The sequence below is a fragment of the Vigna umbellata genome, chromosome 1, assembly GCF_029865625.1.
Source record: "Vigna umbellata cultivar VRB3 chromosome 1, Vumbellata_1.0, whole genome shotgun sequence".
Lineage (NCBI taxonomy): Eukaryota > Viridiplantae > Streptophyta > Magnoliopsida > Fabales > Fabaceae > Vigna > Vigna umbellata.
The window spans coordinates 54361692-54433780 of NC_142165.1; the positions used below are offsets into that span (position 1 = coordinate 54361692).

A 72089-nucleotide genomic window follows, 5' to 3' on the forward strand; every position below is an offset into this window, starting at 1 on the left:
TCAATGGTGGAACCTTTTTTGTGGTAGCAGTTTTGCAGTGTCCTGAGTTGAGGAAGGTGGTGGGTGGTTGAGTTGAAGGCGGGGTTCTTGGTGGGTGACGACGGGGTTCTGGTTGCATGACGACGGGGTTCCAGGTCCGTGACGACGACTAACATTTTCACGAGGGAGGATATTCGACGAGGCGGCGTAGACGAGGCGGCGTAACCAGGGGAGTGTCACTGCGTGACAAGGTCTTCCACTACCGCTTTAGAGGCTATTGAAGGGGCTACCGTCGAGGTAAGTTGTCATTTTGATTGATGAACTATAAAAGCTAAGAAGAATTTGTTCTGACTTTGTTCAATGTATGCTTTGAATTCGTTTGTGCAATATGATTTGTTATTATTGTTTTGTGTAGTGATGGTGTTGACTGTGTTTTGTTAATTTTCTTTTCATTTGCGTTAGGATAGAAGATGTTTTGTTCGGTTGATTTTAACAATTGATATAGTGGATTGTTCTATTTTAGGTGGCAATGATGTTATAAGAGTTGTGCTGTGTCATGAAATTTTCTCAATTGTCTTGTTGAGTTATAACAATGCTCAATCGTGTCATATATTTTCCTTTAATGATGAGATTTTAAACTATAAATGGTTGTTACCACCAGATGCATGCTTAGTATTTAATCTTGCTGTAATCAACTATCTATTAACAAGCACACACTCCTCCCTGTAGATAACACTATTTGGTGCATGATGAGAGGTAATCAAAGGTTTGGCAAGTGGTTAAATGAACAAAAACTAGAAAAAAACCTTAGGGTGTTTTTGGGAGATGAAAGATACAATTTTCTAAGTGAATTGTATAAGGGTTGATGTGAAAGTGATTAGATTAGAGAAGCAACAGTCCAACACTGATACTTTGAGGGGTCAGTTTCGTATTCACCTTTTTTTGTTTTTAGGTTTCGTCAATTATATGGGTCCATAAGAAGCAGGAATTGATTGTGATTTAACTCCAATACATCACATTCTCAGATCTGAGCTTGTGTCTTTTGTTCAACACATAAATATAAAATACCACAAGCATTAGGAAGGAACATACTAATGACAGGTTTAAGCACTTAATTAATGTGTTCCTCCATGAAGATACTGGAAAATTAGAGTATGCTCTGTTGGGTTATAATGATTGGTTGGGTCTAAAGTGAACTTAAAGGTTTAATTAGGTTATGGGAGCTTGTAGACTATAATTGTAACACTGCAACACTTATTCTATGGTGTTTTGTTCTTCATGAGGCTAGAATGGTCAATTAGAGTGCAATTAGATGGTTGATTGATGTTTTGCACATTGCCTTGATTGTCCAATACCACTTTCCTTTGATCTTCAATGGTCCACTGTGATCCTAGCACATCAAAATAGCTGTTGTGTTTGATCTCAAATAGCTAGAACAACATTTGAAACTATTGCTTTAAATCTGGTTTGGCATATAGGTCATTGTTGAACATCTTACATTAATCTTCTAGTGTCTTTGTTGATGTTTTAATTGTTGTTCCTGAGTCCAGTTAGTTGTTCAGAAGGTATTTGAATCTTTGAGTCAAATATTGGGTGGTGGAGTTGCTTAATTTGAGAAATATAGGGGTTGGCTAAGTCAAATTCTGGAATATTACATTTATGCATCCATTTGTTCTGCAAACAAGTTAGTTTTAGTGATTTCAACCTAATGATGCAAAGAAACTACGAGTTTTAGCTGCCTATGCTTTTTGACTCTTTAAACCACCAAAGGGCTGGAATTTTTCATGGACAAGTTGTTGTTTCAGTGCTGCATTTTTTAATTTTCTGAATTTGGTGCATTTTAACTTGTGTAAGAATTTAGTGCATTTGAATTAGGTGCTGAAAGTGGTTTTTGTGTACATTCGCTACATCTTACCTTATGCATGGGCCCTTATGGCCCTATTTTGGAGTGATTGTTGCATTTTATCTGTTTCTACCTCTGGCATTAGAGGTTGCTTTCACTGTTTGTTGCATGCTTCTCTATACACTTTTGCCTTAAATGTTTTTTTCGTTATATTCTCCAAACACTACACATGTTACTTGTTGTCCAAACCAATTGTTGTCTGTGACATCTGTGTATGGAGAAGCATTTATTTTGTCATTGGGTTTTGTACTTGGGTGATAGAAGCATAAAATATGCTCATAAGTTAGCTATATTTAGGAGATGATTGTAATGAGAAGTGAGGAAGAAGTGATATAGAGATGCATTTCTAAGAAGATAGAGTCAAAATAAAAGCATGTCTCTAGATAATGTCAAAATAAAAGCATGTTTCTGGATAGTGTACAATAAATAAGACAACCCAGAAGCTAAAGTAGTAAGAATAATAGGGTAAAAGTGGTAAGAATGAAAACTGTATAAAAGTACCAATTTTTGAAACTGTAAAATAACTATGTAGACAACTTTTAAAACATAAAAGAGATCAAAATGAAGTCACAATTCGAAAATAAGAACAAAATAAAAATTTAACTATTCAGCACCTAAAATTATACTAGAATAGGGTGAAATTCTAACACTGAAAATGTTCATTCTGTTGTAGAGACGTAAAACTATCTACAAAAGTTGTAATGGAATAGAAATGACAAATAATTGAGTGAAGAAGTTATTCCTAAGACAAGTTTTAAAAATGACTACTTAAACCTCTAAAATTGTAACTAGAATGCTAAAAATTTGCAAAGTGCACTAAACTAGCCTAAACTAGAAAGAAAATATCCTAAAAAGTTTAGAAGGGTAACACCTAGGTAATAAAAAACTCACACTACAAAAAGTACCTCAAACTAAAATTATGACAACCTATAACCTAAAGTAGTAAGTATAATAGGGTAAAAGTGCTAAGAATGAAAATTTTATTAAAGTACTAATTGAAACTGTCAAATAACTATCTAGAAAACTTTTAAAACATAAAAAAATAGATAAAAATTAAGTCACAAATCGAAAATAAGATGAAAATCAAATTTGACTATTGAGCACCTAAAGTTACACTAGAATAGGGTGAAATAGATTAGGATGCAAATGTGCATTCTGTTTTAGAGACCTAAAACTATCTACACCAGTTCTAATGGACTAGAAATGACAAATAATTGAGTGAAGTTTTGATTCCTAAGACAACTTCTAAAAATCACTACTCAAATCTCTAAATTTGGCACTTAAAACATAAAAAAAGTGTACTAAATAGGTGATAAATTAGAAATTCACCTAAAGTAACCTTAGAATGTGTAATCTTCATATTCTAACAAGTTTAAACTAGTTAAATGAAGGTAAGAAAGAAGTGAAATTGGTAGTGTACCTAAAACTGAAAATTGGACTACTTAAAACTGAAAATTGGACTACTTAAAACCTACAAAAGTATACTAAATAGGTGAGAAATTGGGAACTCACCTAAATTAGCATAAGGTTGTGTGTTCTACTAATCCTAACAAGTTTAAAGTTGTTAAATGAAGTTAAGAAACATGTCAAATTATATGAAGTAGTTAAATCTGACAGTTTGGGTACTTGAAACATTAGAAAGTGAAGTAAAAGGCTGAGAAAGTGGCAATTCACCTAAAATAGACTAACAATAACTAATGTTACTATCCTAACAAGTCTAAAATAGTGAAATGAAGCTAGGAAACTACTAAAAAGCAAACAACAACCTAAAACTCAAAGTTTGAGTACCTATAACCTAAAAAAGTGTACTAAAAGGGTGATTACTTTTCATTTTTCGTTCTGCTGTGATTCTCTGGTGTTTGGAAGTTTAAACAACTCCAAATTGATGTATTAAAGTTGTTAGAACCATTCATATAAAGTTAGAATCACCTGTATTCAATTGAATATGTCAAACCATCATATTTAAGGCATTTTTGGAACTTGGAAATTGAATTTGAGTTGTTGATCTATTTTGTGCCTAATTAGAGTTCAAACTAGTGTATTTTGATGAATTAAATTTGTTGAAATGATTACCAAAGTGTTAGAATAGCTTAGGCACAAAATACTTCCAAAACCACCAATTATGAGTCAACTTTGGGAAGTAGAAAGGTGATTTTGAGTAGCAATTTGGTTTTGAGTTAAAATTGAGTTTTAGAATGTTTTAATTCATCAAAAAAAGTTGCTAAAGTAGTTAGTTTTGATCTACAGTTGTTATTGTGTAATTTTGACATTTCTTCTGTTTGGCATGATGAACCATGGCTGAACATCTTTCAATTTTATTTCCTTGCAGATACAAAGTTATCAAACCTATAGCACACCTAGAAAAGTCTACTAAAGAGGTGAGTATTGAACTTGTTTTATAAATTTCACAGTTTGAGCAATTTGAGCATGCCTAAATTGTCTGTTTTGCTTATTATAGCCTTCATGAGAATTAAATTATGCAAATTGAGCATGGAAACTTATGTACATGCTTTATTTTAGTTTGTTGCTGATTGATGTGTGTAAAAGCCTATACATTGAAGACACTTTTGTGTTCTCTAATTTCAAAAACTATAACAATTGATAACAAACCTATTGAAAAAGGAGATAAAGTACATGCTTTAGGGTTGCCAACAACAATAAGAATGTGTATTTTACACTTCTTCTCATCTTTGCCTTTTATTTCTTTCTTCATTTTGCTCCTGCCAGGACCATGCCACCCCCCCACCCCCCACCCCCCACCCCCCACCATGCTCCTTCCTTTCTCATTTAACTTCCACCCAAAAATCATAGGCCAGGACCATTTCCCTCCAACATGCACCTAGGGTCTCACATATTTCAACCACTTGTTCATCCGATATCTATGCAAGAGTTTATAAACTCTCTCTCTTTCTGTAACATCAAAATCTCTCACTTTTTTATTTTAAAACTACAATTTAGATGTGTCATGTAATCATTGCTTGTTCCTCTCGGCCAAGGTTATTCAAATCTCACTTGTAAACTTTCTTAGGGTGCACTACCAAGTTTCTTTTAGAGGATAGACACTCAATGTTACAATCCCTCAGCTATTTGGCTTGTGTCTCAAAATTTGGCTAGTGGAGTTGCCAAATTTTCACTCTTTTTCTGACTATAGAATGATGTTTTAGGAAGCTAATTTCCGTTGCTGTATAGGCACTTAGATCAAGAGCTATACAAGTTTTCACCCCTCAAGATGCTACCACTATCTACACAAGTGTTGTCTGCTTCATTTTTTCCAAAAAAATGAGTCATAATTTGGTGGTTTAAGACAGGAAATGTCATAGTAGTGGTTGTAGGTCAAAACTAATCACTCCAGCAACTTGATTTAGTGATGTTAAAGTTGTTATAACTTTGAATTGGCTAAAATCCGAACTGTTACTCAAAAACACCTTGCCACTTCCCAATTTTGACTCAAAATTGATGGTTTAGTATACGACACAACCCTCAGCTTCCACCTCAAATGTCTGTGAAAATTGCTTGCCAGATTACATGACAGGGTATTTGGGTGGTGTCACATGACAGGGTAGGTCCATGATTTTTAAACTCCCAACCAAGGACAAATACTCCCTTCGGTGCCCTTTATTTCTAACCATTTCAAACAGTGTGTAAAGACTTTATTTGGATTGGAAAAGGAGGAAGTTGCCTAGTAGTAATTTTTACCTTTGAATCAAATTCCTCAACTTCCTCAAACAACTTAAAACATGACTCCCAACAGATAAGAATAAAATCAACAAACTCCCTTTCTGAAAAGTTTGAATCTTCAATATGCAAGCATAGTGATGGACATGATGCCAGCTAAAAACATATATAGACATGGTTAGTTTGACACAAGATTAAAGATAAATGTATATGTTGGAGTAACAGAGAAACACAAGGGCAGTAAGAATACATGTATCAAATGTACCTGGACTGACAAATCTGTACCTTGTAACAATCTGATTAAAGCACATTATAGAGGCCTTTTTGTATCATTTTTGATCTGTGAAGGATATAAAAGACAAAGAAAATGAATACAAATGAATTTTATTCTGGTTTCAAATTGTTAAATTTGTTTCAGTTATTGTCCTCTGATTCTGAAGCTTTGTACAACATTTTATAGTGTTGTTGAAGGTTGCTTAAGGTGTAGCCAACCATAATAAGCAATGCAATGCAATCTGCATACCTTGGTTGCTCAAAATCCTTTCCATTTGACTGTTTCAGAATTTAATTGTAGCTTTTCACCTTGCTGAACTTGTTTGAATTGTTTATTCTGCACTAAACTAGCCTAAGAAACTTCACACAAACTGTCCTAACAAGTTTAAGATGGTAAAACAATGATAAATAGAAAGTCACAGTACAAAAATAACTTAGAACTCAAAATATGACACCCTAGAACCTATAACTAGTTAGTAGAATACACTAAAAGTGGTCATAATGCAAACTGTATTAAAGTAGTAACCAAAACAGTAAAAGAACTATGTACACACGTTTTAAAACATAAAAAAAATAGAAATGAGTGGACAATTCGAAAACACAAAGAAATAGAAGATTTGACTATTTAGTGACCTAAAATTACACTACACCATGGTAAATTTGGTAAGAATGATGATGAGCAATCTGTTAAACAGGCCTAAAAGTCTCTACACAAGTTGTTACCTCCTAGAAATGACTAAGAATGGACTGAAGAACTGATTCCTATTACAGTATCTTGAAATCACCAGTAAAACCTCAAAAGGGCTACTAGAAATGCACTAGAATGGTCAAATTTTGATGACTGCACTAAACTAGCCTAAGAAACTTGAAACAAACTGTCCTAACAAGTTTAGGATGGTAAATCAATGCTAATGAGAAAGTCACACTACAAAAACAACTTAGAACTAAAAATATGACACCCTAAAACCTAAAACTAGTTAGTAGAATACACTAAAAGTGGTCATAATGCAAAATGTATTAAAGTAGTAACCAAAACAGTAAAACAACTATATACACAAGTTTTAAAACATAAAAGAAAGATAGATATGAGGGGACAATTCGAAAATACAAAGTATACAAAATCAAACAGCACTAAAAATGAAAACTGCACCAGAAAATGGACTTTAAAAGTGTGCTTTCAAACCCAAAAATGATTGGCAGTGTTTGTAAAGCTTAAGTGATGATTGAAGCAACTTTATATCATCAATTTAAAGGTGTTTAAACATTGAAACAACAAGGAATCATAGTACACTCGAAAATCACTAATTCACTTCCAAATTTAAGCAAAATGATCGGTTTTGGAAGTGATTTTGCATGTAGGCTAAAATTTGACCAAATGAAAAGTGCACACAAGTTTAAAATGGTAACATAAACTTGTTCAAACATTCACAATGCACACAAAGAAGCAGATGCTTCAAGTCACAGCTGCTATAGCCAATTATGCATCATTTTTAAACCAAAATTAACACTAGAAGTTTCAGTTTTTAGTACCTATAAAAGTGTACTTATAAGGTGAGAAATTGTCATTTCACCTAATGTAGACTCATTCTAAGGTATGTAAACATCCTAACAAGTATAACTTAGTCAAATCAAGGTAGGAAAGTACTGAAAAACAAATAATAACCTAAAACTAAAAGTTTTAGTATTTAGCACCTAAAAAGTGTGTTCAAAGGGTGAACAATTGCAAATACAACTAATGTAGACTAAGTTTAAGTAATGTGAACATCCTAACATGTCTAAAGTAGTGAAATAAACCTAGGAAACTATTTAAAAGCAAAGAATTAGGTACAACTCAAATTTTGAGTAGTTGGAAGGTATAAAAGTGTGCTTAAAAGGTGAGAATTTGCAACCACACCTAATGTACACTTATTTGAAGTAATGTGAACATCCTACCATGTGTAAAGTAGTAGTGGAATGAAGCTAGGAAACATGTCAAAAGCAAAGAATTACCTTAAACTCAAAGTTTGAGTATTTAGAACATAAATACTTTGGGTATTTTAACTAATGTGATTGTCAGTACATACTTTTATAGCTATTTCATTGCCTAAATTATGTTTATATGTATTATATATCCATGCTTCTATAGATATTTGATTGCCTAAATTATGTTCATCTTTATATTGTATGTTCATGTATATTGTCTTTCATTTATTAGGCTACAACTTGATTAAGTTAAGTAGTCATTTAAAATCCTATGGTACTACACACATTCTCAATGAAATGAGAAGGGTAAAAATACTATAAACACTTAGAACGTACAAAATATGTGGAAGTACTCTAGACAAGAGAACTTCAGTAGTAATAAGTTGTTGATGAGAGGGTCGCACCTCCTAACAAAAGTTGTGCATAAAAGAATGCAGTATAGACTAGGAAGTGACTCCTAGGTCGTCTCTCAAGGACCAAATTGGGTTCAGTCTTAGATCAACACGTAGTGGGGAGGGGTTTTGAAAAATTTTTGTGAATGCAATTGACTAAATTAAAATTCGAAATGAAATAAAACCAAACAACTAGTGACTAAAAAAAAAACACATGAAAGAACTAGCCTACGAGATCGAACGCTCTATGTTAGCCTACGGAGTACTAGATTATAAACAAATTAAATACATAAACTAATTAAATGCATAAACCATGATAAAAAAAAACGAGACTTCAAACAATACATCAAGCACCTTGTAGCAAATAAATCACCGAGCTTCTAAATTAAAAGTACGAAAATACTGTATCCCCTTTTCTTCATTGAAAATCGCGCAAACTTCAATTGTAAAAGCAGCAAAATAATGATAAAAACCCAATCTCTTGTAGCAGCTTGACCGTAGCCTTCAAATAAAGAAAATGCAATCCTTTTTTCCTCTCTTGCTTCCAACACGATGCTGCCCTTCCTCCGCGTGCTCCAATAAAATTTCTCCAGCAAAAATGAAAAGCGCAGTGCACATCCCTTCATTCATAAACCACCGCATCTCATTCTCTTTCCTGCATCACATTCCCGTAAACCATTCTTCCAGCAGCAGTGACAAGGCTCATGGAATAAAATAAAGAAGCAACAAGTAAAACAAGCATTCAAATACAATTCTTAGAGAAGATGGCACCACATAAAAACGTCAACAGAGAAGGAAATAAAGCTATTTCAGTAAATGCTTTCCAATGTTTAGAATGAGCAAATGATTCTTGGTCAAGCATTAAGATACAAGCAAAACCTCTGGAAACTGTACTCAATAAAATTCAATCAAAAGCTTCTTCTCTGTGGCAGCTGCACGCACCCCCCAAATGTTCAAAGCAGAAAAGAAAGGGTGGCGGCTGACGCTCCACCCCCAGCCCTCTCATTTTTTTCATTTAATATAGCATGCCCTATTCACTTTGGACACGTCAGCTGCTGGATGCACCCCCATTTTTGCTTGCTGTCACTAGGCCGTGGATGTTGCTGATGGACGATGAGTCCGCTTGAATTTCTGGACCGTTTCTGTGTGGGCTTCCCCCATCTCCGTGCAGCCCATTTTTCCCTGCACCGCTTGCTCTCCTTGCTGGACACAACGCTGCTGGGACGTGGCTTCTGGATTTCTGTGTGCACCTCCTAGCTTGCTGGACCGGTGGAAAGGCTCAAAAGCTGCTGGACCGTGTACCTTTTGCTTTTGCTGGAATGTGATTGTTAATTGCCTTTTGCACATGGGCTGCACCTCCTAATCTCTCTCGGTGCCTTTCTTTCTAATCACCATGCACCAAATTTTTACCACTTCTTGTCTTTTTCCCAAAAAGCAATTGGCATTTACTTCTCCTGCAAACCCCTTCCAATTGAACATATAATAAAATATTCCAAAGTTTATCTATCATTCCCGTAACTCATGCAGAAAATGAATTTGGAGTTTCTTCTACCATGTAAACCGTGTCTCCTTCTTTTAGGTGTCTAATCCAAAGAAAAATGGGTAGCTTTCTACGTGGCCTTCCCTTTGTCAATCAATACACCTCCTTTCCTTACTTCACTAAAACAAATCCACCTTCTCCACTTGTTTTTTTATTCCAGCCGTGGCTTCTCTATGGTGCTGGATGTGCATGTGGCTGCTTTCTTTTTTTTCTTTGCTATTCAATAAAGCCAAGTTGTTGTATGCCTTGTTTAAGAGTGTTGGGAGGTTTTAGCACTGTCCAATTATCAATTCTAGCCACCACAATTACTAAACAGCAAGCAAACAATGCAAACAGATTAGAAATCACTCAAACAGTAATCACTGGACTGACATATGAGAGTAAAATAAATACTGGGAACAGCACAGAACGAATTTGAACAAAGTAAAAACTATATGTTAAAATAGACATCCAGACGAAACTATGAAAAAAAACTGCATGGAAAACGGATAAGAATTGAACTCAAACGAGGTCACACAAGTTGACACAACATTCACGCGGCAGCCAGCGAAAATAAAAATGGCTAAGATGCATTTGGCTCAATTTCCATTTCTCATTTAACCTTCAAATGTCCCAAATTGTATCTCCAAATTTTCCTTGTAAAATAATTAGCTCAGATGATTCAAATTAGTTAAAATAAGAATTTCCGATCAAATTTAGCACAATTAGGAAAAATAGGAAAATACCGGACGTTTAAGCATAATTCCCCGACTAATTCTAGCACATTAAACTAAGTGAAGTGAGGAAAATATTGGTTCATCAGTTGTCTCCTCCAACTTTAATATTATGCCCCCCTTAGTATGTCTAAGGCATTTCAATACTGAGGACTTCTCTTTGCATGCCCTTATTGAATGCCTATGACCATAGTGTTCAAATTGCCTTCCATGTTCGACTTGAGTAGTAATAGGTTTATTACTTATGTCACATGGACTGTTGCTGTTTTGGCTAAGTTTTTATTTGTTTGGCTTGTCACAGAACATGGCCCATTTTCCCAACCATCGTGGATGGATGTACGACCGTTGTTATAGTGGAAGGAGAGGTTTGAAGGAATCTTTTGTCATCGGAGTTGAAGAGTTCGTGGAGACGGCCCGACGATATCAATATTATGCCCTTGATGGAGGGATTCGATGTCCATGCATCAAGTGTGAATGTACAATGATTTTGAAAGATGAAGTCGTCAAAGTTCACCTATACCAAAAAGGGTTCATGCCTAATTACACGGTCTGGACATTTCATGGTGAAGAAATTCCTTCGACCTCCACTGCAGCTGAAAAACGGCTTGCATCAGGTTCGAATACTGTTGTACATACATCTGAGATAGATCAATTTGCCTATATGCAAGAGATGGTCGACAATGCTCTTCGTCACCATGCTGAAGAAGCAGACGATAGTCATGATGAAGAGCCTCCAAATGAAACGACGCAGAGGTTTTACAATTTACTGACAGAGGCAAATCTACCTGTATTTGAAGGTTCATCTGAGTCAAAATTGTCAGTGTGCATTAGACTCATGGCTGGGAAATCTAATTGGAACGTTCCTATTCAAGCAGTGGACTTCTATACAAAACTGATGTTAGATTTGACACCACCAAACAATTTCATGCCCAAGAATTATTACCAAGCCAAAAAATGTGTTTCAAAGTTGGGATTGGATGTCAAGAAGATTGATTGTTGTGTTAATGGATGTATGTTATTCTATGACAATGACAGTGGCAAAAATGATGCATTGTTGGTTGAATGTAAGTTTTGTGGCTCACCTCGATATCATACAATGCATGCTGGACGGAGGCAAAAGAAACCAATTCCCATAAAGTCCATGTTCTACTTGCATATAATTCCAAGATTACAAAGATTGTTTACTTCAATGCAAACATCAGAACACATGGCATGGCATGATGGTAACAAAACTCCGGGATTTTTGCGTCATCCTTCTGATGGTGAAGCTTGGAAGCACTTCAATCGTAAACATCCATCCTTTGCTAGCGAACCACGTAACGTCAGACTTGGTCTATGCTCTGATGGGTTTACCCCGTACATTCAGGCGTCTGCATCACCATATTCATGCTGGCCCGTGATAGTTACCCCATACAATCTACCACCTGAGATGTGTATGACAAAGCCTTACATGTTTCTATCGTGTATAATACCAGGTCCATCTAATCCCAAATCATTGATTGATGTTTATTTGGAGCCTTTGATTGATGATTTGAAGCAGTTATGGAATGGTGTTTGGACATATGACGTTTCAAGGAAGCAAAATTTCCTTATGAGGGCAGCCTTGATGTGGACTATTAATGACTTCCCAGCGTATGGCATGTTATCTGGTTGGAGCACGCATGGTCGATTAGCTTGTCCACATTGCATGGAACATACAAAGTCATTCCAATTGAGTCATGGCCGGAAAAGTAGTTGGTTTGACTGCCATCGACGGTTCTTGCCAATTGATCACCCATTTAGAAGAAACAAAAAGGCATTTCGCAAAGGGCAAGTTGAAACGGATATGCCCCCGCCAAAGTTGAGTGGATCACACGTGTGGAGAAGAGTGAAAGACTATCCAAAAGTCACTGAATCTGGTCAAAATAGGCTAGAAGGGTTTGGGGAATGGCATAATTGGACTAAAAGAAGCATATTCTGGGAACTTCCCTATTGGAAGGACAACTTGCTAAGACACAACATCGATGTCATGCACACAGAAAAAAATTTCTTTGACAATGTCTTCAACACAGTTATGAATGTTAAAGGTAAGACAAAAGATAATGAGAAAGCAAGAAAAGATTTACCTTTGTATTGTGGACGAAAAGACTTAGAGTTGAAGGCACAAGGTAACGGCCGATTATTTAAACCGAAAGCAAATTACACCATTTCAAAAGACGAGGCAAGAATAGTGTGTGGATGGATCAAGGAGCTTCGAATGCCAGATGGATATGCTTCTAACTTGTCCAGATGTGCCACTGTTCAGAACGGTACTATTCAAGGGTTGAAGAGTCATGATTGTCATGTATTCATGGAGACTTTAATCCCTCTTGCGTTCAGTTGTTTGCCAATGCACGTGTTAAATCCACTGATAGAGATCAGTAACTTCTTTAAAGATTTGTGCTGCACGACACTAAAGGAAGATTCCCTTAAAAAGATGGATGAAAATATCCCGATTATTCTCTGCAAATTGGAAAGAATATTCCCTCCTGCATTCTTTGATTCAATGGAGCACATTCCAATTCATCTTGCATATGAAGCTTGGCTTGGGGGACCCGTGCAGTACAGGTGGATGTATCCCTTTGAAAGGTTTATGGGAGAATCCAAACGGTCAGTTAAAAATAAAGCTAGAGTGGAAGGCTCAATTTGTGCAGCTTACTTGCACAGAGAGACAACTTATTTTTGTTCACATTATTTCAAGAACTTCATGTTGTCCCCCACTCATGTCAGAAATGAAATGCAATGGCAAGTTGAACCACGTCAAGGTGCATTATCAGTTTTCCGACAATTAGGCCATCACGCAGGGAAAGAATTCACTCATTGGTTAACTGATGCTGAATTCAACTCTGGTCATGTCCATGTCTTGATCAATTGCAGTGAAGTCAAGTCGTACCTTGAGTATGTCATCATCCATCTCTAATCTATCAAACGGTTTAATTGTTATACACTAATGAATTTCATTTGTACCAGCTCATTTGTTGTGGCTGAGCAAGTCGCAGAAGGAAATACTTCTGCTAGAATACACTTAGAGTTTCCCCATTGGTTTAGAAATCAGGTCCGTAGTTTTCCCTACGTTTATAGCAAGGTTAATTTGACTATTGCTTTTATAATTTTGTTAGTACCTTTGTAGGTTTTTAATCAAGCATTAACTCCCACGGTTCAAGAGTTAAGACATCTCTCCAATTGGCCAATGCGATGTGTCAAAGAATGGCACACTTACTTCATCAATGGTTACAAATTCCATACACACGAATGGTCTAAAGGAAAGAAAACATCAAATTGTGGTGTGTATGTCAAGGGCCTAACAGAGGGGTCTTATGATGATTTCTACGGCATCATTCATAAAATATATGAGTTAGAGTACAACAACACTACTTCTCCAAACAGAGTGGTACTTTTTTATTGTGAATGGTTTGATCCTTCTAGAGCTGGTACTAGAGTCGATCCACGCTTTAATATTGTCGAACTGAACCAGAGATTAAGATATGGGCCTTTTGATCCTTTCATTCTACCATCTAATGTCAGACAGGTTTATCATGTGCCATATCCATCATTTCGCAATATTGACAAGCGTGGTTGGGCCGTAGCAATACAAACGAAGCCTAGAGGTCGCATAGACTCAAATGAAGTTGAGGAAGATGTAGCCTACCAACTTGACCAAATGTCACAATCACAAGAAATTATCGAAGTTGAACGTATAACCGCATTGGTTGACCCTGATGGTGATGGAGATGAATTAGAAGCAACAATACAAGGTGATGAAGAACAAGAGGAAGAAGAAGAAGAAGAAGAAGATGATGAAGAAGAACAACAAGAAGAAGATGATGATGATGATGACGATGAAGAAGAAGAACAAGAAGAAGAAGACGATGCTGAAGATGAAGATGAAGATGAAGATGATGATGATGATGACGATGATTGAATGTTGTTGAACATCTATTGTAGCAAATTGGACTATCATTTCGTTACCATTATCTAAAATACCATCTTTAAGTTGTTTGCAATTACTTATACATTGACTTTGAAAATAATTCATATCCTTCTTTATTTGTTTATATTTTTTCACTTTATTTGTAACCATTTGAATGCAGTAATGACAGGAAAAGGTTCAGAGCGTCCTGATAAAGGAAAAGGGGTAGCAAGGCCTACAAAGAGGCAACGGCAGGCACCAAAGTATGTACTTAGGGTGCCTGCTAGACTACCTACCCCTGCTCCCGGTAGTACATCAGCTGTGGGGCCTCCTCCTACCCCTAGTATACAGACTCCTACACCTGCAGTAGACCCTACTCCTCCTCCTGCAGTACACCCTTCTACTACCACTGCAGTAGACCCTTCTCCTCCTCCTGCAGCACACCCTTCTACAACCCCTGCAGCAGACCCTCTTCCTCCTCCTATTATTGCCACCCTCACTCCTCCCCCTATTGTTATTACCCCCACTCCTCTCCCTGACCCTACTTCTATACCTTCCTCATCTTCTGTACCTCCTTCTGAGACTGTCACACCACTTGGTGATCCAGATTCAAGTGGTGATGCTGAAGATCTTGACCCGCCCCTCCATGATCGACCATGGATTGAGCCCTATGGTAAAGGGTAAGTTTATAATCTGTTGATATCATTTGATGTTTAAACCATATTGTAATTGAAATGAGTTTTGTTATGCAGGTTTTTTCCATCTAGGGTTGCTTCCCAGGCCATCACACGTTCAATAAAGCAACAGTTTTTAAGTCCATGGCCTACTTGGGGAGCAATACCTCATGACGACAGAAAGGCATTCTGGCAGCGCTTTCAGGTGAGCAATCTATTACACTAATGTCCGTCTTATTTTAGTATGTTTTGTAATCAATGTTTGTTCTCATTAATGTTACAGATGAAGGTGCAGTGGAAACCTGAACATGAAAGTCAGATACACAGAAATTTCCACATGAAAGCATCTCATCGGCTATCAGAGATGTTTAGGGATGCCCGCAATGCAGGACAGCGTCCTAACTGGCTGGGTGAACACATTTGGAACTCTTTACTGGCCCATTGGAATACAGTAGAGTTCCGCAATAAGTGTGCCAAAGCCCAGCGGAACAGAGCGTCTGAAAGGGGTGGCACCCTACATACTGGTGGGTCGATCACCATTCATGAGCATGCCATTCGTATGGTATAATTTCATTACATAACTTTTTCTTTCATACATAAGTTATGTATATTCTATTTCATATGTAAGCTTCTAATTCTTAATTATGTTACAGGCACAGGCTCTAGGACGGGCGGTCCATGTTGATGAGGTCTTTGCACAGACTCATGTTCGGAAGGGAACTAATGAATTTGTTGATGAAAGATCTCGGAAGACTCATGTAAGCAAATAACACTATTACTATTACTAATTGTTCATTTATGTTATATTATCGTTCCCTGACATTGCTTTTAATGTTTCAACAGGAAGACTTTTCTACGAGACTTTCACAGGTTAGATCTGAACATGAGTCAGCTCCTACACCGGATGATGCCAGTAATGCAGATGATGACATCCGTAGGACACAGTGTTGGATCGACATCGTTGGTGGGAAGAAAAAAGGACGAGTGTATGGTGCGGGACAGCTTGCTGCAAACTATACAGCATCCAGAGGAGGTACTCTGAAGCACCAGCCTTCTTCTTCCACCAGTACTCCTGACGAGGTCGTTCTTCAACTCAGGCAGCAACTCCATGAACGTGACCAGGAGATCACTGATCTCAGAGCAGAGTTTACAAACTTTAAGGCCCTGGTCATGAGAGTCTTGCCTCAAACCTCACAGGACATACAAAATATCCCTCCCACCAGTCACGACCCTCCTCATCACCTGCTGCCACTCAGCAGCCCACATCAGTCCAACCCTCATCAGTCCAACCCTCATCAGTCCAACCCACACCAGTCCACCCATCAGTAGAGGAGCAGGATGATGAAGATCATTCTGATGATAGTTATGTACATTATTAGTTTCATTTTTTTATTATAACTTAGACAAACATTTAGATATTATAACACTTTGGACTTTATATCATTTCAGTGTTAATTTTATCTACTTCCAGACTTTGGATGTTAGAACATCCTTTTGTTACATTGTTTTATATTTGAACTATAATTACATTATCTATACATTAATGGATGTTCTATGGATTAATTGATGTTCAATGTATTCCTGATAATTGATTGCATCTTTGAGATGCACATTATGCATGTTTGTATGTGCTTGAAAACTGATATGCAGGTCTGTTTGTAATTGAAATTTGAAATACAGGTCTGGGTTGCACAAGAAATTCCATTTCTCTGAAACCTGCTCTGCAATTTACCGAAGGCTTTTGCCCTTCGGTAAATGCCCACTGTTGGTCATTACCGAAGGCTTCAGCCCTTCGGTAAATACCCTCGTTTGCTCATTACCGAAGGCTTCTGCCCTTCGGTAATTACCGAAGGCTTTCGCCCTTCGGTAATTACCGAAGGCTTTTGACCCTCGGTAATTACCGAAGGCTTTTGGCCCTCGGTAATTACCGAAGGGCGAAAGCCCTCGGTAATTGTTAGCGACAACGGATTTACCGAAGGATTTTTGGCCGTCGATAAGCCTTCGGTAAACACCCATTATCGACGGCCTTTGGCATTTACCGAGGGCTTCTGGCCTTCGATAATGCCCTACTTTTTTGTAGTGTAGAGAAGTCATCAATGAAGAGGATGAAATACCTGTTGTTGTGATGTGAAGGTGTTCTCATCGTCCATCGGAATCGTTAAACCGAACATGATAATCCCCTATTCATATCTTAAAATCATCTTACAATAATGTTGTCGCAAAATTACGGTGCAGAGCTACTGCCGAGGGAGAGAGAGAGCACTTTGACGCCATCCATGATTGCACGATCCATCCCGGCGAGAATGTTCTAGGTGAAGCAGTCGTCCATTCAACAAACTTTGTAAACTGTCACATGCACAGTCATGTGTAGTCTTGCTTGCGAATCGGAGGAAACTCACGTTTGCCATATGCAAACCTTTGCCATATGCAAACCTTTGCTATGGTTGCAGTGTGGGTACAATTTCATTCTCTACCACGTGCCGACACTGGCTTCTCTCCTTGGCCCCAGCTCTAGAGACCTTGTGGAACCCTCGTGGGAAATTTGGGATGGTCTCACATTCATAGTGCTTGCATGTCGAAAAGGCTTCTGAGTTCTCTGAAGAAGAATGCCCTTGAAACTTCCATGAGAGTTGCCAAAATTACTGCAAACCCTAGAGAAGTGGCGAAAGTGAAAGTTGAACCACGAACCGGTTCTAGTGCTAGTGTCGATAAGGTTGCAATGACGTAAACAGGTTCAAGTGGCAGTTCCGACACAAAACAATACTTGTTGGTTTGAAACCGAACTTACCTTGTAAAATCTTCCTTGTAAATCAAACTTACTGGACATGGAATGTTTATTAAAAAAAGGGTTAAATATCCTTTTGGTCGCTTAACTTTCATTGAAAATTGGAATTAGTCCCTCTTTGAAACTTTGGACCAATTTAGTCCTCAAACTTTAGAAATGTGTGAATTTAATCCTTTTAACTAAATTTTGTTAACTTTATTTTGATGTTTCAAACTCATTTCTAAGTTAACATTGAAGCAAAAATGTGTCAAACGGTGTAAACAACTCAAATGCTATCATGAAATACACTTGAAACATCAAATAAACCTAACAAAATTTAGTTAAAAGGACTAAATTTACACATTTTTAAAGTTTGGGGACTAAATTAGGCCAAAGTTTTGAAGAGGGACTAATTCCAATTTTCACTAAAAGTTAAGGGACCAAAAACATATTTAACCCTTAAAAAAATTTTGACACTCAAGTTAAAGACTCTGATCAAAATTTGGATTAATGAAAAAAGTGAAGTCAAATTATGGTTAAAATAATATTTATAAAACACAAACCCATTTGATTAAGCCTCAATTATGAACACATTGGGTCAAAGACACAATGACGAGCTTAGTTGTGAGAGTTTATACCTATTTTCTTTTGGTTAAGTTATCTAGAGCGATAATGTCTTCGACAGGCATACGAAGACACTAGTAGGCAGTATCTGGCTTAGTGAACAACATGATTGTTAAATAGATGCATACTTTGGGGTGAGAGACATATTACTTGGTGATCGATAGTCGACATTTGGTATCTGGTATCCTGCTAGGATCTTGGTAGACAATAAGATTCCATTTGTCATGGGTAACCCACTTAAAGGTTATAAGTAGCATGGCCGATGGGTCCCTGACCACATACAATACACTATCCCCCTAGTATTTCCATGTCTTGAAGGCATGCAAAGAGTGCAAATGTCTAACTTGTAGTTGAGCTTAGAGATCGATAGTTGGGCTACATGATTTTGCAAAAGAAGTTTGCAAAGGAACGCAATGACAAAGAGGTTTGAGTGATATGCTATCAAATTTGGAGGGATGTTAATGATTAGGTGCATGAATCAAAGCAGACATTGATAAATGTTATGAATGTTCGAGGACTTCTTGGAGGGGTAGGAACCAAAGCATTGTATTGAATGAGGGGTCTCGTAGGCCATTTCATAATGGATTTGGCCTATGAGGGTAGAAGACGAACCGTCACCACCATATTATAAATATGGGCGAGGTTAGCTATAATTTACCACCAAGTTTGGAAGAGCTTTGTTATTGTGGATAATTGCGAGAGAGGTGCTTTGCTTCTTATTATTGAAACGTGAAGTAATCATCCATCAAGGTATGTCAGGATCTGTTACCGGTAGTTCTGTCCACTATAAAAAAAAAATTGAAATTATCAACGGACATAATCCATTGAAAACAACTAATTTATTTCGATAATTTACATTTTCTAACGGTTTACCAACAATCACAAATCCGTCGGTAATTTCAGTATCACTAACCATTACCGATGGATATTGGTTGTTGGTAATTACCGGTGGACAAATCCTTCGGTAAATACTGACGAACAAATCCTATGGTATGTCCGTTGGTAAGTGTGTGACAAAGTCACTAGTACAAAAATACCGTATAACGTCGGTGTTTTTTTGGCCTTTTACGTCTAATTCGAGGTCGACGTCATACCGGGAGACGTTAATTTGACGTTGAACATAGAACAATTCGATGTTCATAGTAAAGAAAATCAACGTCGAATTTGGTCAATATTCAACGTTAATGATTTATTTTTGTTGTTTTTAATTAATTGTGATCCTTTTTAACAACTTTATGAGACCTCAAAAGTAGAAAAACAACAAATTTGAGTTTTTGGTATTTTATAAAACATGAACTATGAATGTGTAGTGTAGTATCAACAACAAACATCAATAACAAACAACAATAACAAACAACAAATAAGTTCAATCAAACAAGAACGACAAACAAGTTCAAAAAAACAACAACAAACAAGTTCAACAAAAACAATAACAAACAAGTTCAACAAATAAGTTCTTCAAAATGAAAACTAACCTTCAGAAGGTGGGTTCGTCGAAATAAAGTGTTCCCACTTATGAGAGAGAAAGAAGAATGCGCCTGTGAAGGACAAGAACACGAAAATAATCGGTCAAAACAAACGAAAATCATACCTAAAGTAGTTAATTAACATGCATTTCTAACAAATGAAGGAAATATTACATGTGATGGTCGTCAAACTTCATTATAGAAAAGTTTGAGCAGAGAAGAGGGTATCGCGCGTTAAGAAAAAGTGAATGAATTTTCATTCTCCCGCTCACATTTTTATTGAATTCACTAACCTTTTAACGTCTAACGTTAGGGCATTCGACGTTTTATATCCTTTGGACGTCTAATTCTAGGGAATTTGACGTCATATGTAAATACATTTTCACCTTCCACTAGTGGAAAAATCGCTTTTTATGATAGGTAAAAATGACCTATTATGATAGGTAACCTGACATCACAGTTCTGGGCATCATAATAGGTCTGCGCATTTTATGACGTACAAAACACTCCATCATAATAGGTCCAGCGTATTATGACGTACTTTCTGTGACCTATCATAATAGGTCCAGTGTATTATGACAGATTTTCACTTATCAGTCATATATAGCGAATTTATTATGATGTAGTTGGATTTACCTATAATAATATGTAGCGTTTTATGATGTAAATTTTTTCACCTATCATTATATGTAAAATATATTATGACAAGTAATTGTTCACCTATCATAATATATACTTTTCAGAAATAAGCTTTTATTACATACATTGTTCACCTATCATAAAACTTGTTTTGTAAGAAAAAAATTCATTATTACATTTGACATATCCATTCAATTTACAATTAATTTCCCATATTATAATCTCGTCAATGAATTTATAATCAATATAACATGAAATGAACATATTCAATTAAACTAACATAATGAAATTCATTTCAAACATTAAATTGTGTAATAATATTTAATACATAATTTGTACATCAAACCATATATTAAATCCAAATATAACATTAACCTACACTACATTGTAGTCAAGTTTCTACAATTTACTAACACTTAAAATAAAAGAAGCCCACTTAGTTCTAATGTCTTCAATGTCTGGAGCTTCCATTGGAGATGAATCATTAAAGATCTACAAATAAAATAATTAAGTTAGAACAATTTTGTAATGAACAGTTAGATAAGTATTTAGTTAGTTTTTTAATACCTTATTCCATGAATCAGTAATGTTTGTACAAATAATGGTGTGCATGTGCTTCATTACGTAATACCCACACTCATAGCTGCCCAATTGATGTTGACACTGTAAATTAAACATAAATAATCAAAACTCATTCAAACTAAGGGCACAAAAGATCATATTATACTCTAGCTATAGCCTTTGTACCATGTAGCTTTGATCAATTTTGGTAAACCAATAAGCCAATTCCTCATAAGAATAGCAAAATCATAAAATACAGAACAAGGTCAACTTCTCTTACATTAGGTGTCACTATTTGCATCTTCTTCCTTGATACAGATGGAATACCCCACAACCTTGAAATAGCCTCCAAAGACCTACAAAAGATATACATTCATTATATCATTATAATCATATAGGAAGGAAACAAAATAGAAAGGAAAACTTACGCCTCTAAAATATTTTTGATGGACAATGTGTTAGCTTTCTTATGCAAGGAACATAAGAGAACTACAAGAGAACTATCCAGAACAATTACTAGCAATTGCCAATGACCCATACAAGTGACAATAATATTAATTAAAAATAACTTTTAAATTAGTTACCAAGAATTCAAAATTTGTGTACTTAAATAGACCTCTTTACTAGCTTTTTCAAACATCTCTGTTAAGTATTTTTTCACTTCCTCTGATTTAATTCCTACACTTTGAATGATAACAGGGTCAAGAAATCCATAGATAGTAGCATTCTTTTTCTCGATGCTAAGGTGATGCAAATACCTTCAATATGAACAAATAATGTTAGAATCAATACATGAATGCAATATGAGAGTATTTTCATGGTTTGTCAAGGTTGAACTTACAAATTCCAGACTCGTAGAACTGTTGTAGAGAGAAGATCATTACCAATGACAATTTCACAAATATCCGTATGAGATACAAATAAAGTGGTGGTAGCAGTCTTGCATGTCAGTTCAGGAGGCATATTTATCACAATAGTTTTACTCCCCATTATCACTACCGATGCACCAAGTTGTTGTAGAGGAGACAATGGTGGTTGTGGAGGTGTAACAATGTTTGTCTTCTTAGAAATGTCTTACATTTGAACACAAAATAAGTCTAATAATATATGCATCCAAATACAAGAAATACATAAGTAATTAAGGTAAGTATGAATAACAATACTTACTAAAATTGGCTTTGCCAATCTGGATGGCTAAATGAAAAAATTCCCTGGTGCTTGTCCCACTATTTGAACCTCCTCACTAGGAACAGGAACCTGAGTAGAACAATCTTTAATATCTACAACCACCACTCGCAACATATCATCTTTAATAGTCTCATGGTGGATGGTGCTTCCCAAATTATATATTTTACCTAAGACACAAAAGTAGATGACAATTGTTGAGTACAATGGTTGACACTAATAAGAATAACTACAACATTAAACTTGGTAAATATTAAGAAGATTCAACAAAGCATACACAATTTATATCTTATAAACTATAAGTAAAGAGGGATTCCCTACATGTATAATGATGTGTGATTGAGAAGATGTGAAGAAGAAGAAGAAGAAGAGATGAGAATGATCTTCATCACATTGAGAATGTGTAATTGGGACCTCATTCTATTGGTTTTGTATAAGCTACAGATGTGGTCGTGCTACTATTATTCAATTCTGTTTTGAATTCTTTTCATAAATTTCCAAAGAAATTTTGCGTATAATGGTGCTAGTCATTTTCCAAATCAGTAGTGGTTACTGTTGCATCAAGGAAAGCACATCAAATAAGCTATGAAGTGCCTTTGCACAACTTGAGTGCTTAAACCATATGACTGCAAAGTTTTCAGCTTATCACCGTGCTGACTTTGCTTTGAATCACCAATTGGAGTTTAACTTCACCAAGCTGATATTCTTCAGCTTGGTTCAGTGTTAATACCTATTTCAAAGTTGTTTTCATTGTTGTCTGGTCCTTTGTTTCACTAAAACTCAGTTTGGGGTGTGAGGTTGCTTATTTTCCTGCATAATGGTTTGTTAGGAGGTCATATTCTGATCTATGTTGTTTCTATTCCAATTCCCAGCTTAAACAAATCTAATTTCATAATATAAAGTTACTGGAATTGATTAATTAACCTTAGAGCAACTTGTGTGCATTTTTACATCTCAAAACCCCATTCGAAGTTCATTTTTCGTACAAGTGGATGCTGTCGAGCCTGACTTTAATTTCACATTGCAAGTAGACTTGGTTGGATTGAGTAAAAGCCTAGAATCAACAAAAAGAAAGTATAACAATTAAAATTGATTAATATTTGTTCTACTTTCTCCAGACCCTGTAGAACATTAAAATTGGTTTCTCCTCTTACAGTGCTTACTTATAGTACTTTGTGAAGAGTAATAAACTTTTGGTGGATGAAAAGTGAGAAGTTTATAGAATACAATAATATAGGAGTTTTAATTCTCTTAATTGAAGTTAAAGACACCAAAAAAAAAACTGCCTAAGACATTGAGGCAACAATAGAATGGTTCATGGGATTACAGTGATAAAAACCTATGAATATCACTTGTCTAACTTGATAAAGGGGGTAAAATATTTAGGATGGTAAAAAATTAACTAGTTGTTGGTCTCTGGTTCCCTTATCAGCAGGAGTCTTAGAGCTTTGTTAGTTGAACATCATACTCTTTTGCATCTATTGTGATGCTATTATATTGGATTATATTGGATCTGTTAGTCAAATATATTTTTTTTGTTTTCTTTTTGTATTGTTAACTCATTTAGCATGGTGTGTATTTTTTTTCTTACCTCTTGCCTTGAGGAATTAAAAATCCCTAGTGCCTATTGGGGTCTAGAGGAGGGAACCTCCAAATTGTGAATTATTGTGAATTATAGACTACAGGAGTTTTTCCTCTTACAATGCTTACTTATATGAGTGAGATTGGCATGACTAATGCAAAACACAATTTGCTATATACATAGAGAAAATGAAGAAATAAATTGAATTTACCTAAGGCCACCAAATGCCCGGGGGATCATCAACATACAACTCACAATCAACAGGGACATCAACACCATCCCTTGATTCATCAGGAAGAGGACAACTCCCCTTTGTGATAGCAACAACCGGGGGAGCTCCCTTTGGTGGACCTTGAATAGCCAATCCTAAGGATGCTATCTCAGATTTGATTTCTAACAATAACTCATCTCTCAATTCTGGGAACAACTCTTTCTTAAACTCATTTCTTAGCACCTTCTGATTGGATTCAATAAGTTGTGCTAAAGTAACCCTTTGAGTAGCACCACCAAAGAATTGTTTGATGCCTACCCGTCCTCCAACACCACGGACATATCCTGGCTTCTCAGGACGTCTAATTATGTTGTTTTAAAGACTTAATTGCAATAACTTTAACAAAACCCCAAGTCTCTTTCCCGTCATCTCATGGATCTATCATGTTTTATCTTCATCTGTAGCATCACCTGCTCCCGTATAACATCACAAATTATACGATCATCGCATTCACATGCACACACACAAACATGTATAGGATAAGTTACTGATAAAACAATAATAATAATAAAATATAAACACATTGAATATATCAACCATAACAACCACTCCATACCCACACTACAAAAATAATGTATTATAATAGGGGTTTATCTCCGGCGGCTTTAAGAACCTCGAGTAATTTTCGACTTAATTGTTAAAAAAAGAATTTGCACGACTTTCATCTGTTTCCGTTTTTTCAATTTTCTATTTCCCTCTCCATTGTCTTCACACTTACCATTTCCTTATGTATCTGTAGGTCTGCCTTGGGTTTCTGATTTTGTAGGTTTCCATAGAAGCTCAAAGAAGATGAAGGCGCGAGAGGCGTCGTTTGCGGTGGCTTACATGGAAGAGTTGTAGTGGTCCGACGACGTGGAGAAACTCGCAATTAAGGTCCGCAAATTTGGGGTTGAACATCTGCCTGAGTTAGGGTTATCGTGATTAGGGATTTTTCTGGTCTTTGATTTGGGGATTTTCGCAGGTTCTAATTTTGTCTCGTGGTGGCTTGTGGTGGTGAAAATGTTGGGTGAAGTCGCAATTGGTTTATATTGCTTGTTCATGGAGCAAATGCAAGTACCGTGAAGGAATTGAGGAAGCTGAACAAATTCTCTATATTCTTGATGTCTTGAAAGATATGTTAAAATAAGAAGTACTACAATAATGTTCCTAAATTTTTATTTGTAACGTTTTTTTATAGTTTTTCCTTAAAGTGCTTATGGAAAAATTCGTCTGGACCTTTGGTCACTCTGTTTTTGGAGGATGGAGATGGAGGTCCTTTAATTTGTGTTATCAATGATGATGATTTAATGCATTGCAAAGGTTGATGGAAAGCAAGCTTATGCAATTCACTTGGAACCACCCCTTGAGCAAGCATAAAAGTGGAAAAATAGAAGTCCCAAAGTACCAAATCCCTGCGAATATACGATGCTCATGTTGGAATTAGTGGTTCTGAACCCAAAATATCCTCATTCAATGATTTCACAGACAAGGTTTCCCCCATTTCTTTTGGTTGGAATTTATAATTATTCCATTATACATATCTTCCATGTCTATGTTTGTAATTGGTTCTGTTGATTTTCTATTGTTGCAAAATATTCTCAATAAACAATGCAGGTTCTTCCTTACATTAAGGAAGCTGGATACAATGTCATCCAGCTGATTGTAATTGTTGAACATAAGGATTATTTTACTGTTGGTTACAGAGTAAGTTAATGTTGTAATTCTTATTTTTCTCATGGTAATTACACAGTGATTAAGATTCTTTATTTTAAGTTATGTGTATGAATTGTACAAAAGGCATACATATTTTTTTTAAGTCTTGACACTGACACAAACTATGTGCACACCTTGTACATGCTGGCATGCTGCTTATAGTTGTTTATAAGTTTTGCTAGAATTTTATTACCACTCTGACCTTTAGTGACATGCTCAAACATTGATTCAATGGTGCAGGTTACAAATTATTTTGCTGTTAGTAGCATATATGGTACTCTTGAGGATTTCAAGCGATTAGTTGATGAGGTCCATGGTAAGCATTTTTATGTAGTACTGATTTTAGTTTTATTGCTTGAACTGACCATGTTGATAGTTACAGTTCTTAAGGTATTGGATTAGTTGGGTTGCCCATATGGTCAAATTCAAATAGACTGACTAGAAGGCATGAATTAAAACTAAACTGAACTTTTGGAGTAACCAGTTAAAGAGACTTTACTCTAAATATGGGTTTGCAAAAGCATATGTAATTCATATCATTAAATCTATGTTTTTGGCCCCACCTAGTTCTGAGAAGGCTTAGTTCTCAGATTAAAAAGGTTTATAAAAAAGGTTAACCTGTTAAAAAGATGAACATTTGTCATGATTCAAAAAGATGAACATTTTTCTCTTTCTTTTTCTCTGGGATGGAGCTTGGGGTACTGAAAACGTGCTTTGTTAATTATTTAATGCATCTTCTTAAGGTGTACATGATCATTTGCATTTATTTATTGATCTCCTCTTGCTTCTTCATTGATATGCATTTGTTCCTCTAGTTTCCTGTTTGTGCAAGTTTTGTTGTGCAACTATTGAGAGCTTACTTGATTATTACTACAGTCTGGGATAGAGTATTACAAGTTGTTTTAGCTATGTTTCAGAAACTAGGTGCGTATTTGAATGATATGATTTTGGGGAGCTAAAGTAAAAATCTATCTTATTTCATGCAAAATCATGAAGCTTATTATTAAAATCTGATAGGTGATTTTCTTGTTTTTCTATTTTATTTCTAACCTTAAAGTGTTTATGATTTATAATACGAAATAAATTATGACAAATAATTTAATACATTTTTTATTTTTAACTTAATTATGAAAAATGTGATTTATTAGACATCTTGTTTATTGAAATAGACTATCTTATAATATGTTGTCACGTAACATATCCAAGCAATTTTTTTTATAACGGATTGTGACAATAACTGATTATAAATAATCCTTTTCATAGTAATCCAAATACGTTATATATTTGATTTATTAACTATTATTTTTTTTTGTTAGCCATTGGTGAAGCTAATCCAAAATACTTTATATATTTAATATATTAACTATTAATTTTTTTGTTAGCCATTGGTGAAGCTAATCCAAAATACTTTATATATTTAATATATTAACTATTAATTTTTTTGTTAGCCATTGGTGACATGCATTATCTTTTGCAGTTTCATTGAATTGTGTAAAACTTCATTTGGTCTCATTTCATGATTTCTTTATTAGCTTTTTACTTAAGGTCTCTTTGTATTATTATCGGATAAAGAAAAGCTTGGTATGGATGGCCTGATGCTAACATATGAGTTTATGTTCAATACAGGAAACCAGTTGCCTTATTTTATGAGAGGGATACTAAAGAACATGGAAGAAACCAAGAAGAAGAACCTTAGACATCTTTATCTTTAATTTTTTGTATTGAACATCTTTGTTTGACATCTTTGTCTTTAATTTTTTGTATTGAACATCTTTGTTTTTAATTTTTATAGTACTGAACATTGTTGTTTTTAATTTTTATAGTATTGAATATCTTTGTCTTTAATAATGTATAATTTACTTTATATAATAATATTCAATTTTAGATTATATTAAAACCAGATTTATAAATTCAATTTGAATCAGATTTATCATAATTCAATTTGAACACAAAAAATGATCTGAAAGCATTTTCGGCGGTTTTTTGGAAATCCCGGTTAGTTTCGACGGTTTTTCAAAAACCCCTGGAAATATAGGCGCTTCAGCACAACCCCGATTAGTTCTAGGGTTCCAAAATTCCCTGGAAATAGGGACGGTTTTGTCGGAAACCGTCGATAATTTTTGTGACGGTGATTTTTCCAGTGATTTTCTGCAACCGCAAAAAACGTGTATTTTGGAGGTTAAAACCCCAGGTAATGCTAAAAAAAACCCCTAGAAAAATTACATATTTTTGTAGTGCCAATAGTAATAACAATAGCATCCTTAAACCTCTAACACAACGAATCAATCACGATAAATTATTAAATCCTCGAACCCGATCCTCGATATATTTGATCCTCAAAAGAACATTTTTTATTGTAATACTTCAATGTTTTTCTTTGTATAGAGTTAATAAAATTTTTCAAATATTCACTAACCAACAAAAACATTTTGAAAGACTACAAATTTATCTACTATCTATGTATCCATTGTTTTTTCCTGTAATATAGTGATTCTAAGCCTTGATTAATATAAATAAAATATTTATTAAATTATGTAACAGTCAAAATAATAATGTGTGTAAAATGAATTAAATTATTTAAAAATATGAAAAATTGAAAAATATAAGTCTTATTATTTTAATCTTAATATATTTTAGTAAATATCTTTAAACTCTTGATATACTTTTTAATCATTCTTTATGTATTTTATATTTAAATTTTGTTAGTTTAACGTTATAAATGTAAAAAATTAATAATCTGCATATTCCACACACTTTCACCTTCCCATTTATACACATCAAATAATCAAATCAACCAACAAATACTTCCTTAACACTGCACATGTTTAGTATTTTTATTACTTATTAATATGGTTTCTTACGTGTTTGGCAATCCAACATTAATATGGAATGAAGCCACCACGCTACTCTATGGTGAACTAGTTATATTAGTTACCCCAGTTGCCAAAAAAACCCCTGAAAATTCCGGTGGTTTTTGCAAACCCCTGTTAATACTGGCGGTTTTCCATAAAACTCCTAGAAATGTGGTTTTCACAAACCCTCGCTAATATCGGTGGTTTTGAAAAAAATTGTCGGTACTTATTTAGTGACGCAGTTTTCTCAGCGGTTTTCCCAACCGCGGGAAATGCGTTTTCCGGGGATTAAAACCACCGGTAACGTCAAAAATAACCCCCGAAAAAATTGCAGATTTTTGTAGTGTATTGAGAAGTATAGTTTTACTTGGTCAAGCTGTTTTGAGGTAAGGGAAGCTTGTATTACATTTTTTGCTTGTGTATGTTTCATTTATAATTTTTCTAATATTTATTTGTCTTTATTATCAAAAACATTTTGCTCCTATAAGGTGTTCCAAATCTCATATTCATTCATATTTACTTTTATTTAGTGAGGTGTTACTATATATATCCCACTTATATATTTATCTCTATATTGAGATTCATTTTAATTATATGAGGTTTTCATAACCTCATTAGGCGAATTTGCTTGTATACTGATTTGATGAGTATAGTAAAAAATATTTGATGAGTCATTCAATACATTGATTAGATGAGTTTAAGATTACATTAGTCTAATAATATACGTTAGACGAATCTGTTCATACATATATTAGATTAATTTAGTAATATGCATTAGACGACTCTATCTATTCTATGATTAGGCGAGTCTTGCAATATACATTATACAAGTTTGTCTATACTAATTAAACGAAGAAAATGCAGAAAATAAAGAAACTACTAGAAGTACAGAAAAGAAAAAAAAACAGAAGGTGGAGAGAAAAGAGAGAACATATAAGATATACATAATATATATATTATTTATTAGATTGCCCTAATCATTTATTAAACATGAAACGAGGAGAGATGATGGAAGGGAGAAATGAAATGGAAAGGAGAGTAGAGATTAGGGCACAAGTTTCCTTTAACTTAGGGGGTAGTGCTGGTTGGACCGGGGAGATCGCGGAAACCGGGGAAATCGGGGAAACGGGGGAGACTGGGGAAACGGGATTGATCGGGGACACCGGGGAGACCGGGGAGACCGGGGAGACCGAGGACTTGCATGAGCTGTCGTGCTGCGAGTGCTCCCTCCATGATGACGGAGAAAGAAATAGCAATCACAAAAGCCAAAATGATCCATTTGTTATACTCACTCCCCATATCTATGTTTTCTTCAATCTCTGCATATTCCACACACTTTCACCTTCCCTTTTATACACATCAAATACTTCCTTAACACTGCACATGTGTTTAGTATTTTTATTACTTATTAATACGGTTTCTTACGTGTTTGGCAATCCAACATTAATCTGGAATGAAGCCACCACGCTACTCTATGGTGAAGTAATTATATTAGTTACCCCAGTTGCCACCTATTCAACAAGTTTTCTGAGTGTGGTGACTGTATTTTTTCTCCATAAGATTAAACGTAAAGATAAATATTTTCCATTTACAAAAACTTATTGAAAATTTTCAACTCTTTACAACTTTTTTTTTTGTTGAATTTTATCCCATAATATTAAAAATAGCATACTGATTAAAATATACCAAATTACTATATATATATAAATAAATAAAATCAATTTACCACGATACTATATGGTGAAGTAGTTATTATAGTTATAATGCTTCATAGTTACCCCAAGCTACCTTGCGAAAAGTCAATGCAATTATCGTTACAACGATCTTCTTCCTTTTGTTGAATCTTTTCGCATAATATTACACATATCATATTAATTAAAAATATATCAAATTACATTAAATAAATAAATATAACTTTCTTTTATAAACTTAAATTAAATTTAAAATTATTTTTTTAAGTGATTCATGTCATTTAAAAAAGATCAGATATCTAATGAAATTATATATGTGAAATTGAATTAATATTAAAGGGCACCATTTAGTGAATAATCTTCCCACACACTGTCAACCATCTGAATCATCTATTTCTTCCATGTACAATCCAACTTTCTTTTCATCTTTTCAAAATTAACCTTTGGCTTTTCCCTCAATAATATTGTTTTCTTTGTAGTTATTTTAACTTCATATAAGACGTTTATACACACATATACACAAAAAGTTTCTTTTGCTAACACCAAAAGAACCATAGCCAAAACAAAAATGGTTATGCTTCTTTTCATTCCACGGTTACTATTTTTCCTTTCGCTATTTATCTTTTTAAACGATTTTTTTTTTTAAGATTTATGTAGTAAGATGTTATTGAGGCTAATAATTTGTATTACATGTTTATAATCTCATTTGTATTTATATTATTTTAATATTTATTTTATTTGATAAGGCGTTATATATTAACTTCATTTTTTAGTTTATTTGTTTTTATTATTTATATTTATTTTATTTTATTGAGTGGGTATGTAAACTCTCGTTTTCATTTATCTTTTCGTATTTGTTTTATTCAATGTTCTTAATCTTATTTTTATTTATTTATATATATTGTTGAAATTAATTTTAAATCTTCATCACTAATAAAAGAGGATAAAATATTTCACAAAGAAACTTCTGTAATATAAATCCAATGCCAAAGATCATTAAAAATCTGCTCAAATCGATTTTAGTGACTCTAATTGTAGATGTTTGAAAAATATCCGTAAATTAATTTGAGGAGGGTAAAAACCTCCACAAATTGAAAAAAGAACCTATACTAAATACTTATTTTTTTGTAGTGCTTTTGAAGAGTATTGTTAGAATATAGTTCTCCACATGGTTTATGCTAAGAGAAATAATTCATGTATTTTAGTGTAAACGTTAGGTCTCCACATACTATCTAGTTATTTTTGGTAAAAGTTTTTATTCTCTCTTTGTTAACCATTGAATCAAAATGAATTTTTTATATAAAGTTTTAAAGACATAGTAAATCATTTTAATCATTGAGATTTTAATTCATAAGTTTGTAGTTGAAGAAATAATTTGTGTAGCTTGAACTTGCATAATTTTTCGATTTCGAGTTACTTTAGTAAAAATTCAATCTTTGCTTTGTTAACCGTTGGATAGAACTCCAAATTCAATCCTTTATATTTCAAATACAAGGACTTCCAAGTAAAACGATTATTTTTCTTTAAGAAAGTTCTTACAAAACACTACATTAGATATATTCTGAATAGCATGACAAACTTATCAACGTTTATACATATATCTTAAGTCGAGCGTCTAAGCTTTCAAAAGAATATTTCTACAGCTCGATAACATGCTATATTAGAATGATTGTGAAAACATTTTCCATTAACACTATTCAAGCCCCCCTTCTAGTGTTTTTAAGATACTTTAATTGGTATTCTCGTGGGGTTAGTTCTTAGCAAGACTTGAGGAAACGATCCTGAGGAATGGAAAACGAGGAATACTCCGTCAACTGTCCTTCACTCTTCAAGGGCGAGAAGTTCGACTACTGGAAACAAAGAATGATCACATTCTTTGAATCATGTCATATCGACATTTGGGACGTTGTGGAGAACAATAACTATATTCCTGCAAATGAAGACGGAGAACCACTCTCGAAAAGCTAATGGACGGGCGAACAAAAGCAGTGCTACCTGTTAAATTCTATAGCTCACAACTTTCTAATGTGTGCTCTCTCAGAAGAAGAATACAGGAAGGTTCATGCTAACCAAGGAGAAAAAGAAAGTTGAGACACCTTAGTTATCACGTACGAAGTAAAAAGGAATAAATTGAGCTTGCTAATAAGACAATATGAATTGTTTTCTATGCTTGAAAATGAAAACATTCAGAGCATGTTCAGTATATTCCTAACGATCCTCAATAAGCTTATATCCTTGGGAAAGTCATATGACAACTTCGATCACATTGAAAAAATCGAACAAACTCTTCCTAAGAAATGGAGACCTTAGGTTACAAGTCTACATACATCAAAGAATCTAGCCGGAATGAGTCTAGAGGAGCTCGTAGGGATACTAAAGGTCCATGAGCTCAAGCTTATTCAAGATGGCTCCATCAAGAAGGAGAAAAGCATCATGCTCAAAGTTGTCAAGAATACACCCACTAAGGCTTTTATAACAGATGAATCCTCTGTGAAGTCAGGCGATGAACATAACTCCATGGACAAGAACGACGAAGATGAGTTTTATTCATTACAAGAAAGCTCCAAACACTATGGAGGAGAAGAAAATACATAATGTTAAAGAGCAGACGCTATGGATCTGGCTCTGATGGACGAACGCCCGAGAAGATGATGATATAAGCCTTGAGAGCTCGATTCGGACTCCTCGAGCCTTCCTCGACGAGATAAGACGCAGCGGATATGTAAACGAAGCTCTAGATTGAGAGCTGACTTGAAGGACACCGAGAGAATCGAAATAGATGGCAGAATACCCTAAAATCATGAACGAACTCTAGAAAAGAGGGAAAACTCAAATTGGACACGAAGAAACCCTAAAATGGTGATAAGACTCAATATAAACTGATTAATCGGTTCAAATGACTCGGATGATCGGTGAAAAGTGAAGATCGAAGGGATTAAGGTGTTTGAACGGTGGAAAATGGTGGAAGGAAGTGGAAACCCTAGAAGAAGATGAGGAAGTGTGGTGAATGAAGAGAAGATACCTTCGAAGACGTGTATGGAGTGTGGATTTGTGGTCGAGAGCGAGAATGAGACGCTCTGAGATGTGGATGGATGCGCGAGAGAATGAAATGCACAAAGAAATGAGAGGCGCGGTTCTGCGAGAGTGAAGGAGGAATGAAGATGTGGATGTCGAGTGCTGGATGACGCGTGGCTAAGGAGACTGACGCCACTGAAGCAGAGTGGAGCAATGGTGACGTGAGAGAGAAGCACGGTGGAATTTGGAAAATGGAAGGGAGAGAGTGTTTGGAAGGTGGCTAGAGGGAGTCTTTGGACTCTCTAGCCTATGACTTTCAAGAGAGAATAATTTCTGATTTCAGAAAATTCAATTCTCATTAATCCCAAAAGTATCAATACAAGAGAGGAGCTGGGTATTTATAGTAACCTATGCTCCTTAAGAGCTAAGCTATGAAAGGTAAAAATACAAAAGGAGGACTACGTCAAGCAGGATTCCATCATACCCTCCCTCTTAAAAAAAGATTTGTCCTCAAATCTGGCAATCGCCTTATGAAGAAACTCCACACAATCTTTGGTGGCATGGCCATCTTGGAGTGGCCTTATTCTTTTATATCCACTTTTTCTTCCTCCTGGATCAAACACAAATCTGCAATAAACATCAAATATATTTTCAATTAATATCAATCCAAGAAAGAATTTTTCTTTAAAAACAAGGAAATAAGGACTTCTAATATTTTGTTTTATCACATTTGGAAATTCTAGAAGTCCAAATTCACTTTTGTCTTGATTTATTTCTTTCTTAAAAGATAAGAATAATTCAAGATTTGAATTGTCATATTTTGAAAAAGTTTGCATAAAATATATAATGACAATTGGTTTGAAAGAGAAGTCAATATTTGAAGAATAAACCATGATTGGAAAAGAAGTAAAGATTTGGAAACCTTCCCTTTTAGGTTCCATAGTCTTGGAAAGAATAGAATTTGTCATCAGCAACAATTTCTCCTCTTTCTTCTCTCTTTCTTGCCTTTCTCTCTTTTCTTCTTTTCTCTCTTTTACTTTTCTTTCTTCTTCTTTTCTTAATTCCTCTCTTCTTCTCTCTTCTCTTTTCTCGTTTTCTTTTCTCTCTCTCTTCTCTTCTTCTTTTCTTTCTTCCTCTTCCTTTCTCTCAATCTCTCTTTCTCTTTTCTTATTCTTGAGCTCTTTAAGTCTTGCCCTAAATTCTAATTCTCTACGAAGAAACCCATGATCATTTAAACGCTCAAGAAATAATTTTCCATCATCAATGCAATCCCTAATTAGTTCTAGGTTTCTTTTAATGCTTGAAGGCACAAACTTTCTTCTCATGCAAGCTTTTAAATCATGCCAATTATGTATGGAGGACGTTCTACCTTTCCTAACATGATATTGTCTTTCATCCCACCACTCACTTGCATGCTCTTCTAACTTAGAGAGATATATGCTAAGGACATAATATTCACTCGCTTCATAAAAACAAGGATTTATTTTATCAATTTCTTTTTCCCAAGCTAGGTATGTTAATGCACCTATGTCTTTACCAAAAGATGGAAGATTCCTAGCTTGTTTGAACATTTCATCAACATTATCTAACCTAGAAGACCTATATGAACTATAAGAAGACATCTTTGTTTTTAAGAGTTTTCTTAATTTAAAGGGTTCAAAACTTTCACTTAGACAAGTCCCAGGTAAGAGAAGTGAGCTAAAGAGCTGCTTAAGTACCAAGTCTTGCCTTGCCAGAAATGTCTTAGGCTACTAACTAATTACCCTTAAACTAAAATCACCTTTAGAAACAAAGTACACAACTCAGACAATCTCAAACAATTAAAAGACTAAAATGTCGGACTATAGTGTGATAAGGCTTAGAGTTTAATCCCTTTTAGCCTAAATCACCCCTAAACGTGAACACAATTAAACAAACAAAACACTTCAGAAACCAGCGAACTCTAATGACCCCTACGAGATACACAAATGAAGTCAATAGTAAAGTCTACTCCTATGGTGAAGCTTGTAGCTTTGGCTAACAAGACACATTCACCTGTCTAGCTATGCTAAAAAAAACATCAAAGCAATCAAGAAAAGTTGCCAAGAGTTTGAAAGAGCACCAAGGACTCTTCCAAAGAACTTGGACTTTATAAAAGGCCCTTTTACAAAACAAAAGCTAAGGCTAACAGTAGGCTAACACAAGCCTATTACAAACAAATTGAAGAAAACAATTACAAAGAAAACAAGCTATGCTACTAGTCTTGTTCTTGAACGTCCTGGGTACGGTTCACTGCTGCAGGGCTTCACTTGATCAAAATATGGCCTTCAACTACCTCTCTCAGCTTAATCAAGAAATTAACTTGTCCAATCTTGCAACACAAATGAATCAAGGCTGCTGTCACTTACACCCTTAGTAAAACTAGTTTGCACAAAAATATAGGGCAGTAAGAACTTCCCTTTCTCTTGGCTGCACAAACTTTCTAGTAAGATTCTGCAGCTGCTCAATTAAAGTCCTGGACAATTTGAATTCCAATGAAAGCAACTCTGCACAGATAATTCATACCAATTCAGCAGATCAAGTAATTCAACAATGAACAATTTAAATCTAAAACAGTTTAAACAGTCAGAAGCAATTAAACTAGATAACTCCCTTTAGTTCAAAGCTTCCACATGAAGTGCTTAGGTTGCTATTTTCTCAGTAAGTTTCTGCTCAAACTAAACTCTCAAATATCAGCTTTGCACACACCAAAATCAAACCAGATTCTATTAGACACATGCAAATGGTCATTATACCAGATTCAAAGAAATGTAAAATCTAAGCTGAAACCGAACTGATTAACAACCACCCAGTCTAATCAAAATCAGATTAATCCAATATAATGCAGAACAATTCCAATTTAGAATTCAGATTGGCTAATCCTAGGGTACAAAAAAAACTGTCATACCAGATTCAACACTTGAAATTATGCTAATCAAAGACAAGCTATAACAAGAAGAGTTCAACCAAAACAAAAGCAAGTTAAGGTGAAAGAAACTCCCTTCAATTCAGATGGCTGCTACTGGTTGCTCAACGAATACACTCTTTTTGTTGTTAACCAGCCTTGGATCTCCTAGCTTTTGTCTACTCTTCCCTTTCACTCGATCTGGTGCAACTGAGACATTGAATATTTCCTATTTGCTCTCAAACTGTTCCAAGTATTCTGCACAGTTAATTTTCAACCAAAATCAACAGGATATTCATTCAATATTATCATTTACATCACTTACAAGCTAAAACAGAATAGCAATTCACAACAAAGGGTAAGTTAGACAACTTCCCTATTTGAATGGTTGTTTCTAGCCTGTTTCAAGCTCCACACTGAGGTGTTCCTGCTACTGTTTCTTCAGTAATATTCTGCTCAACTAATGATTCATTCACATCAGCTCTGCACACATAAATCTCAACAAAATCCAGCAACAGAATCCAGCAAGTGCAAATGGACAGTGAATTAAATTCAGATTGGATGTAATTCAATGCAGAAACTAACCACCTAATTAATTCAAACGCCAAGTCAGAACTGGAATTTAGGTGCTTTAATCACTTCTTAAAACTGGAGGATGCATTGGCAATTAAAAACAATTTGATGCACAACTGATTATGACAAGAGCAGCCTTTTCAGAAAAATTAGTGAATTACACTGGGCAGAAACAATTGACCAAACTAGTCAAGAACAATGTCCTAAACTAATTCAGATATCAGTGGACCATGCTAATCAAATAAATGAACAAAGAGTAATTTGAGGCAAAATCAGAAATTGGCAGTTTTAAAATAGTGTTGTTGCACTTCCAGAAATGCTCACAAAACAATCAGCACATTATTTGCAAATCCTATGCATCTACCAAGTTCCCATAGGTCTTATCAAATCAGAATCAGCATTCAACATGCCCAATTAAACCATGAAATCAACAATTCATTTTCAAAACAGTGATTACATCAATGAATTCAGCAAGCAATCACTACAAGAAAAATCGCAGTTACATACGGTCAAAATCCGTATATAATCTCCAAAATCCGTATATAAATTAGTGTTATATACGGATTACATACGGACAAAAATCCGTATATAAAAGGAGCGTAGGTAAATTATATACGGATATATCCGTATATAAATTACATACGGAAAAATCCGTATATAAATTATATACGGAAAAATCCGTATATAAATTATATACGAAAAAATCCGTATATAAATTATATACGGAAAATCCGTATATAAAAATCCGTATATAAATTACATACAGAAAAATCCGTATGTAATCAACCTAACAGTATATCAATCATTAATTGCTTATATCAATCATTAATTGCTTATACCAGTGAGAGATTTGGACAAAATGAAATAAACCACAAACAAACATTTTACATTAATATAAAAATATTATTTACATGAATATAATTGTCAATTATATAAATGGATAAAAAATGTGTCAACCGTAAAGAAAACTTGAGAATTACAACAGCATTTGGTCAACTACTTTTAATATTGACGATGAAAGAATCATAGCTAAGGCATAGCATCCCAATTGCATAACTCATCATTATCATGCTTTCCTAAAATTAAGGATGTTACAAATGCATATTTATGAACATGATCAGTATCAAAGCTAATACATTTAAGCCACATGTAACGAAAAAATTTATCCAAGAAACTTCAATACAAATATGTCAACCGGTCTTCAAGAATACTCATCTCTTATGAATTTTGAAACTCAGGTCTTCATCATCTTCCCAATCACTTTCTTCCTCATCATCAAAACCATCAGAATCTTCATTCTCACCTGCATTCCAAATAACTAGACAAATTAATTGTCATTGAAGTTAACTATTAATTTTGCTCTTATTTCTTTCTTTCAATTTTTCTCCCTCATAAGTAAATATTATTATAAGCACTACAAATTCGATATTAATCATTTAATAGTACAGGAAATTCTAAATGCCCGAGCTACTATTTAAAATAGTATTGTATTATATATATATAAAAGAAACAAAAGATACGTCATTATTCATCTTCAAATCCCCACAACCACACTGTTTACCCTTAATGTTTCCATGGAATTCAATACTTCATCTCAAACTTTGAAACTCACTTAACGTTTCCATGGAATTCAATACTGCATCTCAAACCTTGAAACCCACTTGGTATTATAGGAAAAAAATGTAACTTGAACTTTCAATCTAATTGTTGAATGAAAGAAATATCTTATGTTTACATTTAATTAAATCTTTTAAGTATTTTATAAAATTGAGTATTTTTAATTCACTCTATTCAACACTTTTATATATTTGAGTTTCTTTCATCTAATTTTTCTATTGACTTGTTTAAGAATAAAAATGAAACATTTTGCGTTAATATAAAATAATATTAAAAGTAAAATAAAAACATAAGTAATTTTTATTAATTTTATTGGTTAAATGTTGCACTAAAATTAATACAAAACATATATTAGGAACTTTTTTCCACTAATACTTAAGGGTGGTGCCCTGATTATGCAGTAAGTTGTTGCTTGGGTACCTTTGAGCTTCTCTTTTAATGTAGCTAAACACTTACATCCTATCTAATTCATTTTACTATGTTAATTATGATTTTTCAGAAGTTTCTAGATAAAATTTTGGCATTCAATTCAACCAAAATGGTACAAACAAAATCTCTGTAAAATTTGATTACCTAAGAAATAAAAAAGAAAACAACATACACACATTAAGGAAAGAGTAATTAGAATCAGGTAATAGAAGGAAATTATAATTTGTGACACTTAATCAATGATAATTTGAGTTTTCCAAGGTATACCAGTGGCATATAAAGGTGCTTTCGTGTCTTTAAATCCTCGAAACACTCCTTGCATTGCCAAGGAGAGAAGAACGGCAGGAGCACTAAGGAACCTCAATCTCAGATACTGTTGTGTAGGGTGTGGCATGGGAGAGTCCTGCATAAATAATTCATATTACTTGGCAATCATCTTATGCTCAAATAAGATCAAACCACTAAAGGAACAAGTTAAAATAAACACCAAAGTGAATCCTAAAATTTGGAAATGCACAAAACCTTTTATTGGTTTTCCTACAGAGCAATAGATCATTGCTCTTGAGCAGAAGCCAAGAAAACTTTCCAGAAACCAAACCTATTACAAAAGAATGGTATAATGGTATCATATACCTCTGTAGTAATAACACTTTGGACTTCAAACTTAAAACGAGGAAGGCAAGAAATATAAAATAAATGGACACCTAGAAAATGGCATGCTTAAATACAAATGACAAAGTTAGTAGCATTTCCTTCCTTTTTCTTCCCCTGCAACAAAACAACAAACCTTACATAATCCCTTCAAAGAAACACATGGTAACCATATCACAACAAAAAACTCAAAAGTTCAATACTAATTTAGCAACTTGTAATCACAACCAGAACAATTATGTTTGAGCTTTATCATCTTTTGTTAAAGCTTTTCCAACCTGCAATGACAAAGAAAGGTTTAATGAAGTTCAATCCAGTATGAAAATTTGACCAAAAATGTTAGACCATGGTAGTTATTGAGGGTATTAACTAGTAATCACCATTAACTCTCGGAATAGAGTAGCACAGATAGATCAAAATAGCATCCCTACGGTTCTTTCTGCATGATTTCGTATGATCAAATAATTAAGTAACCTTTTACATATTTACGATGCAAATGAAACAATTGATATCTTCCTGTGATGTGATAACTGTCCATGGGTAATTCAATAGTAAAAGTTTGCTTCACTTAGACTTTTTAATTCAAACCAAATTTGTCAAACAGTCTTAAGATATATCCAAATACTATCATTTGATAAGAAGGGTCAATAACACCCTTGAAGTAGCCGCACTTGGAACCGAGCAGGGAACCCAAAAATTTCTTAGATGAAAACTCATTCTGAGAATACCATGAAAAGAATAAGGACCAAGAAATAAACCCTTCAGGCTTCACTATCGAAAATTTGGAAACTTTTTTGAAAGGGGAAAATAGAAAGTGAAGTTATGTATACCTAGTTTTGGTGAACTTTTCCATTTATGCCACGAAGAGGCACAAAACCATCGTGTCTCTCCAATCCTCTTTATCCTTCCAACACTCGACATTGCCTGCATTGGACGATAGAGCAAGAGTTGTTCTAACCCTCAATAACTTTGGCTAGGGTTTTCACCTCCTCTGGAGGCATGAGCTATCGAGCCGCGAGCGGTTGAAGCACAAGTGGTGGACCTCCGCTAGGGTTTTCGCCTCGTATGGAGCTCGGGCAAGGGTTCCGAATGAATCAACAATCTTTCTTTGTCATGGAGAAGGAAGAAGGAAGAAGCAGGTGCGACTCATTTCTTAGTCCTTATTCTTATGGTTCAAGGGTACAAAGGAGCACGAAAATTTGTAGTGAATTAGCGCAAAGATTTAGGGATTTAAGGATTTAGGGATTTAAGGGACGAGCAAAGAAGAAGGTGGAGGCTAGGGTTCGAGGAGAGGGTAACACGAAAGAGGCGTTTGCAGCAGAGGTTAGGGTTTCAATGGTGGCTAGAGAAGAAAGGTTGGATAAAAATGGCTTGATGAGAGGGAAGAACAAGAGCTCGTGAGGGAAGAAGAGGGGCTCGATGAGAGGGAAGGAGTCGAGGAGAAATTCGGAGTACTGATTCTGTGTCTTAGGTTTTCTATTAGGTTTAACATTTTAATTTATCTTTTATTTATTGTAAAATCCTTATATAACATCTGCACATAGAATTCACTTGTATACGAATTTTATATACATATTTATCTTTGGCAAAGCTCCCGGGAAAAGGTGCCACCGTTATATACCAATTTTATATACAGAAAATCCGTATATATACTTTTTTCTATTATATATGGAAAAATCCGTATCTAATTCATCCGTATATAAAATCTGTATATAATGAAATCTTTATCTACGAATCATAATCCGTATATAATAATCCGTATATAAATGATATTTTTCTTGTAGTGAATGTTTTAACTAAAATGAATGCAATGACAGTTTAAAGATTCACAAGCACAAATAGCATTTCCAGGAAATCAATAATCAATTAGAACAACAGTGATTGCAGTTGTAGTTGCAACAAATCACAGCTGCTCCAATCTAATTACTCCAATTTCTTTTCCTGCACAATGAGCACAATCAACAAATGGTTAAATGAAACTGAACTCTCTTGCAAATGCCAAGGAATTTAGGCTAAATTAGCCTTACTAAGCTCACTGCACTGAGGTTTCTCTTTAAAAATTTAAAGCACATGAATGAAAAGGTTTGGAAGGGAGATTCTCCCTTGGCAGTTCAAGGCTTGGGAGTCTTTCAGACCACCACCACCTAAGATGCTACCAAGCACACAAACCTTCCTTCAATTTCCAGAAATCAAAGTATAACAGCTTCTCAAACAAGAATGGCTAGGCTAGGGTCAGAAATCAGAAACCAGAAAGAACAGGACAACCACAAGACAATGACAACACAACAGATCTATTGCTTAAGACAACTCTAGATCAGATGAATAAAGCAATTAAAGCTCAAATTAAGAACAGCAGATCAGAGTTCACACATGAAAGACAAAACCAAGACAGCCAACAATTAACAAACAAGAAACAAGGCTAGTTAATAAAGGTACGCACAGCAAATAGAGCCTAAGGAATAGAACTAGAAACAGATTAAAAACACAAGAAAATCACAGCAAGTTGAATCATACATGACCAAACAGATTTGCAACTGAAATAGAATAATGCATTGCCAATTGCTCTAAAATGTTCACTCCAATCCAATTATATGATGAACCAGAAAAAGGAGAGAACATTAAGAGTAAAACTGTGTTGTGAATTGCACTTGCCACTTGACTCTTTATGTGGTTCAATCAATACTTCTTTTCTAATTGCTTTTTCTTTTTCAAATCACAAGAACTCATGCTTTTATACTTTCACTTTCTTTTGCTACAATTCACAACATATAATTTGACTCTATTTCAATTCAACTTCACAAGATATGAGTCATGATAGAAACAAATGATTCAACTCAAAAAAAAAATATCCAAAGGAAAACAAGAGGTTAATCACTCTCAACCACAGTTATATTTTCAAATACCACTGGTTTAGGCTTCCTTGAGTGACCAAAAATTTATTCTCAATTGCAGAATTGATAACAAAGTGAAAACAATGAATGCACATTATGGATCACAAACTCAGAAGTTCAAACTAAGTTCAATCACTGTTGTAAACAGTTTTAATGCAATTCTGCAGATTCATATACCTCAATAGATGCCAATGAAACGAAGACAATACTGGAAAAATATTTGAATCAGAACTTGGCAAAGAATTTAAAACCAAGTATGAATGACTCACAGACTCTTCAAAGAAAAACCAGTTCGGTGTAGCTGGCCAAATCACAAATCTGTTGATTAATCAATGTGCAACCGAGCTAGGCTGAGCCTTTCATTGCTCACTTGGTATGCACTTGTTATTGATTAGGCAGAAACCAAGCAAAGCTATCATTAAACAGATTCAAAAACATGAGATTCATTATCTCTACCACTGAAATCTGCCACCAAGCTCATTTATCTAAATGTCATAGCTTATATATGGTGAACATAACTTACTCAGTGCAGGCAACTCAAATGAATCACAAAACACAAACATCAGCTAGTTAAACTCGAATTTAATTGACAATTAAAACAATGCACAAGACTAGAACATGACAGAAATGTGATTTAGAAAATAAAAACTCAAATAAAGTGAAATCACCGAATAAAATGAAAATAAAACTCAAAGTAATGACTCCAGGCACAGAACAAATCAGAACACTCAAGACAATGAAGGAAAATGATGAACACCCCAGAAATGAAAAGAAACAACACAAAATACTCAGAATCAAAATCAAACCGAGACATAACTAGAAACAAAAACAGAGACGCGAATCAAACGCAAGAACTGAAGAATCGAAACAACTCAATAATGGAAGAAAACTCAGAACAGAGACGAACCGAGATACTTAACTTTGAAGCGTGTTCGACCTTGCTCTGAATACCACTTGATGGACGACCACCCGAGGAGATGACGAATGAGCGTGTCGCGAGCTCCTTCGAAGCTTCCTCCAGAGATGAACGCAGCGGAAAGTAGACGAAGCTCTAAATCGGGAGCTGAATCGAAGGAAAACTACTAAACTATGAACAGACTCAAGAAAACCCTAAGATCTAAGGTTTAATCGGTAGATAACCTTAGAGACACGAAGAAAACCCTAGAAAAGGAGGAAAGCTCAAAATGAACCGATTAATCGGTTCAAAATGAAGATTGAACGGTGGAAAAGGGTTAGATCGAAGTAAAGGAGGGTTCAATCGGTGGAAAATGGAAAGCGATGTGAAGACAAGTGTTTAAACGGTCAAAATATGAACAAATGGTGGGAAGAGGCTAGTCAAGAACAATGTCCTAAACTAATTCAGATATCAGTGGACCATGCTAATCAAATAAATGAACAAAGAGTAATTTGAGGCAAAATCAGAAATTGGCAGTTTTAAAACAGTGTTGTTGCACTTCCAGAAATGCTCACAAAACAATCAGCACATTATTTACAAATCCTATGCATCTACCAAGTTCCCATAGGTCTTATCAAATCAGAATCAGCATTCAACATGCCCAATTAAACCATGAAATCAACAATTCATTTTCAAAACAGTGATTACATCAATGAATTCAGCAAGCAATGTTTTAACTAAAATGAATGCAATGACAGTTTAAAGATTCACAAGCACAAATAGCATTTCCAGGAAATCAATAATCAATTAGAACAACAGTGATTGCAGTTGTAGTTGCAACAAATCACAGCTGCTCCAATCTAATTACTCCAATTTCTTTTCCTGCACAATGAGCACAATCAACAAATGGTTAAATGAAACTGAACTCTCTTGCAAATGCCAAGGAATTTAGGCTAAATTAGCCTTACTAAGCTCACTGCACTGAGGTTTCTCTTTAAAAATTTAAAGCACATGAATGAAAAGGTTTGGAAGGTAGATTCTCCCTTGGCAGTTCAAGGCTTGGGAGTCTTTCAGACCACCACCACCTAAGATGCTACCAAGCACACAAACCTTCCTTCAATTTCCAGAAATCAAAGTATAACAGCTTCTCAAACAAGAATGGCTAGGCTAGGGTCAGAAATCAGAAACCAGAAAGAACAGGACAACCACAAGACAATGACAACACAACAGATCTATTGCTTAAGACAACTCTAGATCAGATGAATAAAGCAATTAAAGCTCAAATTAAGAACAGCAGATCAGAGTTCACACATGAAAGACAAAACCAAGACAGCCAACAATTGACAAACAAGAAACAAGGCTAGTTAATAAAGGTACGCACAGCAAATAGAGCCTAAGGAATAGAACTAGAAACAGATTAAAAACACAAGAAAATCACAACAAGTTGAATCATACATGACCAAACAGATTTGCAACTGAAATAGAATAATGCATTGCCAATTGCTCTAAAATGTTCACTCCAATCCAATTATATGATGAACCAGAAAAAGGAGAGAACATTAAGAGTAAAACTGTGTTGTGAATTGCACTTGCCATTTGACTCTTTATGTGGTTCAATCAATACTTCTTTTCTAATTGCTTTTTCTTTTTCAAATCACAAGAACTCATGCTTTTATACTTTCACTTTCTTTTGCTACAATTCACAACATATAATTTGACTCTATTTCAATTCAACTTCACAAGATATGAGTCATGATAGAAACAAATGATTCAACTCAAAAAAACAATATCCAAAGGAAAACAAGAGGCTAATCACTCTCAACCACAGTTATATTTTCAAATACCACTGGTTTAGGCTTCCTTGAGTGACCAAAAATTTATTCTCAATTGTAGAATTGATAACAAAGTGAAAACAATGAATGCACATTATGGATCACAAACTCAGAAGTTCAAACTAAGTTCAATCACTGTTGTAAACAGTTTTAATGCAATTCTGCAGATTCATATACCTCAATAGATGCCAATGAAATGAAGACAATACTGGAAAAATATTTGAATCAGAACTTGGAAAAGAATTTAAAACCAAGTATGAATGACTCATAGACTCTTCAAAGAAAAACCAGTTCGGTGTAGCTGGCCAAATCACAAATCTGTTGATTAATCAATGTGCAACCGAGCTAGGCTGAGCCTTTCATTGCTCACTTGGTATGCACTTGTTATTGATTAGGCAGAAACCAAGCAAAGCTATCATTAAACAGATTCAAAAACATGAGATTCATTATCTCTACCACTGAAATCTGCCACCAAGCTCATTTATCTAAATGTCATAGCTTATATATGGTGAACAGAACTTACTCAGTGCAGGCAACTCAAATGACTCACAAAACACAAACATCAGCTAGTTAAACTCGAATTTAATTGACAATTAAAACAATGCACAAGACTAGAACATGACAGAAATGTGATTTAGAAAATAAAAACTCAAATAAAGTGAAATCACCGAATAAAATGAAAATAAAACTCAAAGTAATGACTCCAGGCACAGAACAAATCAGAACACTCAAGACAATGAAGGAAAATGATGAACACCTCAGAAATGAAAAGAAACAACAAAAAATGCTCAGAATCAAAATCAAACCGAGACATAACTAGAAACAAAAACAGAGACGCGAATCAAACGCAAGAACTGAAGAATCGAAACAACTCAATAATGGAAGAAAACTCAGAACAGAGACGAACCGAGATACTTACCTTCGAAGCGTGTTCGACCTTGCTCTGAATACCACTTGATGGACGAACGCCCGAGAAGATGACGATATAAGCCTTGAGAGCTCGATTCGGACTCCTCGAGCCTTCCTCGACGAGATAAGACGCAGCGGATATGTAAACGAAGCTCTAAATTGAGAGCTGACTCGAAGGACACCGAGAGAATCGAAATAGATGGCAGAGTACCCTAAAATCATGAACGAACTCTAGAAAAGAGGGAAAACTCAAATTGGACACGAAGAAACCCTAAAATGGTGATAAGACTCAATATAAACTGATTAATCGGTTCAAATGACTCGGATGATCGGTGAAAAGTGAAGATCGAAGGGATTAAGGTGTTTGAACGGTGGAAAATGGTGGAAGGAAGTGGAAACCCTAGAAGAAGATGAGGAAGTGTGGTGAACGAAGAGAAGATACCTTCGAAGACGTGTATGGAGTGTGGATATGTGGTCGAGAGCGAGAATGAGACGCTCTGAGATGTGGATGGATGCGCGAGAGAATGAAATGCACAAAGAAATGAGAGGCGCGGTTCTGCGAGAGTGAAGGAGGAATGAAGATGTGGATGTCGAGTGCTGGATGACGCGTGGCTAAGGAGACTGACGCCACTGAAGCAGAGTGGAGCAATGGTGACGTGAGAGAGAAGCACGGTGGAATTTGGAAAATGGAAGGGAGAGAGTGTTTGGAAGGTGGCTAGAGGGAGTCTTTGGACTCTCTAGCCTATGACTTTCAAGAGAGAATAATTTCTGATTTCAGAAAATTCAATTCTCATTAATCCCAAAAGTGTCAATACAAGAGAGGAGCTGGGTATTTATAGTAACCCATGCTCCTTAAGAGCTAAGCTATGAAAGGTAAAAATACAAAAGGAGGACTACGTCAAGTAGGATTCCATCAGGCTCCAAGAACAATACAAAAGACAGATGACCAGAAGACATAATTGTTTGTTACGAACGCAACGAACCTGGACATTTCATATCAGAATGTCCTAAGCTTGGAAAGATAAAGAAAAAGTCAGTCGGGCCCAGATACGAAAAGAAAAAGATGTTAATGAGCACTTGGGAAGACTTGGACACATTTGACGAAGACAAAGACACCAAAGTATGATTGGTCGCAAGAAACACTAAGAGTACATTAGATGACTCTGATGACGAGGTAAACTTTTCTAATCTACACTTAGTAAGAAATGCATATTATGAACTGTTATCGTATTCTTCTAAACTTTCATGTCCATATGAAGACTTATGTAATCAATTTACAAAACTTCTTGCACATAGAACACTACAAGAAATAATGGAATTACATACGCAGAATTATATACGGATTTTAATCTGTATATAAGTCATACATTATATACAGAAGTTATATACGGATATCAGAAAAGGCTTTATATACGGATATTTATATACGAAAAAATTCGTATATAAATTCCGTATATAAAGTTTGCGCGTGGTGGGAGGAAAATTATCCAAGGATATATTCGTATATAACCCGTATTATCCATATGCAGTTAGACCAAGTTGTTAACTGCGGATATTATATACGGATGTGGGAAATAATTTTTTTTAAATTAATTGGATGCTCGAACTGCCTATCACTCTCATTTTGAAGCTTTTTCCCCTCTTTCTCGAACCTTAGAATTCTTTTCTCTCTCTCGTACTCTCTTACTCTGGAACCCTCTTCTCTGTCGAGCCCTCTTCATCAAGCACTGTTACTTCTCGTCTCCAACCTTCAAGCAGCTCTCGTCTCGAACCTTCAGTCACGTCTCCTCTCGAACCTCTCTTATCTGTAGTTGTCGGTCGACTCCACCCCCCTTTTGCGAACCCTATCATGCCGTAAATTATTCCTCTCTCGAGCCCTAAATCATTCTTCTGTGGAGCCCTAAATGTGGTAAGTGATTCTTCTCTTCCCTCATGTTTATGGTAATCTATAATGCCTAGAAATCTTTAAAATTGAACCCTAATCTGTGTTAATTTTATTTTCATTGCCCCATTTTTGGTTCATTTGACAAGACGTAGTTGGATTTTGATGAGGTATCGATTGAGGCTGCTGTGTTGCGGTTTAAGCTGAGACATAGAACTTGGTGCTGCGAAGGCCAAAGGAACCAGAAAAAGGTGTTTTTAATTTCCTCTCTTGCTCGGTTTGGTATGCAATGTACTTCGGTGTATATATATATATATATATATATATATATATATATATATATGTGTGTGTGTGTGTGTGTGTGTGTGTGTGTGTGTGTGCGCGTGTGTGTGTGTGTGTGTGTGTGTGTGTGTGTATGTGTGTGTGTATATATACATAATGTTAATTTTTAAGTATTGTTGACTGTATTAAGTATGTAAAGTCGTGAATGCTATGATACATGTTAGTGTAATGCATGGACATGAATTTGTGGCTATTCTGCATTGTTAGAGTTGGGGCCTTATATTATAGCCTTTTTGAATCTGAACTTGGTGTAATATGTTAATTTTATTTGGTTTAGAATTTTCTGGTGTAAAGTCAAAGAAGTCCTCTGGTTCATAGGACTCTAGCTTGCTTCCTTCAGATCTTCCTTCCTTTGTTCCTTCATTATAAGGAACTTTTTCTTGTAGAGTAGTGCTAACAAATTAATTATGCTCTTAAGAGGTGTCCTGTTATGGCTATTGTTGTTGTTGTTGAGGTACTGGTGTTGGATTTTACTGTTTTTTTATGGTGGTGTTAGTTGCTATGGTTGTGGTTGTTTTTGTACCACTATAACTACACTAGATTCCCCCATTTGAAAGGGTCTATCTCCAGACCAAGCCATTAGGTTAAGAACATGAAACTTTGAAAATCTCCTCAGTTATGACATCTGCTATGTCCAACAAGTATCCTCTTTTGATGTAGTATATGAATTGGGCTTAAGCAATGATGAAGCTAGGTACATGGGAGCTAGGGGTCACATTAGAAATTAGAAAGGTGACCCATATTTGTGATAGTTTTCATGCTTTCCCTTTAGAAGTCTTTGAGGTTGTCCAGACCTCCCTAGCTTAGTGTCACTCCTCTTATGAAATCCTTGAACAGTTCCCTTTCCTCATTGGATTTATTTCTAGTGAGCTACAAGAATCCTTGATATTTTTTTATTATACATTTATCAATTTTCTCCAAGTGAAGTAAATCATCAATTGAACATTTAAATTCATTTAGCACCTCATTACTCCCAATCAAAAAACTAAGTTAAATGAATCTGAACTTTTGGTTCAATGCTGCAGCATGTAACAACTAATAAGATGCCTCATTTTAAAGGCTTAGACATTTCTTCCTGCCTGTGTAAGTAGTTTGATGTTTCAGCCATTCCACAATTGGATTAATATATTTCAGTTACCATTTAAGTATAGCAAAACATAAAACTGTAGCTAGTGGCTCTGATTAAATGACACAACTTACATTGCCCCTCATAATGCACAATGCCCTTGTATTAATATTTATCGTTAGTGTTTAAATATAGTGGCAAGGCAGTTATTATATTAGTTTTGTTTGAAGTTTTTATGTGAATAAATGCGCACCAAGTTAAATAATAGAAATTGGACAGTGGCACTACACTCAGGAAAGGTAGATAATGCATATAGTTCTAGAGACTGCAAAACCCTTTGTCCACTTGATTAGTATGCCAAAATCAATAGAGGTCTGCTTCACAAGAAATGAAAAACTGAATCCAATCTCTTTCTTTCTTCTAAGTGAGACATGAAACCTACTATCTTCCTTTGACATCAAACACCCCCTACAATGAAACTCAACATGTGTTTGATGAGAAAAAATAATTTGACAGACTTAATCTTTAGGGACTTGAGCAACCCACATCTATCAGACCAATTTAGACTGCTTTACCTAATCTTATAGGCTAAACAGAAGACGTAGGAGTGACATCTTAACTTGAGCAAAATTTCACCACCTTTTCATTTCACCTTTACTCATCATCAACCTCAATTTGTTCTGCACATCACCTTTCAATATTACTATTAACTCACATATTTAGAAATCTATAAGGAATCATCCACAATATATTTCATTTAGGGTGTTGCTTCCATTTTTTAGAATCATAATTAGATGATGTGTTTATTTTTTTGTTGAAATCTATAAGGAATCATCCATTCTACTATGATATGTGTTTATTTTTTTGTTGAAATTTTATTTTGACTTTGATACAGGTGTTGAAGTGGTTGAGAAGTGTGGGGTACCTCATTGGGAAGGCTTAAAGTGTTGTACAGTGAAGCAAAAGATCTATTAGAAATTGAAGCAAGGTATGTTTACTCCTGAGTTTTCCCCTGTGTTGTTTTCTTTGTTCCTTGTGTGTATGGTGTGGTTGTCCTGTGTCTGGTCTGATTTCTTTGGACTCTAGTAAGATGTGTTCATTAATCTGTTCTTTTATCTGTTTATTGTGGGGTTTTCCCCCCTTAATAATTTGTGCTTTTATCTTTGTATGATCTTAATGTTCAATGTTATGGTGATTGTCATTAGAGAGCTTGATATGATCTTAATGTTCTTTCTTGGTTATTGGTACTCTCAATACCCATCACTGATAACCACTGTTGCCACATCAATACCCATTGTCCCTACCACCACTCCTATAGTTAAAATATATTCCAACTTCAACACTCTAAAATATGTTCCAACTTCAACACTCTAAATTTTCTTCTTCATTCCAAACTGTATAAGTTAAATTAATTAGATTTTGAATAAGTTAAATTAATTAGATTGTCTGAACCCAGGTTCAAAATGGGGATCTCTAGTGTATGAGACTGGCGTGATAACCAACTACAAAACCTAGACCCTACTGTTACACATTTTTACAATATTAAATGAAAACTACTTTATAATTTTATTTTATTTAAAGAACAAAAGTGTCATAAATATTATACAATTATAATTATTTTATAAAAAAATTAAAAAGTAATTAAATAATAAAATAATTTTACTGTTGTAATATGATTTTTTTTTCATTTAAACCATTTGTCTCTATTTCAATGTTAATAAAAATTAAAATATAATTAAACTTAAAAAGTTAAATTAACAGATAATTTTATGTACACTCATTCCAAATCTCTGTTTCAATTCAAGATTTCATATTCCACGTCTGCATTGGATTTTTTTCATTGCTTGAAAAGATAAAAAGTGAAAAATAAAACACAACAAATTCCTATTTTTTTTTCTCGTCTTCTTTTATTGTGTGACAGAGACATGTATGGCTATAAAAATAAAAGGGATGAGAAAAGTTACTAATAGTTATTGCAATGATGATGACTTACGATTCTATGAAAAGCTATTGTGCAAATCCAAACGGAATAATGGCCTCCTATGACCTAATTAATCCAAGGTCAAATAACTAGTAGGTTTAAATTTTTATGATTAAAAAAATATAATAAATTTTTAAAATACTCGATTCAGCAAAAGAATATTAATATATTTAGTTTTAGGGTAATAAAATATGTTAGGTTATTGGTACCCTCAATACCCAACACTGATAACAATTGTTGCCACATAAATATCCATTGTCCTACCACCACTCCAATAGTTAAAATATGTTCCAACTTCAACACTCTAAAATATGTTCCGTCTTCAACACTCTAAATTTTATTCTTCATTCCAAACTATATAACCTAAGTAGAACTTGATAAATGTTTGATCTGCTTAGTTATTATGAAAGACAATTAAATATATCAGTAAGAAATATTTGAGACTTACTCAAGGTAAGGTTGAACTTCATTGCAATTGATCAAAACATGAACATGAGCTTATCTCAATTCTTCATCACTTAACCAATGAGTTGATTCCCTCCCAGAATGACGACCAGGTTGGTCAAACACTGATAATGTTGTCGTAAGGCTTTATGTTTCAGTGTCTACTTCATTTCTACTGCTTTGTGGTCTTAACATGAAATTTTTGAAATAGTGGGAACAAAAATGAGTTGTGTCTCTATGCAAGTATGATGCGCAAATAGATCCTTCAACCCTAGCTTTATTCTTAACCGAATGTTTAGCATATCCCATGAACCTACAATTACGAAAGTGACATGTTAGGTTTTTGAATTATGCCAAGTAAATTGAACAATAAGATGTCATATTGTCACCTTTCAAATGGGTACATCCACCTATAGTGGACTGGTCCACCAAGTCTTGCCTCATATGGAAGATGGATAGGGAGATGTTCCTTAGAATCAAAGAATGAGGGAGGAAATATTCTCTCCATCTTGCATAGAATGATTGGAATCTTTTCTTCCATCTTCACTAGGTCATCCTCGTTCAATGTTGTAGAACACAAATCTCTGAAGAAATGACTTATCTCTGTAATGGGATTGAGAACATGAGCCGATAAAGAACTAAACGCTATAGGAAGTAAGCATTCCATAAACACATGGCAATCATGGCTTTTCATCCCAATGAGCTTTCCCCTATTCACATCATCACAATATTGAAGATGTTGTCAAAGAAACTTTTTTCAATGTGCATGAAATCAAGATTATGCCTTAACAAATTATCCTTCCAATAGGGCAGATCCTAAAAGATGCTTCTTTTCGTCCAATTATGCCACTCACCGAATCCATCAATTCTTCGTGCACCATTTTCAGTTATTTTAGGATAACCATTAATTTTATTCCAAACTTCTGCTCCCGTCAAATATGGTGGTGCATCATCCATCTCCACTTCCCCCTTCTTGAAAGCATTCCTATTCCTCCTAAATGCATGGTCATTCGGTAAAAACCTCTGATAGGAATCAAACCATGAATTTTTTGCCCCATGATATAATCTAAAAGCCTTTGTATCCTCCATGCAATGTGGACATGCCAATTTACCATGAGTGCTCCAGCCGGACAACATACCATAAGCAGGAAAATCATTAATTGTCCACATCAGCATGGCCCTCAAAATAAAGTTTTGTTTCCTTGAAATATCACATGTTATCACACCCATCCACAACTTCTTCAATTCGTCTATCAAGGGCTCTAAGTAAACATCTATGCCAACCTTTGGATTGAATGGCCCGGGAATGAGACATGTCAAGAACATGTAAGGTTTAGACATGCAGATTTCTGGAGGAAGATTGTAAGGGGTGACAATAACTGGCCAACATGAATATGGTATATTTTATGCCTGTACATGTGGGTTAAAACCGTCAGAGCATAAACCGAGTCGTACATTGCGTGGCTCGATACCAAAGTCAGGATATACACTATCAAAGTGCTTCCAAGCCTCTCTTTCACATGGATGATGCAAAACACCATTCGTCGACCTGTTCTGATAGTGCCATGTCATATGTCCTGCAGTTTGTGTTGAGGCATACATTCTTTGTAGTCTAGGAATTAATGGCAAATAGAACATTGATTTCACAGGAACTTCTTTTGTAGTTGTTGCTCCTGTGTTACGTGGTTGATATCTTGGCTTTCCACAAAATTTGCATTCAAGCAACGCCCCATCATTCTTACCATATTCATTATCATAGAAGAGCATGCAATCATCCACGCAACAATCAATCCTCTACGATTGTAATCCCAACTTTGATACACACTTTTTTGCATCATAGTATGTTTTAGGCAAACCTGATTTGATGGGTGTTCCATCTATAACCATTTTTGCAATAAAATCTAAGCATTGGTTAGGGATATTTCAATTTGACTTGCAAGCTAATATCCTAACACACATTGATAATTTCGAGTTTGATGCTCCTTCATACAACGGCTGGTTTGCATCCAACAAAAAATTATAAAACCTTTGTGTATCTTCATTCAGAGCCTCTTCAATGTTATCTGAAGTAGTTGCTTGGCATGACTCATTTTGCCTAAGAGCATCATGCACCATGTCTTTTATTGTCATAAATTGGTTAATTGGACCACCTTCTATCTCAACACTCATCCAACTTTCATGATTCTCTACATCATCTTCTAGCATTCTTTCCCCATGATCCTCCCAAATGAAATAATTAGGCTTGAAACCCACCTTGCAGAGTTGAACCTTGACAACTCTTTCATTCAGAATCTTTGTACAATCTTTATACATGTCGACAGCTCATTCTTACATACCTATCAACTATCTGAGTCAAACAGTTCGACATACATGCTAATTTCCCTTTGTGGTTCAGGCAAAAAGTACGACTTCCAATCATTTTTACTCATTCATTTATTCCTTAATTATTTAATGATTACATTATTGAATAGTTTCATATCCTTTCTAAATGTAAGTTCATGACGAGCCTTTAAGTGTGAGGAACCAACATCTTAGAGATTTATCAATTGCTCCTTTAAGGTGTGTAAAGGAATGACACACCTTCTTTGCTAATGGATACAAATTTCATACCCATGCATGGAGCCAGGGCAAGAGGACAATAAATAGTGGGGTTCATGTTAAAGGGCTAACAGAAGGAGGTCAAGATGATTTCTATGGTGTCATTAAACACATCTATGAGTTGGAATACAATTCAACAACCACTGAAAAGAAAATTGTATTATTTTATTGCGATTGGTTTGATCCATCGAGAGTAGGTACAAGGGTGGATTCAAAGTATGGCATTGTGGATATTCGAATGGATAAAAGAGATGTGTTGTTTGATCCTTTTATAATTGCACATAATGTACAACAAGTTTATTATGTACCATATCCTACATCACGCACGGACAAACAAGGTTGGTGTGTTGCGATAAAGACGAAGCCTAGAGGATGCATTGATTCTAATGATGTAGAAACTGATGTTCCATACCAAGTGGAGGAAATGTCACATGTTAATGACGTCATTGATGTTGAAGAAGTTGTCCGATTACAAGATGTAGAAGCTGGTCTTGAACAAGTGGACCCCAACAATATTTCATCATTTCAAGGGCAAATGGATGAAGATACAATTGAATCAGAAGAATACAATGAAGAGGGAGAAGGTGAAGATGACAACGAAGATGAATTTCAAAGTTCTAGCACTAAATAGAGTTAGGGCGTGTTCTTCATTTATTTTTGCTGCATTTATAATGTTGTCCAGTTTAGAAATGTAGGATTCCAATGTAGGATTCAATTGTATTTTCTTGAAGTTCATTATGACCAAATATTTTTGTCAATCCCATCGATTATTTTCACTCTTGTTCCCCAATCTAGCATCTATTTCTTTATAGCATCTATTTCTTTGTCATCAGTTGTGTTCGGTTCATCTTGTTCAACTTTTTTGTTTGCTAGGAAAGCAAAGTCAATATTTTAGGATGAAAAACTCTTGTATGTTTTACCATCTGGCCTGTTTATGGCCATGGGATGCAACCTATTTGGCCTATTCCAAACAACACCATTTTTATTGGTCCATAGTTGTACAAAATCTGCATGACAAACACAAGTTTTTTTTATGCAATTCATTTAATAACAAACAAATTGAAGAGGAAAACATGAATTGGTAAAGACAAAGAGAGTTAGAGACTAACTTTTAGTTGATCACTATATGCATTAATAAGAGCATCTGCAAACTGATCTGATGTATAGATACCACTTGGTTGACTGTGCTTTGATAATTTTGCACCATGTAGCAGAAATTGCAGTTGTGTCATAGCCTGCCAAGTATATATTCTTCTAGTTATCAATGATGAAATTGTCAATAGCCTCTTATTAACAATATCAAGAACCACTTGCAACAAGTCCTTCTCAAAAGTAGTTTCCTTTCTTTCCTTCACCACCTGGAGTATCATTTCTTTCACCTCCTTTTCTAATGTCCATATTTCTCTATTGGTCTTTATTGAAAGGTAGTTGTAACATGCACACGTAAATTAATCTTAAGTTGAAAAAAGGAAAGGACAATTATAACAATATTTTAGGACCCATAAGGAAAAACTGTATTGCACCTCATGCCAGGGATAAGTCTGAACATATTTTTCCAGGACAATAACTCTTAGAGAGCTACGAATCTCAAGAAAATCTCTTCACTCTTGGTATAATTGCTTCCAAAGCATGCTTTTGAAATAACATTCCTAGAGAAATTTCTCATGCACTCGTCAATTTCGATGTCAGCAACTCCACCTTCTGCTTCTATTCTTTTACTCCACGAGTTTACCACAAATACAGCAGACTCACTGACTATATTCATCATTCCCTTTGGGAGCACATAAAATAAAGTTAATGCAAGTTAGGATATTAATGAAATCAAGTATAATAGCAGGCAAAATGAAAACCTTATATACCTTAATCTTGTCCATGTATAGTTCTGGAGCTAGGATCTTTCTTTGATGGACCCATTTTGCCCCATTTGAAGATAAAATTCCTTGACCCAACAAAGGCTCTAGGTTTTTTAGCTGATATGCAGACTTCCCCAAGTCCAAGGATGTGCATACAGTGAAGTCTCTAACCATATCTGGTTGGTTCACGCACATTATTTGAATGGTTCCAAGAGAAAACGTGAACACTTGACCTGTTTACAAAAGTTTTGCATTATATATATGTACTTGTGATCTAACTACTAACATAATATATACTGATAGTAGGTAGAAATTATCATGTATATTAAGAGAATGAAAGACACATACCATATTCGTTTCTCCATTTCTCAAAGAGTGGAAGGAGAAGAGCAACACAGTCGTGAGAGGAAGGGACTTTTGAAGAAGAAGGAGGAGGAGGCTTTGAAGCGGCAGAGTGAGATTCCTTTAACTCCAAAATATTTCCAAGCAGAATAGTTGGTGGTGGGCCACTGATACGTTGCTTCACTAGCTTTGAACGTAGCCTCTTTGCAACTGCAGTTAGTCTTAACACATCAAATTTCCATAGCATTATACTGGGTGTGTCTTACAATTTATTTTTTGATTTGTTAAACAAAGAAGAGTTTTGTCTAAGAAAGTCTTGATTATATTTTTTAAAGTTCTGCAACCTAACATATCAATACAGTGAATTACATAAAAGTTGATTGAATCTTGTTTTCTGGCATGTAATTTATATTATTACCATTACAACATATTTTCTCTTGTTGATTGAATCATGTTTACACTCTTAATTCCATCATTGCACGTACAGGAATATGGCATCAGGTCTTCTGGCCCTCCTCTTCCACCTTCTGGAAAATCTGATAAGGGGAAGGGGAAGAAATCTTATGTAGTCAAGTTGATTACGCATTTCAATAATGAAATTGGTTCAAGCAATCAACCAACTACCCCTACCTCTACCTCTAGGCTTGCGATTTTCACCATTTAACGATTTCATCGATTACTAAGCATTAGGATTAGGGTTTACTTACCAGATGGAGATACTCCTTCAACGTTCAACTACGACACTCGACCGAACAACGACATTGCTTGGTGAACGTCGGAACATGATGGACAATTCGATAGAGAGAGAGGAGACAGAAGCAGAGCATGACGGACAACGACAGTGAAGAGAGCTGGAGAGAGGGACAGGGAGAGCGAAGACGACTCGAGAGAAGGACGGCAAGAGCGAAGACGGCTCGACAGAGAAAGAATTCGAGGGTTTGAGAGAGAGAGAGATAGCTCGAGGGTTCGAGAGACACAGCAAAGCTCTGGTTCGAGAGAATGATATGTTTCAGCTTCTAATTAATCAAAAATATATTATTTTTAAAAAAATATTGTTGAAATCCGTATATAATATAATTCATTCTACTTACATACGGTTCATGGGAATTACATAGGGATATATCCTTGGGTAATTTTCCCACTACCACGCGCCAACTTTATATACAGAATTTATATACGGATTTTTTTGTATATAAAAGTCCGTATATAATATCCGTATATAACGCCTTTTCTGATATCCATATATAACTTCCGTATATAACTTTCGTATATAATACCTGATTTATATACGAATTTAAATCCGTATATAATGTTCCGTATGTAATTCCATTATTTCTTGTAGTGATCAACAATCTCAACACCATGAAATATTTATAGTATGTAGGATTATAATTGGTATTAGAATGAAATCTGGAGTGAAATCACAAGTAAATATTAGAAAGGAGGGAGGGGTTAAATAAAGTTTAAAAACTTTTTGTAATTCTAGTGTTAGACGTTTTTTGTCAGGGTTAAACCGTCTGCACACAATCTTGAAGACTTGATTTTATACGGGTTCACTCTAACTAAGCTACGTCCAATTTTCCTTTAAACACTCTTAAAATGTTACACTAATATTTGAAAAGATTACAACAAGTTTAACCGTTCTTAGTTTACAATACGTATAACCACTTATGGTATCAAATAGTTTAGCTGACTATATTACTTAACTCTTCTGAATTAAACAAATAAGTATTTTTAAGTAACTTTTGATTATATCAAAGCACGAGAGTGTTTTTCTAAAAACAAGTATAGATAAAATTTCTCTTGGATAAGATATTTGAGCAATACAAAGTTTATCTGAAAAATTTGTTACAAAGATTTTTCTTTCTTAAAGAGCTTTGAAAACGCAAGTGAAAAAGAGTTTTGACAGCATATATAATAGTATAATCAATGAATTTTTTTTTTCTTTGTGATATTCTATATATAGACACTTTCGAAAAAAATTTGTTACTTAGTAACATTGACTTTGTCTTATATGTCCTAGATGTTGCTTTTCCATATGCAACCGTATTGCTTATGATATGGCTGACAAAAGCATTGAGGAAACATTTCCAAAATGGCACAAACATTTTATGTCAAAGGAACAGAAAAAAGCAAGTTCAAATTATATATTCTAAGGTAAGATATCATTTAATTGTTAAATTAATTATTGTGTACAAGTTATATGACAAAGGAACATACAAAAACAAGTTCAAATTATATATCCCTAGGTGAGATATCATTTAATTATTAAAATAATTATTTTGTGTACAAGTTATATGATATGAATTTTCCTTTCTTTTATTTTAGTGTAATAGACAGATTAGTCCATGGGAATGTGGGTACTACGTGATATATTGGATCAAAGCTATTATCCAGACAGGAATTTATGATAATTTGATAACGGTAAGCAGTTATAACTAATGCACGAATTCTACAATTTTAGGTACACCACTACATAATAACATTATTTGTTTTAGGTGTTCAATTATCCACAACATATATTGAAGGAGACATTTGCCAAATAACACATGAATGAGAAAGTTGTCTTCTCCATAATGGAGATTAGATTTTGATTACGTGTTGTTTAAGTTTTGTTTAGGTTATGTTTATACTTAAAAGTACAAGTTAGACTTTCACTAGACTAAAAATGTTAAGTTAGACATCTTGTTGTTTATTTAAGTTTTGGAACTCTTTATTATGTACTTGAATTGAACAATTGGAAATATATATTTTGTTATGGAATAGTTGTTATATTTCATGTTTTGGTTTAATGATTAAATAAGTAAAATTTAAAAAAAAAAGTAAATTTAAGTCTATTATGGTCATAACGACTTAAATCCGCTGCCATTTTTATTTACAACCGCATGAAGATCTAAGTTATTGCTCGACAATAGACTTAAAATTTAAGTTTATCAAATCTAATTTGTTTTAAAGAAGACTTAAAAATTTCAAAATAACATACTTAAAAAGCCTGTTTTATGATAATTTGTTTTATAGGAGACTTAAAAAGTTCAAAATAACATACTTAAAAAGCCTATTTTGTGGTAGTGGTTCTTTTGAATCAATGCGGAATTTTTGAGTAAAACTTTGTCCTTTTATTGATCTATACATCTACTATAGCCTTTATGTGAAGACTATTTATATAGAGTTGTTTAAAGTAGCGTATGTTGCTTAGAATTTGTTTACACTGTTTAGTGTGTTGTCCTAAACGGTACCTTTTATAGACACTATTAAACTTTAAAACAAGGATTCCTAATGATTTTGTCTTAACGTAGGGTTGCAGAACAAAAAAGTGGAATGAAGAAAGAAAATTTAGGTCAACCTCATGTTTTGTTTCAATAAAATTAAACGTGAAAGATTAAATATAAAGGTAAATGTTTTCTCATTTACAAATACTTATTCTAATTCTTCAACTCATTAACGAAATTCCTCTTTGTTGAAATTTATTCCATAATATTAAAAATATCATATTAATTAGAAATATATTAAATTATACTTAATTTATAAACTTAAATTATATTTAAATTCACTTTTGAAAATGATTCCATGTCATTTTCAAAAACATTAATTATACAATAAAATTATATTTGTGAAATTGAACTAATAATATTAATGTGTACTATTTATTACATAGTAAGAACCATTTGAATTATATATTTATGTGTCAACCAACTTTATTTTTATCTTTTAAAAAATAAACTTTGGTTTTTCTATTAAAAAAAATAATATTGTTTTAAGCTTCATAAACGTCTAGGCCTACCTTAATGGCAATAACTTAAAAAAAATCGTGTAGTACCTCCATGCTAAAATAATATAAATAAAAAATTATAATAAATAAAGGAAGTGGATGTAAATGAAAAAGAAAAATGCAGATGAAGAAGACGAAGGACATAAGTATGAATGAAAAAGATCAGAAGAGGAATGAGGATGAAAGAGTGAGGAAAAAAATATAGACGAAGCACATGTGTGGATGAAAAAGATGAGTGGATGAAAAAAATATTGATAGTTCTAAGAAATCAAAAGTTGTAACTATGTTTCATTTTAAATTACTTTTATGTTATTGTGATGATTTTGAACAAAGTTTGTTATATCTTTTGTTCCCGTCAATATATTTTAATATTGTTGTAAATAAATATTATTAACACAAAAATATAAACACCTAAAATAAAGACATACATTCATATACAAGCAAAGTAGTAAATCTACAAATTCGAAAAAAAAGAGATTTAAAACCTCCTGTAATAAAAGAGGTCAAAAACCTCCATTAATAAAAGAGGTTAAAAACCTTGTCATTGTAATTCTAATACTAAGAGTCGTGCTAAACCTATGTAGATAGTTTGTTGTGACTCTAACTGTGGAGAGTTAAAAAACTCCTACAAATTGATTTGCGGAGGAAAAAACCCTGTAAATTGAAAAATAAATACTACATAATGTCAACTTTTTTGTAGTGGTAGAGAAAGATCTATGGGAGATCAAGTAAGCTTGCCACATTCAAGGGAAAGAAAACAAAAGCTAGAACAAGTTTGCAAAAATAAAATACAAAGAAATTCAAGGCAAGAAAAGGGAAGAACACACTAGTGCAGTCAAGGGAAACGACAGTGGTTATTTTTGCCCATAGAAAAGAGTTCCTAAACCGAAACATATACAGGCAAAGCAAAAAGGGGTAGGCTTTTTGCCTCAGTTCAGAATCGAGGCAAAAAGGGGTAGAATTTTGTCTCGGTTCACAAGTAACCAAAGCAGTAGGATTTTTTCCTTTTGTTTGAAGGACTTTTCCCCTCGGTTCCTTCTGAACCGAGGCAGAAAAGTTCGGTTAAACTACGAAAATGCCACCGCGTTCTGATAGACTTCGATTGCTCCTAAACCGAAGCCAGCGAGTTTAATTTTTTTTTTTTACTAGTGACATCTTAGAAAGAGTTTCAAGGATATAAGTGTAATAAATATCCTTTCTCACTTGAAGAAGTTCTTCTAAATAAGAACCAACGTAGCAAGAGTTTGATGCTCTTAAGACCATGGTCGTATTCTAACAAAGTAATCATATTCAATATTCAAGTGAAATTTATAATAAAAGCAATCCTTATTAGAATTCGAGTCAAGAAGAAATGGGTAATATACAATGTTCAACTTGGTTATCATTATTTGCTTTCGAAATTGGTTTCGAAATTCAATATTGTGATATCTGAAATTCATGTTATACGAGAAAAAAATAGGAAAAGAATATTATATTAAAAAGGATTAACCAACCATTTTATGAAAATTAATAATCAATTACTCCATTATATTTAGGTGATTATCAGACTATTGTGTTAATGTGAATGGTTAACACTATACGTACTTAATACTATTGAATATTCTATTAATTAATTATTAATATGGTTAGGTGTTTGGCAATCAAACATTTGCGACGGCTGCAATGAAGCCACCACACTAATCTATGGTGAAGTAGATATCAGTTCATATGTGATTCATAGTTACCCAAAGCTACATAGTATCTTTGATACTGTCATTCAACAATTTTTACCCTGAGAGTGGTCACTGGGTTTGAATTTAGAGCAAACTGTACCTCTTTTCCATAAAATTAAACGTAAACAATAATCTAAAGATAAATGTTTCCCATTTGCATATAGTCATTGCAATTCTTCAACTCATTACAACGATCTTCTTGCTTTCTGTTGAATCTATCCAACAATATTAAAAATATTATATTAATTAAAATATATTAAATTACAATATATAAATAAATATAAATTTTATTTATAAACTTAAATTAACTTTTTAAATTATTCGTGTTGGGTGACTATGATGCAATTGTATCGGACTTGTTTCTTCTTTGCATATCCTATATCTAACAAGTTCACCTTGAGTACCAAGTAATTAATTTTGTTCTATCGAGAACCATAGCGGCAAACATACAGTTTGTCAAAGCAAGATGTGTTCTGGCTATATATGTAACAGTTTTTGTTTGTTCAAAATTGTTATATATCAAACCCTTCACATACAGGAAACAATTGTTCCTTTTCAGATTGCTAATCTTGCAATTCGTTTGGCTTCTTATTCCTTACATAATATATATTTTTTTCCAATATAATCCTTTTTATCTATTGTATATTGGATTTTGAGTCCCTGGCCAACCACATACAAAATGTCTAGGCCAGATAATCTTCGGGAAGCTGGTGGAGACCACACCAAAGCTAGTAGAAATTTATAGATTCTCTAAGCTTTGAAATTTCTACTTCACAACTTTGGGGTTTCATGACTGTTTGGTCTCTAAGTATTAGGCAAGGTAAATGTCTTGACAATAACAAGAGTATCTTTTATCCTGAAAAACACATTGATGCATATTTGCCTGTCAAAGTAAAGAAGTAGAGAGTGACCAATCTCTTACAATCAATCCTTGTTCGAGCATGAGTCTTTGCCATGCCTGCCAAAAAAAAGATACCAACTTCAATTCTGTAGGGATATTTAGCCATTGATAGTCTTCTAGGAAATCAAAAGTTGTAATTAAGTTCATTTTAAATTACTTTTATGTTATTGTGATAATTTTAACAATGAAATGTTGTATATTGGAATACTTTGGTGAACAAAGTTTGTCATATCTTTTGTTATTGTTAATATATTTTAATATTATTGAAAATAAAGATTGTTGACACACAAATATAAACATCTCAAATAGAGACATATATTGTCATGTAGAAACAATGCAAACAAAAAAAGTAGTAAATTCATAAACTAAATAATACAAACAATGAGAGATTAAAATTATCAAATTGAATAGGGTATTAACCCAAAAGAAAATTGAATAGGGTATTAACCCAAAAGAAAAATGGAGAAAACAAAGGTAATTGCTGCAATAAAATAGTTTGAAATAAAGAGATTTAAAACCTCGAGGTTAAAAACCTTCACAATGTAATTCCAATACTAAGACTCGCGCTAAACCTCTGTATATAGTTTATTGCGACTCTAACTATAAAGAGTTACAAAAACTCTTACAAATTGATTTGTGGAGGAAAAAACCCTACTAAAAAATATATATTCTGCATAATTTGAACGTTTTTGTAGTAGTAGAGAACGATCCATGGGAGATCAAGTAAGCTTGCCACATTCAAGGGAAACAAAACAAAAGGTAGAACAAGTTTGCAAAAATAAAATACAAAGAAATTCAAGGCAAGAAAAGGGAAAAACATCTTAGAAAGAGTTTCAAGGATATAAGTGTAATAAATATTTGTCACTTGAAGAAGTTCTTCAAGATAAGAACCAACGTAGGAAGAGTTTGATGCTCTTAAGACCATGGTCGTATTCTAACAAAGCAATCATATTCAATATTCAAGTGAAATTTACAATGAAAGGAATCCTTATTAGAATTCGAGTCAAGAAGAAATGGGTAATAAACAATGTTTAACTAGGTTATCATTATTTGCTTTTGAAATTGGTTCCGGATACATTTAAGTGACATTTCAACTTCACTTATTCAAATGCGTTTGCATATTGTGATATCTGAAATTCATGTTCTATTGAATATTTAAAAAATGACAAATTTCATCACGTATATATCATAATATCTTTGTTTTCATTCGGTCATATTTTTCTTACGTTAAATGTGAAGTTGTTTTATTATAGGTTTGCTAGATATACTAGTAATATTTTTATTGAAAATTTTAATTTTGTTTTCTATATGCTAATTTTTTTTTCCCATCTTATTATTAGAATGAACTCGCCCATGATAGATTTGTATTGTCACATGTCTTGCAAATGATTCAAAAGAGATTTGACGTGTTTTTCATAATTTTTAAGTTTCTTAAAAATAAAAATGAATATCTTAAATTTTCTTTTATTTATTTTTTTATATAACTTACTGCCGTCATAGTTTAGAATTTCCTATTCGTTCTGGATGTGCGTTTTTACATTAGTCTTACAATAAAAAAACGTATGAATGAAGATAATAATTTTTTTTTATATAGTATGATTAACCTTATTTACATTACTGAAATAATAATTAAATTATGTAACAATTAACTTATTGTACGTGATTATATAGATTAAATTACTTATTTTACCGATCATCACGATTTGGCAATGGGTATATATTTTAAGAGAATACAAGTTATCTACGGATAATAAGCATGTAGAAGAGAAAAGAAAGAAGAGATGAGATATATATATCATTTATTAGATTGCCCTAATAATTTATTAAACATGAAAGGAAGGAAGTGATGGAAGGGAGAGATGAATGGAAAGGAGAGTGGAGATTAGGGCACAAGTATCCTTTAGTTTAGGGGGCAGTGGTGGGTGAAGGACAGAATCGGAGGACGTTGCAAGCAATAACCAGAAATGGCAATGGTTGTAATGGTGAGAACGATGGTGATGGTGATAATGCTGATGGATTTGGAAGGTTAGGAATATGCATGAGATGTCGTGCTGCTACTGCTCTCTCCATCATGCATGAGAAGGAAACAACAATCACAAATCCCACAATTATCCATCTTTCACAGAAAGAACCCATGCTTATGCCTCCTTCAATTTCAACTTTAACTTTTATTGTACTTCACAGCCTGCGCATTCCACACACTCCCACCTTCCCTTTTATACACAAATTACTCAATAAAATATTAATTAATAATTTTTTTTGTATACAACATCGTAAACTCTCTCTCTCTCTCTCTCTCTCTAAATATATATATATATATATATATATATATATATATATATATATATATATATATATATATATATATTTGTGGAATATATTTATTGAGACTACTCTCCCTGTAAAAGTTTAACGCATTTTTGAGTATTTAAATCAATCTTTTTTCTCTAAAAAAATAAATAATGAAATATATATTTGGATCAAGTTTTATAATGTAGTTTTACGAGAAAAAACTTTTAGGAAAAGAATATTCTATTGAAAAGGATTAACCAACCATTTTATGAAAATTAATAATCAAATACTCCATTATGTTTACGTGATTATCAGACTATTGTGTTAATGTCAATGGTTAACACTGTACGTACTTAATATTATTGAATATTCTATTAATTAATTATTAATGTGGTTTGGCAATCCAACATTGCGCCGGCTACAATGAAGCCACCACGCTAATCTATAGTGAAGTAGTTATTAGTTCTTATGATTCGTAGTTCTTATTTATAAACTTAAATTAACTTTTTAAATTGAGTAATGCCATTTAAAAATAAAATAAAGTATATATAATCAAATTATATCTTTGAAAGTGAATAATAATATTAAAGTGCATAATTTACTACATAGCTAGTCTTTCCCCACGCTATCAACCATTTGAAAAATCTATCTCCTCCATGCCCAATCCAACTTTCTTTTTTCCATAACCAAAATTGTTAGATTTATAAATTAAAAATAAATAAATAATGAGCAATAAACCCTTACATTATAGAGAAGTTCTCAATTTTCTTTAGAACAACAAATAAAAGTATAGCTGAAAGATTCTTCATTGAGAATAATTAGTAATCAAACCTTTAATTGGTCTTTGATCTTTCCTTTGTAAAACACCTTATGTTCCTTTTGTATTTTCTCCTATAATGGGATGAAGAAAAATAAATAGAAAACTATGAGTGTACTCAAAGATGGAGACCATGACTCCTTTACGTAACCTCTGTCGCTTGTTTTTCCTAAGTTTTAATAATTTAAATTTAATCCCAACACACAGACACACACATACACACACAGACACACACACACACACAAACACACACACACACACACAGAGATAGAGAGATATATGACCCAAATTTCTAACAGGTCACAAATATATATATATATATATATATATATATATCCATACAAATGTGTTAGAATTTATGAGCTCAAAATTTTCATTATATACTTTGAGCATACCCAAAGGTCTTGTCCAGTGATTATACTCATATCTAGAACCAAAATAGTTTCCATTGCACCCATCGCAATCAAACCTGACAATGATCACTACTAATGTGTTGACATAACTAAATGACATGGATTCATCGTGAAAATTATGTGAAGGTGATTTGTAGACGTCTATTTTCAACTGGTCCTTACTTTATCTCAGTGCGATCAATACAACAACACTAGTGCAGTCAAGGGAAATGACAGTAGTTATTTTCACTTACAGGCACCAGTTTCGCAACTAAGATATATACCGGCGAGGTAAAAAGGGGTAGGCTTTTTGCCTCGGTTCTGAATCGATTCAAAAGGGTTCGGATTCTGCTTCGGTTCACAGACAACCGAGGTTGTTGAGTGTTTTTAATTTTTTAATCTCAACCGAGATCACTTGTTGGTTCCTCATTCTATTCTGTTTTTCTATGCTCTTTTGCTTTCTCTTTTCGTTCTCTTTGTGCCTTAAACTTCTCTCTCTCTCTTTTAATCTCAACCTTATCCTGCAATTTTATTTCATCTATGTTTTAACACACGTGGGGGAAAAATTACTTTTGACAAACTCAAAGGACAATGTCCTGTTAAATATTTAACTTCATTCCATCGATTGCAATCATACATTTGTGCATCCATTGCATCCACAAACATTCTACACAAATTATGGTTTACAGCAATTATTTAACTCTCAAACAAGTTACAAAGAGATCAATTTTCTTATTTTGTGAAATGAACTTGGTTTATACCTAGAGCCCAACTCTGCATGACAGACCATGTAACCATCTACAGGCATTGGTGGCAATGAATCTTTTAACCCATACATTCTCCAGAACCAAACCTTCGCTCAAACACAAGAAGCTCTAGAAGTCGTGATTATAAACCTTCGCTCAAACCACAATTTCTTTCCAGGCAAACTCCAACATGCACTAACAACCTAGATTTTCAACCCCAATCATCACCATTCACCTCAAGACCTTTCCCAGCGAGCCATCAGAAGCCGTAGAGAAAACTAAGAAATACATCCCCAATTCAAGAGGCGAATCCAAACTACAAACACTATTCATTTCGCCATCCACCTCAGAGAAAGAGAACAAAAAACCCAAGGAAGAGAAACGCAGATCCAGCGCCTAACCGCCACCACTTCGTCGTCGCCGCGTCCTCGCCGCGCCATGAGAAAAGAGTTTCCCCTCGATCTCGCGAAACTCCGCCAAGCCCAACGAAAATGAAAGGAAGAACACAACCCTGAGTCGCGCCATTGCTGCTTCACCAATTACACCTTCGCCGCACCGTCGTTGCACTCTAACCGCCATTGTTGCATCGTCGCTGCTCTCTCGCCGCACTATTGTTGTGCTCTTATCGCCATCGCAGCCGCCATCACAACATCGTCGCTGCTCTTTCGCCGCATCATCGTGCACACTCACCGCCATCGTACATCGTCGAGAAAAAGGAGAAGAGAAGAGGTGTTAGGTTTTTCCTGGCTTTAAGTTCCCATGGTCCAAGCCCAAGACTTATTAGGAAGGCTTATATGCCTCGGTCCATCTGCCAACTAAGGCAATATCTTTGCCACGTGAGGTTTATGCCTCGGTTCACCCTGCCAACCGAGGCATATAGTGTTTTAAAAATTACGAGATTGCCACCGCGTTTTGATACATTTCGGTTCCAGAAAAACCGAAGCGTAATGTGCGTGTTAAAATTGAGATTTTTTACTAGTGCAACCTTAATATTCAAAGTGCCACTATGTTCAAAAAATGATTTTATACCAATTAAAAAAGACTTTTAATATTGGTTTTCATATAGATATAGAAGTAGGAGATATAAAAAGTATTCAACATTTTATAGCGATACGCGAACAGGCATAAAAAAACAATTTTTATACCTGTTATACCAATAACATATATACAAAGTGACACTTTTTATACCTGTTATGAAAATAACAAATATATAAGTGAGATTTTTTATACTTGTGAAAATAACCAGTATAGAAATGATTATCAGACTATTGTGTTAATGTCAATGGTTAACACTACGTACTTAATATTATTGAATATTCTATTAATTAATTATTAATGTGGTTTGGCAATCCAACATTGGCGCCGGCTACAATGAAGCCACCACGCTAATCTATAGTGAAGTAGTTATTAGTTCTTATGATTCGTAGTTCTTATTCATAAACTTAAATTAACTTTTTAAATTGAGTAATGCCATTTCAAAATAAAATAAACTATATATAATCAAATTATATCTTTGAAAGTGAATAATAATATTAAAGTGCATAATTTAATACATAGCCAGTCTTTCCCCACGCTATCAACCATTTGAAAAATCTATCTCCTCCATGCCCAATCCAACTTTCTTTTTTCCATAACCAAAATTGTTAGATTCATAAATTAAAAATAAATAAATAATGAGCAATAAACCCTTACATTATAGAGAAGTTCTCAATTTTCTTTAGAACAACACATAAAAGTATAGCTGAAAGAGAATAATTAGTAATCAAACCTTTAATTGGTCTCTGATCTTTCCTTTGTAAAACACCTTATGTTCCTTCTGTATTTTCTGCTCTAATGGGATGAAGAAAAGGATATAGAAAAATATGAGTGTACTCAAAGATGGAGACCATGACTCCTTTACGTAACCTCTGTCGGTTGTTTTTCCTAAATTTTAATAATTTAAATTTAATCCCAACACACAGACACACACAGAGACACAAACACACACAGAGACATACACAGACACACACAAACACACACAGACACACATACACAGACTATTGTGTTAATTTTATATACAACAAAAAATAACGAAATGTATATTTGTATCAAGTTTTTGTATTCTAGTTTTATGAAAAAAAAAAGAGTAGAAAAAGAATATCATATTAAAAAAGAATTAACCAACCATTTTATAAAAACTAATAATCAACGCCTTATGGATAAGGTCTTCCATCACCAGATTGGACGATGCATGGATGTATATGTCGATGACATGGTTATTCGCAGCAACTCTGTCGAACAACACCTGCAAGATTTGAAGGAAGTTTTTGCCCAACTCCGACGATACAGCATGCGCCTCAACCCTTCCAAATGTACTTTCGGCGTCCCCGCAGGAAAGTTCTTAGGATTCATGCTCACACGTCGAGGCATTGAGGCCAACCCCGACAAGTGCAGAGCGGTACTCGACATGACTGCTCCAAAGACCCTAAGAGAGGTACAACGTCTAGTGGGTCGCCTCACCGCCCTGTCCAGATTTATTCCAAAGCTGGTTGAGCACATCAAGCCCATCCTAAAGAATTTGAAAAAGGGCTCCACTCAACACTGGGACGATGATTGTGAGGCCGCATTCAACACTGTCAAACACATCCTTACCAATCCTCCAATTATGGCTCGTCCAGATGTTGGGTCCGACTTGCAGCTGTACATTTCAGCTTCCCAGCATGCAGTTAGTGCCGCCTTGATACAGGAAGCGCCCTCCCTTAAGCTAATTTACTTCATCAGTCGTACATTGCACGGGGCTGAGGAGCGATATTCTCGAATTGAGAAGTTCGCCTTGGCACTACTCACGGCCTCTCGACGACTTCGACCATACTTCCAGAGCCATCAGGTGATAGTCCGCACGGATCACCCCATTGCCAAAATTCTCCGCAAGCCAGACCTGGCAGGTCGAATGGTCGCGTGGTCAGTAGAATTATCAGAGTTCGGCCTCCGTTACGAGCCACGCGGGTCTATCAAGGGCCAACATTTGGCAGATTTCGCGGCTGAGTTAGTACCTACCCAAGAGGACTCAACGACAAAGTGGCTACTCAGTGTCGATGGTTCTTCCGACAAAAAAGGAGGAGGAGCCGGTGTTGTCCTAGAAGGGCCTGATGGTTTAGTTATAGAGCAAGCCATCATATTCAACTTTCCAGTTAGCAACAACCAGGCCGAGTACGAAGCTTTGATCGCTGGCCTATCCCTGGCTAGAGAGCTCTCGGTAGATTGCTTAGAGTGTCGGATGGATTCGAAATTGGTCGTTAGCCATGTGAATGGAGTCTATCAAGTTAAGGATAATCAGCTATTACGCTACTTCCACAAGGTTCAGACCTTATTCCAAAATTTCGTCGAGGTTAATGTAATCCATGTACCCAGAGGGCAAAACGCACGAGCTGATCTCTTGTCCAAGTTATCTCATTCTAAAGAGGGAACACAGTTATCCTCCATCATTAGGATGACACTCGACCATCCTGTGGTCGAAACTTTTGTCACCAATGTGGCAACACCGGTAACCGACTGGCGACAGAAGGTCAAAGACCTCATGGAAAAGCAAGACAAAGGCGATCGCATCACTACAGCAGATTCCAAACGTATTGCTCGCTTCGTATGGATACTTCATTATGATTCCGTGATTATCAGACTATTGTGTTAATGTCAATGGTTAACACTGTACGTACTTAATATTATTGAATGTTGTATTAATTAATTATTAATGTGGTTCGTTAGGTGTTTGGCAATCCAACATTGGCGACGGCTGCAATGAAGCCACCACACTAATCTATCTATGGTGAATCTAACCCTCAATATTAAAAATAATATATTACTTAAAATATATTAAATTACAATATATAAATAAATATAAATTTTTTTATAAACTTAAATTAACTTTTTAAAGTGACTGATGCCATTTAAAATAAAATCAACTGTATAATCAAATTATATCTTTGAAAGTGAATAATAATATTAAAGTAAATAATTTATTACAGCTAGTTTTTCCCCCACACACTAATACAAAAATAGTGTACAACGTCGAATATTTTGGGTTTTTAACGGCGCATTCGTGACCGACGTCATAACTGGAGACGTAATTTTCACGTCAAATTATGAAACTTGACGTTAATTGTTTACAGACAAGTAAATCAATAAAGATGTCGACGCCTAATATGTGAATAAATTGTTATATTTAAAGGAAGATTTCGCGTCTACTGTAAGGTGGAAAAGACGTAATGTTGACGTCAAACATATAGAGGTTTGACGTAACTTTGACGTCGAATTGTGAAGATGGACGTTACCTGTTGTTTAAATACACGTCGAGTAGTAAGGAACTGGACGTGTAATATTTGAATAAATATTTATATTTAAAGGAAGATTTAACATCAACTGCAATGGACTTGATGTAACTTTAACGTCAAACAGAATGAGGTTTGACGTAAATTTAGCGTCTATTTTATGGGTGGATGACGTTAGCCTCGCTGAATGTCGATCAATACATAGTGTGACGTTAACATACAATATGAACGTCAAACAATGTATAATTTGACGTCACATTTAGTGTTTTTTATTAAAATTTTGTTCGTTTTTGCTCATTTAACTAAACCTGAAATACAGAAACTAGTTTTTCAATTCATATATTCACATAATTAATTAATTTAAACCATGTTATCATCAATTCATCAATTCCAATTAAATAGTAAAACTAAAAGACGCAAATACTATCATCAAAACAAAAAGAATCCAGTTTTCCAATTCATATATTCACAATATTCATCTATTCACAGTTTAAATGATGCTATTATCAATTCATCCATTTAAAAAGCTGCACAAGTAAAACTAAAA

The 72089-nt window shown here is 34.4% G+C and overlaps 4 protein-coding genes, 1 long non-coding RNA gene and 1 pseudogene across 11 annotated transcripts; 3 read left to right on the forward strand and 3 right to left on the reverse strand.

Moving 5' to 3' along the window:
* Positions 1-10634: 10634 nt before the first annotated feature.
* Positions 10635-14377, forward strand: LOC148205767 (uncharacterized). The gene is made up of 3 exons (XM_088112602.1): positions 10635-13353; positions 13426-13510; positions 13586-14377. Exons 1-3 carry the CDS (start codon positions 10682-10684, stop codon positions 14375-14377), a joined length of 3549 nt encoding a protein of 1182 aa, XP_087968728.1. The 5' UTR covers positions 10635-10681.
* Positions 14378-14540: 163 nt separating this feature from the next.
* On the forward strand, positions 14541-17604 carry LOC148205768 (uncharacterized). Its single transcript, XM_088105277.1, has 6 exons — positions 14541-14545; positions 15118-15244; positions 15323-15601; positions 15693-15797; positions 15883-16261; positions 17411-17604. Exons 1-6 carry the CDS (start codon positions 14541-14543, stop codon positions 17602-17604), a joined length of 1089 nt encoding a protein of 362 aa, XP_087961403.1.
* Positions 17605-20931: 3327 nt separating this feature from the next.
* Positions 20932-22083, reverse strand: LOC124821125 (uncharacterized). Its single transcript, XM_088105280.1, is given in 5 exon segments — positions 20932-21024; positions 21100-21195; positions 21374-21449; positions 21663-21851; positions 21935-22083. Coding segments are annotated over 5 exon segments (603 nt in total).
* Positions 22084-24674: 2591 nt separating this feature from the next.
* On the forward strand, positions 24675-27637 carry LOC124821124 (1,4-alpha-glucan-branching enzyme 3, chloroplastic/amyloplastic-like). Of its 5 annotated transcripts, none has more exons than XM_088103779.1 (5): positions 24675-24749; positions 24871-25004; positions 25093-25814; positions 26064-26139; positions 27450-27637. In XM_088103779.1, exons 3-5 carry the CDS (start codon positions 25719-25721, stop codon positions 27533-27535), a joined length of 258 nt encoding a protein of 85 aa, XP_087959905.1. In that variant the 5' UTR covers positions 24675-24749; positions 24871-25004; positions 25093-25718; the 3' UTR covers positions 27536-27637. The 5 variants fall into 5 exon arrangements, 3 of the variants coding, with proteins under 3 accessions (XP_087959905.1, XP_087959906.1, XP_087959907.1); XR_015783355.1 differs by lacking the exon at positions 24675-24749 and having other exon boundaries at positions 24756-25004; positions 25093-25600; positions 25725-25814; XM_088103781.1 differs by lacking the exon at positions 24675-24749 and having other exon boundaries at positions 24756-25004; positions 25093-25260; positions 25431-25814.
* Positions 27638-37737: 10100 nt separating this feature from the next.
* On the reverse strand, positions 37738-41067 carry LOC148205769 (uncharacterized). Of its 3 annotated transcripts, none has more exons than XR_015783358.1 (6): positions 40405-41067; positions 39955-40013; positions 39628-39852; positions 39446-39521; positions 39191-39326; positions 37738-38180 (listed from the first exon to the last, which is right to left on the reverse strand). It is a non-coding gene; the product is annotated as an uncharacterized LOC148205769 (long non-coding RNA). The 3 variants fall into 3 exon arrangements; XR_015783357.1 differs by lacking the exon at positions 39955-40013 and having other exon boundaries at positions 39628-39691; positions 39803-39852; positions 40405-41065; XR_015783356.1 differs by lacking the exon at positions 39955-40013 and having other exon boundaries at positions 40405-41065.
* A 14478-nt stretch (positions 41068-55545) lies between these two features.
* Positions 55546-56856, reverse strand: LOC124836589 (cytochrome P450 714B3-like; annotated as a pseudogene).
* Between the last annotated feature and the right edge of the window lie 15233 nt (positions 56857-72089).

What these genes read in the sequence shown, in the direction of transcription:
- LOC148205767 (XM_088112602.1), top strand. Translation starts at nt 10,682, where the DNA reads ATGTCACATGGACTGTTGCTGTTTTGGCTAAGTTTTTATTTGTTTGGC. An exon ending in GAAGTCAAGTCGTACCTTGA is followed by an intron (nt 13,354 to 13,425) that starts GTATGTCATCAT and finishes CATTTGTACCAG; the next exon opens with CTCATTTGTTGTGGCTGAGC. An exon ending in CCCATTGGTTTAGAAATCAG is followed by an intron (nt 13,511 to 13,585) that starts GTCCGTAGTTTT and finishes GTACCTTTGTAG; the next exon opens with GTTTTTAATCAAGCATTAAC.
- LOC124821124 (XM_088103780.1), top strand. Translation starts at nt 25,719, where the DNA reads ATGCAGGTTCTTCCTTACATTAAGGAAGCTGGATACAATGTCATCCAG. An exon ending in ATTTTACTGTTGGTTACAGA is followed by an intron (nt 25,815 to 26,063) that starts GTAAGTTAATGT and finishes TCAATGGTGCAG; the next exon opens with GTTACAAATTATTTTGCTGT. An exon ending in ATTAGTTGATGAGGTCCATG is followed by an intron (nt 26,140 to 27,449) that starts GTAAGCATTTTT and finishes TGTTCAATACAG; the next exon opens with GAAACCAGTTGCCTTATTTT.
- LOC148205768 (XM_088105277.1), top strand. An exon ending in AAAGATCTCGGAAGACTCAT is followed by an intron (nt 15,798 to 15,882) that starts GTAAGCAAATAA and finishes ATGTTTCAACAG; the next exon opens with GAAGACTTTTCTACGAGACT. An exon ending in ACAAAATATCCCTCCCACCA is followed by an intron (nt 16,262 to 17,410) that starts GTCACGACCCTC and finishes AGTCATGTGTAG; the next exon opens with TCTTGCTTGCGAATCGGAGG.